The sequence below is a fragment of the Centropristis striata genome, chromosome 9 (assembly GCF_030273125.1).
Source record: "Centropristis striata isolate RG_2023a ecotype Rhode Island chromosome 9, C.striata_1.0, whole genome shotgun sequence".
NCBI classification, from domain to species: domain Eukaryota; kingdom Metazoa; phylum Chordata; class Actinopteri; order Perciformes; family Serranidae; genus Centropristis; species Centropristis striata.
The window spans coordinates 27140926-27213014 of record NC_081525.1 but is presented as its reverse complement, the minus strand read 5'-3'; the positions used below and the strand labels follow the sequence as shown (position 1 = coordinate 27213014).

Here is a 72089-nt window from a genome sequence, read left to right as displayed (position 1 = left end):
CTCTGGGGTTTTTATAGTAAACCTGCAGCGAGCAGGTTATGTTCACAGAGTACGTCACCGCAGTAACGGACCCAGAGTTTAAGTTACCTCTCTTTCTGGAACGGATAACCTCAGAGTTTCCCTCATCTCAGGGTTAACAAGCTCAGAGTTTTCACATAACCCGCTTTCTGGAATACCCCTCTGGTAGAGTATTTTCCGTTTGTTTATTTCTTTTGGGTATTGATCGTCCATATGGCTGAGTTCCTTTCCTTTGCTTTTCACCAGTTCTTTATGTTTAAAATGGGTCTGGGTGCTTTGTTGGGTGGTCTGCCGAGACGGTGAACTCTGTGGAAAGTGATTTTGTTGACAGTGTCGGGTGATAGATTGAGGTGTGTAGCCATGAATGTTTTGATGTTGGTTTCCGGGTCGTCGGGAGTTTGTTTTCTCTGCTAATGGTGTGCATTTGTTCATTGAGGGTGTTGACGGATGTGTGAAGGTCTCGATTAGCTTTTTGCAGTGTGAGGATGCTTTGATGGGCGAATTCGAGGCTATTGTGTATTTCTTTTATTTCATCGTGTAGTGGAATGAGTGGAATGTGTGCTGGTATTTTTATTGTATTTATTTTCTTAATCGTTATCCTTTCTTAATGTTATTTTTTCTTTTTCATTTTTGTATTCATATATATTTATATATTGTTCTTGATTACCCTTCAATGTATGCATATATTGCGTCACAAAATTGTTTCACTGTAACTATTTTCAGTTTTGTCACCTGTATGGTCTTTCTTGTTGTCTGTTTTTGTTGAGAAAAGCAATAAACAAAGTCAGGGGGGGAAAAACATGATTAAACTTTAATAAACCATCTGTTTACCATGTATAAGTGGTCTATTTACCATCTATAAATGATGGTTATTGTAAAGTGTTACTGATCATTCAGTGCACAATCAAAATGCATGATTCTTATTATCTTTTGTGTATTATGTAAAAAATATGTTTGAGTTTGAGAGTTTAATTAAACTGTCTCAGCATCATCTTCAGTAAGCTCCTCTCTACTGTAATAGCTCTGACAATCTTATGAAACAACTTTTTCAATCCTCCCACTCTTATTGCCATGACTTCTTGGTGAGTCAAACAAGGTGACAAAGGCTACAGTGTAACAGCCTCTTCGGGACCGTTTATAATCAAGCTTCCTCAATCACAGCGCATTGCAGTGGCAAGCAGTCAGAAGTTATAGAGAATCATCTTTTCAAAATAGCCAGTTATTACATGTTTGTCTGACTGCACTACTTCTCTTGAAGTCTGACCTGTCTTTGGGGTCGCAGGGGAAATTATGTCCATTTATTTATTTGCCCATCTTGTTTTATTGTGTTAGTCTTTGAATTGGAACATCTATTTTTCCATAGAGGAGCTTAATGAGCTGCCAGGAACTGTGACTGTGTCCACACAGGACCCAATTAAATTAAACATGAGGACCATCATTCTTCTGTGCCCTTACTTCTGTGTTTTGAGTTTGGAGAGGGGAATGGTCTGATTCATTCTCGATTGCCAATTAATCGTAGGTTAAGAATGTCAGACTGGAGTCTGGTGCATGTGTGCTGGGAAATTAGATAACTTCCTCTTCCAATTTAAAGTGAGAACACATATCATTTTTTAACACAATTAAGAGACTGTACAAAAATTATTTAAGGGGAGAGAAGGGGAGGGGGTTGTGACAACAAAGAAAACCCACCCCATATTTGTATTTCAGCACTGCCTTGAAGGATTAATGACAAATGAGAATTAATTATAAAGGGAAAGAGTGGAAAAAACTACTCAGTCCTAGTCTGAGTGGAATAAATAGGGCTTTGGCTTTTCACACCTGGCAGACACTTGCTCCATCATGAGACTCAGATCTTTGTGTCCTGCACCGACAGAGCGCAGGACTCTAGTGGGACGAGGGGAGGTGGACATTTGCATAAGTGATGCTTGGTGCTCAAATGTGGTCAAAGAATGGACAATGTTGTCCTGATTTCAAATTGTATATCTGAGCCCTCTGAAATCTGTTAAAAAATCTACACCACGCTAGCCTGGCTAACACCAGACTAATCACAAATGAGATTAGCGTGGCTGAATGACATGAGGGGGGAATAAGGGATAAAAATAAATAATTTTGCAGAAAGCGAGAAATGGAGAAGCAAAGCAGCAAGCAACACTCTCTCACAGACACACACACAACAAACATCAATTTCTGTCGCGGTTCCCTGAACCACGCCTCTCCGTAGAGGAGGTGTGGTTTACGATCCTCCGGAGCCGTTTATTGGGCACTAAGAATGTCTATCAAAATTGTCTGTAGGTAGCTCTTAGCCAATCGTATCAGTTATATCAGATGACGTATGTAGAGTGACAGAAATTGATGTTTGTTATGTGTGTGTCTGTGAGAGAGTGTTGCTTGCTGCTTTGCTTCTCCATTTCTCGCTTTCTGCAAAATTATTTATTTTTATCCCTTATTCCCCCCTCATGTCATTCAGCCACACACATCCACTGATTTTATGGGCAAAAAACAAGCTTCTGCGGGTCTCTCGGCGGCTCCACTGTCCCCCGGCTCGTAGCGTTACAGCAGCGAGCTGTAGCGGTGCTAGTAGCGGGGCTAGTAGGTAGATTAGACTTTTCCCAAATCCTGTCGGAAGCAAGGCTAAAACATCCTTTTTCGGGGTGAAAAAGGAGTGTGAAGTCAAACGTTGTTCTTCTTTTAAAATAAACTTTGGCTCTTAACTATTTAAAACGGCGTCTACAGCTAAACAGAGTTTCGCGTCTGCTGCAGCCATGTTGGATCCGTAAGAAAACTACAAAACTACTAGCTTCCGTCTGCTGAGTAGAAGGCGTCATCGTCTTGTCGTCCCGCCCCGTTCTGTGATTGGATCCCTAAAACAGGGCTAAGAAACGGCCCTGGTTGCCAGACTGCCTGGAGGTTCGAAATGAAATTTGAGCGTGCGAGGCAGTATGGGTATACCCAGGCTAACACCACGCCATGTTAGTTTCAGTATTTTCAGCACAACCTCACCTATATGTCCTGATAATTAATTTTTAACTTTGACTTAAAATTTTGAACCCAAAAGAAACTAAGGAAACATAAAATCTGATCTTGAAATTATGTTTAAAAACTCAGAATTATAAATTTTGTAAATATGAATACAGGTTGCATATGTAAAATGAGGATCATATCCATCCATTTTCCTCCGCTTATCCGGGGCCGGGTCGCGGGGGCAGCAGGCTAAGCAGGGCATTCCAGGCGTCCTTCTCCCCAGCCACAATGTACAGCTCCTCCTGGGGGACCCCGAGGCGTTCCCAGGTCAGGCCAAACACCATTTCTGTCATTTCAACTTTGTTTTTTGGCGAGTTAACCTCAAGACAACTTTGACAAATTTATTTGGTAACAATTCTTTTACACTGAACTTCAACAACTCAACTATAACGATCAACCCAAGTGACCCTTGCACATCTGGTAAGAGTCAATTTTCCAGTTGTCACTAATTTCTAAGTTGTTATTTTTAAGTCAAGATCAGGTTGTAATGTAGCTTGTAAAAATTTTATTTTTAAGGTAATTTATAATTAATTAATAACTTTGTGTACCCTTTTATGAGGAGGGCCGAAAATGAATACAACTGAACAGTCAGTTTCATCTAAATTTATTTTTTAGAATTTACTTTAATAGAAGCATGTGTTTATTTTGTGGACAGTGTGGCATCATTGTTGAATATTTTTACAATTATAATGTATATTTATCAGTGTGTAGTAGAAGAAGTAAGCAATATTTCTTGGTTTTCAATTCCTTCTCTTTCTTCTCAACAGACAGAAATCAAGTGCAGATTCACTTAAACACCATGAGTGACCAGGTGCCTATAGGATCCCGGATATCCTCCACCTCCTCAGACTACGAGGTGGAAAGTGTCCTAGGATGTGGCACTTTTGGACAAGTCTCCTAGTACCACAAGATAGCCACCAACAAAATTGTGGCTGTAAAAGTTCTCATAAACGAGACTAGCATTGAGGACAGGTAAAATACATAATTTCTATTTTATAATAATTCAAAAACACATCAGATCTCTCTCTAATAGCTCATTCATTCATCAGGCACAGATCCTCCAAAAGATGCAAGCATTCAACTCAAAATTCAAATTCAAATTCAACATCGTCCGACTGAATGACTTGTTCCCCTTTCACAATAGTGAAATAGAAAAATGCTACAACAACATATAAGAAAGCAGATTTTTGCAGTACTAGAGCTAGTCGTGTATAAAGTTACAGTTAAAGTAAGTAAGTAAGTAAGTGAAGTTTATTTATAAAGCACTTTTCACAGATAAAATCACAAAGTGCTTTACAGAAGATAAAAAGAAAGAAAAAATAGGGGAACATTGGAAAATTAAAACAGAGTTAAAACACAATGAAACATAAAAATTATAAAATAATATGTACAATGCATGGTGGTCATCCAAATGCCTGTCTTAATAGATATGTCTAAAAGTGATTTTTAAAAATCACAGAGATAGCAGACCGAGAGGCAGAGAGTTCCAAAGTTTGGGTGCCAAAAGACAGTTATAATCCTTGGTTATATAATTATGTAATTAATTACAAAAGTATACATTTTGTCATATTTTACATTCATAAAATACATTTTAAAATGTTTCTTTTAATCCAAAACATCAATAGATAAGGATATTTTGTCATTATTTTGCTGATAAGATGTACAGTGTATGATTTGACTGAGTTATTCCTGATTTCAGCTTGCTACTGCCCTGGACTGCTTGAAGAGCATGGGATCGCCCATTGTGATCTGAAAGCAGACAATATAATGATGGTGGATCATGTCCGACAGCCATTAAAGCCAATTAAAAGTCATCTTTGGCTTAGCCTGCGGCAACCCAAAGGAACTGGTAGGCACCACTGTTCAAACCATGTGGTACAGGTATGTAAATAAAAAAAAACATTGAATATTTTTATTAAAGACTTGAAGCAGGAGTTCTCAGTCAGTCTTTATAACAACGTGTTTGTGTTGCTTGTCTCAGAACTCCAGAAGTACTGCTGGGAGTTCCCTTTGATGAGGCCATTGATATCTGGTCTCTGGGCTGCATCGCTGCCGAAATATTCATCAGCATGGTTCTGTTCACCAGTGCACATAAATACAATTTGGTAAGTATTACACTTCAAACACAACAAAAGACAATAGTAAGAGATAAGCCATATCCCACTGCATTTTAGCATTGTTTTAGCAATTCTCTTGTAAAACATTGAACTTTTTTTTTTACGTTGAAGCCTAATACAAAATTGTGTCCACAGATGAGGCTTTTCTTCTACACCATTGGAAAGCCAGCAGACCATCTCCTAAATGCCGGACTGTACACAAAGTTTTTCCGTGCAAATGACACCACCCTGGATCTCCCCCCGTGGAGCCTAAAGGTGAGATTATATTGCTGTCAAGCTGTTTTTTTATCAGTGTCAAATGTCTTTGATATAATGTCACTGCCTTTGAACTACATGACTAAATTTAATTGTACCCCACGTACATTACCAGCCTGAATGAACTACTGATGGTAAGATGTCTCTTTCATGAAACATATTTTCATGTTTTGGACAACCTGGTCTCACAGAAATCTGTGACAAAGTTTTATTTTTTCACATCTCGCACTCAGAGCACTCAAAGGGCTGTGGAAATCTAAGTATGTTAGGGCAGATTTCCAAGGTTTGAAAAAAATAAAACTTTGTCATAGAGCTAAACCAAATACATCACCGGAAAGGTCTTGGCCTGGAGAGTACCATATATCAATTTCAAGGGTCTATAATATTCTTGCTTTGAGATATTGACCTTTGAACCTTAACCCTGGGGCATATTTAAATGATTATAACTAAGAGACAAAAAGGGTTACAGACATGAGACCTACTGTTATAGAAAGGTGTTGACATGGACTATAATGTGAGCATAGTCACTAAGGGGTGGGAGTGGGGGGGCTTTAGGATATGCTGAAAAAATAAAAAATCCCCCATTGAACAAGACAATATTTAAATTCTGATGCCAAAAATGTCATTGACATCCCCTCAGACCCCTGGAAAGCCACTAATTAAGTATTTCCAACTTCCAATTTTAGGGGAAACCCTGTTTTATTAAAAAAACTACAACTCCCTAGACCCTCTCTTCCGTATTAGGGTTGTGAAAACCTATTTCTACCCAATATATCGAATATCACACACTGTCTAATAAATAATTATACTGTATGTATATTATCTATGCTAAAAAAAGACAACAATGTTTGTTTAATGAAGATATTTTAACTAAAACAGGAGAGCAGAGTCCGGACCATTTACAGTGAAGCGCGATTCAATGAGATCGCACCACATCCGGTAGGATCGGACCACATCCGGTAGGATCGCGGTAGATTACAAAATAAAACAGATTTCAAAATAAAACACAGCGGATCGTCTTTTGCTGGCGAGATCTTCGCCACAAAGTGATTATGTACATTCACTGAGTGAATATTTAGAAAATAAAACATATATTTCTCGCTAGAAATGTAATCAAAATCCATTTTTATGCAGAAACAAAGTCAAAATATTGATTTTTTTCACTAAAAATGAGATAACTGTCCGCCAAGTTTTACGTTCTGACCGCCGGAACCTTGAAAGTCACGTGACTTGGACACAAACCAATAGGAAAAAATACCAGGTTGGGATATGACTGTCATTAACTTGCATTGTAGCGAAATCCGTGTCAATTTCACGGAAATTTGAGTGATTCCGTGGCTATTCCACAGATTTTGAGTTACGAAAATCCGTGGCTATTTCACGGATTTCTGTGAGACCAGGTTGGTTTTGGACGTATAGCAAAACAAGTTTCCTTACATGTGTTTTACCCGATCCTCCAACAGATACCTGCTAAACTGGCAGGAGAGAACGCCCGTGCTCACAAGTTTGACAGGGCCTCCTTTGTCAACCTCCTGGTAGAGATGCTGAAGATGGATCCCGATGAAAGGATCACACCAGCCCAAATCCTCAAACATCAGTTCATCTCGATGAGGCACCTAGTTGGTGAATTTCACAGTAGCTCCCAGTAAGTATGCTTAGATGTTGTGTGTTTTATCTCTGAGTCAACATCATTCATCTTTATCAGCTCTATCATTGCTTGTCTTACAGTGTAAAATCGTGTGTGGAGCTGATGCATCAGGGTGTGAGCAAGGACGCTGCAAACACCCTCTGCCCTGCAGGACTGACAGTAAACCAAGAGCAACCAACTAAAAGAAAGAGGGGTGAGGATGACGATGAAGAGTGTTGCAACAAGTAAGTGTTTTAATATCCCTCTGCATTGATTATTTGATGCAAATACTTTATCTATGCTTTCTTGCTGAAAGCCAGCTAAGTTTTGTGCATTAACAGTAGCAAGAAAGCAAATAATCATCACAGGTCAACAAAGTGCTTTAACATTAAAGGGATTCAAACTATTTTTTTTATCAACACAGAAGCCCAGACACCACCCTAATGAAGAGACGCAGGACTGAATGCCAGGATTCAGTAGCAGAGAAAAAAAAAGAAATGTGGCCAAACAAGCCTGAAAAAGTCACCGCTGCTTAAGAGGAAAAGTAACGAGGCAGAGGAATATGAATTAGCAGACGACACTCCTGCAACAAAGAAAAGGAGACGTTTAAATCTGAATACAGAGCTTGCAGCCTTGGGCAACAGTATTTGTTTAGTGAACAATTTAAACAACCTGTTTCTTTTTTTTTCTGTACTGAGCATCACCAAAGAGGCCCGACCCAGCTCGTCCCAAGATGAGAATCCAAAAAAAGAGGACGAGGACTGATGAGGAGGAGGAGGCTTCACCATCAGAAGAAACCATCTGTACAGTGAAGAGAAGGAGAAGTCTGTCAGAGAAGAAGGACACCACCAGAGAGATAAGATCCCTTTGAACTCTTTGATTCATATCTCCTAACCCCCATAAAAACCAACAATAACAAAGCTAATTTTAACCCTTACCGTAACCCTAAGAACCCCCCAAACATTTAGGTATTTAGCTAATCTTAAAAATAACCCTATCCTAAAAAAAACATGAACATTTAGCTATTTTGCTATCTTTAGAACTGATCCTAACTCTAACCCTAAACATTTAGTTATTGAGCTAATCTTAAGAGTAATCCAAACCAAACACAAACATTTAGCCATTTAGCTAATCTTAAAATTACCACTGACCCTAAAACAACAAACACTAAGCTATTTAACTAATCTTAAAACTAACCCTAACACTAAAAACAAAAAAAGCATTTAGCTATTTAGCTAATCTTATAACGAACCCTAACACTAAAAACAAAATACATTTAGCTATTTAGTTCATCTTAAAACTAACCCTAACCCTAAAAAAGGCTATTTAGCCAAACTTATACCAACCCCTGACTCTAAACTTAAACATTTAGCTATTTAGCTAATCTTAAAACAAACCCTGACCCTTAAAAACATGTAGCCATTCAGCTAATCGTAAAACTAACCCTATCCTAAACAACATAAACTAAAAAACATAAACATTTAGCTATTTAGCTCATCTTAAAACTAACCCTAACCTTAAAAAAGGCTATTTAGCCAATCTTATAACATCCCCTAACTCTAAGCCTAAACATTTAAATATTTAGATAATCGTAATCCTAACCCTAAAAAACCCCAAACAAAACTATCAAGCTCATTTTAAGATGAACCCTAATCTGAAACATTGAACTATTTAGCTAATCTTAACCCCCTCCCTTACAACCCCACAAAAATGTAGCTAATCTTAAAATTAACCCTTACCCTGAAAAAACTCATGACCCTAAACATTGAGCTATTTAGCTAATCTTTACCCTAACAACCCCACAAGCATTTCAATATTTAGCTCATCTTATAACTAACCCTAACCCTAAAAAAACGCTATTTATCCAATCTTAAAACAAACCCTAACCCTAAAAAAACATGTAGCCATTCAGATAATCTTAAAACTAACCCTATCCTTAAAAAACATGAACATTTAGCTATTTTGCTATGCTTAAAACCGATCCTCACCCTAACCCTAAACATTTAGCTATTGAACTTATCTTAAAAGTAATCCAAACACTAAAAACAAAAAAAGCATTTAGCTATTTAGCTAATCTTATAACAAACCCTAACACTTAAAACAAAATACAGTTAGCTATTTAGTTCATCTTAAAACTAACCCTAACCATAAAAAGGTTATTTAGCCAATCTTATACCAACCCCTAACTCTAAACCTTAACATTTAACTATTTAGCTAATCTTAAAATAAACCCTAACCCTTAAAAAACATGTAGCCATTTAGCTAATCGTAAAATTAAGCGTATCCCAAAAAACATAAACTAAATACCATAAACATTTGGCTATTTAGCTCATCTTAAAACTAAACCTAACACTAAGACAACAAATAACATTTCACTATTTAGCAAATCTTAAAACTAACCCTAACATTTAAAAAAAACCCACAAACATTTAGCTATTTAGCTCATCTTAAAACTAACCCTTAAACTTAAAAACAACCCCTAACTCTAATCTAAACATTTAACTATTTAGCTAATCTTAAAACAACCCTAAATAAAAAAAACATGTAGCCATTCAGCTAATCGTAAAACTAAAAAGTGACAACAACATCAACAACAACATTTAGTGTTAAACTGATCTCTTCCCAACCAATACCACACCCACGTTGCTGCGGTCCAACAGCCCTACCGGCGACGCCACCACTCTGACCCTAATGCTAGCCTTAACCTAAAAAGCAAAAACAACAACATCAACATTGAGCTATAGCGGATCTTAACACTGACACTAATCCTAAAAAACAACAACAACAACAACATTTGGCTATCTAGCTAATCTTAAAACAAACCCTAACTCTAAAAAGAGACAACAAACAACAACATTTAGCTAATCTAAAAACTAAGATTAGCTAACTAACCCTAACGCTAAAAAAAAACCCAAAACAAAAAAATATTTAGCTATAGGCTAAAGCCCCTCCGGACAGAATAGGACCAGTCCGCATCGACTAAATGTGATGGGAGAGCATATGATGAAGGGGAACCGAAAGCTTATCAAAATCATGATCTCCCAAACTAATCTCTCCCCGACCAACACCACATCCATGTTGCTGCGGTCCAACAGCCCTACCAGCGACGCTACCACCCTGACCCTAACGCTAACACCAACCCTTAACCTAAAAAGCAAAAAAAAAACAACATTTAGCTTTTTAGCTGATCTTAACACTGACACTAACCCTAGAAAACAACAAAAACAACATTCAGCTATTTAGCAAATTTTAAAACAAACCCTAACCCTAAGAAAAGTGTTTGCCCCTTTCAGTGACTCTAATTTATCAAACTATTTAGCTAATCCTAACACTTAACAAAAAAAGAAGTGTGTCAGAGAAGGGTGAACCTATAAGATCCCTTACACTGCTGTGATGCATATCTCTAGTCTGATATGGACAACATTTAGCTATTTAACTAACCCTAAAAATAAATAAATCAAACATTCAGAAAAAAAGTGAAGAATAACTGAAGAATTATCTTCTAAATTACATGATTAAAGTTACATGAATATGTGAAGTTGTTACCTATGCACACAATCTTCTGCATAAATTCTCTCTGTGAAGGAGCAGCTGCCTGGAGCAGGAGGCTGCAAGACTTCTGTGGGGAGATGACTGGCCCATGCTTGACCTCAGCCTGACAGAGACACCACAGGCTCGGGTGCTGCTGTTCCCCTCCAAGAACTCATGCTCTTCTCTGTTTCTCTCCCCCTTTTAACCCTTCCCTCTGTCCTCTCTCCCTTTCCCCCCTCACACTCTATCTATTCTGTTCTACTCTGTTGATCGGTCCTGTAAGACGACATCTATTGCATGTCTGTCCACCGTGGGAGGGGGATCCCTCCTATGTCGCTGTCCCTGAGGTTTCTTCTTTTTTTCCCTTGTTTTAAGGGTTTTTGAGGAGTTTTTCCCTGGCCGATGTGAGAGTCAAAGCACAGAGGATGTTTTTTGCAAATTGGCACCATGATGTTGTTATATTGGCATCTTTTTGATTCACTTATTGCAATTTAATCACAGGAAAATCTGATTATTTTGGCTACATACCACTGTAGTCGTAGGCACCGTCCAGACACAGTTCCAGGAGAAGGCAGAGAGGTTTGTCTGCAGTTGTTGGTGTAAAACAGTGTTTGAACAAGAGAGACTGTGGACAGTTAGATGGTGGACAAATACATCCATTCACAGTCTGCAATTCGAGTTTGAATGCAGTGACTGGGACCAATAGCAGAAGTATTCACATCCTTTACTTCAGCAAAAGTACAAATTCCACACTGTGAAATTACTCCACTACAAGTAACAGTCCTGCATTCAAAACATACTTAAGTGAAAGTACAACAGTATCTGCATCAAAGTGTATCAAAAGTATGAAGTATCAAAAGTGAATTTACATGTTGTGCAGAAGGGACCCACTCAGATCATTTTTTATATTCTAAATATATTATTTGATTATTTATATTGATGCATTTATGTAAGCAATGTTGTATTCATTTAACTACTAAATGTACTGTTTAAACTGAGGTTTAATTTACAAAAATGTCTCAAATGTAGTGGCGCAGAAGTATCACGTTACCTGAAATTGAAATACTCAAGTAAAGTACAAGTACCTCAAAACTGGACATGGATGGATGAGTACAGTCCTTCAGTAAATGTACTTAGTTACATTCCACCACTAGCTGAGAAGAAGTTTTATGGAAGAGATGTTTATACCTTATACCCAATGACGAAGAAGAAGAAGAAGCTACCAGGTGTTTCTCCAATGTTTTCTACTTTTTGTTTTTATTCTTTTGCACAATAAAGACATGTTTTATTGAATAATGAGGATTTTCATCTTAATGTGTAACATTATTCTTTGGTATTTGCAGTTTTAACGCCAAGTCTTGCTGTTATGTATTATAGGAAGAACATACAGTGTGAAAAACAGGGAAAATCAAAAGTTTGGCTCATAATTCTAAAGGGGTTTTAGTTGTGTGGTGGGCAGCCAGACTTTATCCTACATGGTTTGTACTTACCAAGGGCATTCAGGCTTAACACCCACACACATCAGACCACTATAGAGGAGAATAAGGAGCCACTGGGTTTCATACTGCAGTGCTGAGAGAGAGAGAGAGAGAGAGAGAGAGAGAGAGAGAGAGAGAGAGAGAGAGAGAGAGAGAGAGAGAGAGAGAGAGAGAGAGAGAGAGAGAGAGAGAGAGAGAGAGAAAGGTGTGGTTGTAGAGCATTTTGGTTTGTTTTTGTATTAACACCTTTTAGGGGGAAAAACAGAGGCTTTTATGCACTTCGTGTCCCCTGCAGCCACAATTTTCCCTCAATGATTTCCGGAAATGCACATTTTCTCCCCTTTAACCAGCAGCCACCGGCAGCTGAAAATCGCACAACATAGAGGAGAGCGTGTCTTTGGGTTGCCGTAGCAACAGGGTGAGTCATTCTGCTGCAGTCAGTTTAGTCACACTTGCACTGACTGTATGTTTCCCTCTCTTCCCTGTTGTCCATCTCACTGTCCCACACACACACACACACACACACACACACACACACCATCACTCTAAATCGCTTTGTTGTACATTCAATCAGAGCAGCAAATAAACTGGCTCACAGTTATCCTCCAAAAATTATAAAGAGGGGATGTGTGTGTGTGTGTGTGAGCGATAGAGCAGGCTGATAATAAGGGCGAGCGGAATGTCGCTGCTCTCGCTTTGATTACTTATTTATGGATCAGGCTAATCAGTAAACCCACAGCTGAGAAGCACACTGTGAAGGAGGCGTGTGGAGTGAGAAGAAGAGAAGGGGGCACCTCACACTCTTTTTTCTTCCAAGAACACTTGTTAGCTCTGTTTAAATGAACACAAAAAAAAGAAAATAACCTGCCAATTTGAGAAGTTATTTCCTGTTTTCTGATAATAAGACTTGACAGCTGTGTCTCCCAACATTAGCGGTACGCCCCTGCTTTGGAAATGAATCATCAAACACCTCATTGTCAGTTAATTGTCACACATCTCCAATGAAGACATGTTATGTTGGAAAAGTGAAAAGGAGCTTTTGTACAGAAGCTGACTGCTCTCCGGCTTTGCACCTGATGCCAAAAAAAAATCAAGTCAAGGCTGTTTTTAAATGACAACTTGCTTCCCCTGCTTACTTTGTTTACTCTGTTCTGTACTGTATAATACCCTTGTGGTGAGTTTGACTCCTACACAACCGGACCTCACTTCAGTCTTTGTATACTTCACAGCCATGTAAAATATATGAAAGCAGGTTTATTGGAAGAAATGGAACAGACTTTGGTACACACATAAATGACCTCCTTAGGATGAATGCTTTGCATTTCGTAACCAACTTTGCAAATGTAAGCATTTATACTTCCACTACATTTCAAGCAAACATTGTACTTTTAACAAATTTATGTGCAGCTTCTAATTACTTTTCAGGTCGAGATTTATCATTAAAAAAATGATGAATTTAAGACATTTCTTTTTAATTAAACCTCAGAACAGTATATTGAGTAGTTAAAATTAGCCCTATCTTTACAAAGTCAATTGCATATATTAATTAGAAATACATATAACAATCTGATTCAATCCGAGTCCATTCTGCATAATGAGTACATTTACTTTTCATTATTTTAGTAAATTTTGATGCTGATACTTTTGTACTTTTATTCAAATAAGTTTTGAATGCAGGACTTTTACTTGTAGTGGAGTAATTCTGCAGTGTGGTATTAGTACTTTTACTTTAGTAAGGGATCTGAATACTTCTTCCAACACTGATGCTAACACCCAAAACATTGTTTCCATACAAGTGGCAACCTCCAGGTCTAAAAAGTGCCTTTAATCAACTTTATTTCTAATAGCCAGCAGTGGACAACTCCACTGGTTGCAAAAATAAGACTGATATAGTATATGTATTGAAGTCTAGTGAAAATTACCCCATTTTTTCTTCAATACAGAAATATAGAATAAAACAAGGCAAAGTAGGGTACATTTCAGGGCATGGAAAATAAGTGTCTTTTGTCTGCAATAAAGCATATTTACTGCAGTAGTCTCATTGGCTTTTTGGTTGGTTGAAAATAAGTCAACCCTGCAGCACTCTATTTGACTAATGATTCATTTTAGGTTCATCACTATGACCTCCTTCATAGACTAGTAATTTATTTATTTAAACTTATCAGTCAGTGTCTTCACCAACTTTATTCATCCCACTAAGTTCCTCAGACCCTGTGTAACCTGAGCAAACATAGCATACAATATTTTGATGAAGAGAATAATTTGAGTTATTATCCTTCAGTCACGTCTCTAGTGGCACACTGCAAAAAAGGTGTGTCAAAAAAAGATAAAAACACTAAATCTGAGGGAAATGATCTTGCTGCATTGACAGATAATTTCACTTGACAAGATTTCTTAAATTAATATTATTAAATCTAGAAATAAGCATGTTGAACACTTAAAATAAGAAATTAACTCTTAAAACAAGATAAATTAAAGCTGCAAGCAGCGATGAACTGGCCCGAGCAGAGTGACCTGTGAATTATTTGTTTCTTACCAAGATAAAAAATCAACTTTAGATTTAGAGGTGTTTGATAATTTATCTTGTGTTAAGAGTTAATTTCTTATTTCAAGCATTCAACATGCTTATTTCTAGATTTAACAATCTTAATTTAAGAAATCGTGTCCAGTGATATTATCCGTCCATGAAGCAAGATCATTTCCCTCAGATTTAGTGTTTTTATCTTGTTTTTAGACACACCTTTTTTGCAGTGCAATCGTCTCACTGGCTTTTTGTTTGGTTGAAAATAAGTCAACCTTGCAGCACTCTATTTGACTAATGATTCATTTTAGGTTCATGACTATGACCTCCTTCATAGACTAGAAATTTCGTATTAGTCAGTGTCTTCACCAACTTTATTCATCCCACTAAGTTCCTCAGGCCCTGTGTAACCTGAGCAAACATAACATACGATATTTTGATGAAGAGGATAATTTGAGTCATTATCCTGCAGTCACGTCTCTAGTGGTAATGTTGACATCAGTGTTGACGTTTTGGATCGCATTTCCCAAGATGTAGTGAGTCACCTCATCACTGACCCACGTCTCTCCCCAGGTTGTCTTAAGGAGGAGCGGGGAGATGGCGGAGCGTGGTCACCAGGTTTGTTTGACTTCTAAGTGCCCGGCCTGCATTCAGTTTGTCAGGTTGTGTGTGATGGGTTAACAAGAGAATCTCTGGATCAGACATGAGTTTCCACACAGGATCAGTGAGGAAATCCCCAACACATTCACACTGTTTTATATAAATCATCAGTATATTGCTTCATATATATACTTATGACGTATATACATATAATATATATATATAGAGAGATATTTACTATTTCTATCATAAAGTGGTAGTTAACGACTGCTCATCGAGCTTTAATGAAACACATGACTACAGTTAAAGGGATTTTACAGGATGCCTGAGAGATAACTCTGCAGCGTGTAAATGAATGTCTGCATGTGTGTGGGTGTGTTTTTGTCCTTCAACCCATCATGAAGTGTAGCTGCTGCAACAAATCGCCCCAAAAGCTTCAGTCTGCATGTAATAACAAAGCTAAGCAGTGGAGAGTTCTGCTCCGTCCCCTGAGAGGTGGGAGGAGGGTGGGGGCGCGCAAACAATGAAGAGCTGGATGACGCAGCTTGAGGAGGGAAAGGGAGTGAGGGATGGAGCAGAATCCTGAACAAGGAGAGGAGGAAGAGGAGGAGGAGGAGGAGGATGAGGAGGTGGTGGAGAGAGGGAGCGTGGGCAGACTGCGTGGGAAGGAGATGCTGCATAATCAGCTTTCTAGGGGTTTCTCTTGCTCTCCTTTTCTCTTTACTTTTTTCCTTGTCTTTTTCCCCCCTAAGTGGCACCGGTCGACTCATTTGTGTCTGCCTTACTATCCTGCTCTTCTCATCTTCTTGTTTTCTTTGTCACTGTCTTATTTTTAACTCCATGTCCTGGATTTCTTCAATAACAGAATGAAAATCATCTCATCTTATCTCGCCCTCCACATCTACATATCTATTGGTATCATTACCCTTGATCTGAACTGCCATTTTATGCATCATAAGTAGAAAGGAATACAATCGTTTGGCTGCGCACTATTTCCCTGTGCAATTCACAAAACAGCACTGTAGTAGTAAAAACCCTAAGGTCTGCTCCGTCAACATTATTTCACACTTATCAGCTTTTGGCATCACATTTATTTAGCCGCACATAATAAGTGAGAAATAGAATAGCCGTCTAATCGAGAGCAGAGAGGAACCCGGTGAGTCATCGGCGTCTCTCGCACAAACGCTGCCTGGAGCTGCTCTGTTAAAAGGAAATCTGGCGAGCGAGAGGTGGGGGAGGAGGTGAATGCGTGGGTGGAGGGGGAACGGGAGGAGCAGGTGGTGGTGGTGGTGAAGGGGAGGGGAGGGTGAGGAGGGAGAGGGTTTTCCTTTCAGAAACATCCCTGAATGCAGTGTGTTATGTTAGAGTCAGAGCAGGAGGGGAGGTGGAGGAGAGGTGGAGGGGATTGCAAATATGTGTTCATTCATGTGTGTGAGCTAGACCTTAACTGTGCAATGTGTAGGTGGGTGTGTGTGAAACAAGGGCACAAAACAGGGAACACCATCACTATTTGTGGTTCTAAACGGTGTGAGCAACAGTTTGCTGTGAATGGACTGAATAAGTTAGTAAGTGAATGATGTAGATGCACCATGCTGTAACAAACCATGACAGCTGAAGCATCTCATAACATCTGTATTTAGAGGGTTTAGTTATTTTGTGGCTTGTCACCCCAGTATCTAAAGATTAGCATCAGATTCTCATGCTAAAAAGAAAAACTGATGCTGTTCAAAATATCGTCATAGAACATCTCAATCAGTCAAATCAAATCAAAATGACTTTATTTATCCCCCAGGGTAAATTCAGTTAGTCTGGTAACTCTGTTAGAACGATTTTTTGAATCTGCAACGGAGAGAGAGGAGCCGTCCACTGCTGTTTTTTTGGTCCATAAAGGTTTTGTGTAGCAGATGATCTGGGTATTTCAGGATGGCCTGGAACATGTTGACAGGTCATCTCTCCACCACCTCCTCCAGTGTGTCCAACCTGGCTCCAACTACAGAACCAGCTCTTTAGACCAGTCTGTCCAACCGCCTTTCATCTCTGTGTCTGATGCTGCCTCCCCAGCAGACTGCAGCATAAAACAACACACTACCACCACAGACTGATAAAACATCTGCAGTATCGCACTACAGATGTCCAGAGATCTGAGCTTCAAGAAAGAAAAAGAGGCGGCTCTGCCCCTTTTTGTAGAGAGCGTCTGCGTTTAGGGACCAGTCCAACTTATTATCCAGGTATACACCTAGATACTTAGAACTTGGCACCACCTCCATGTCCACCCCACAGCTTTTCACTGGCTGAGGAGGGGGCTTGAACCTGCGGAAATCTATGATCATTTCCTTAGTCTTTGAGGTGTTCAGTAGGAGATAGTTCTTGTGACTCCAGTCACTCAAGGCTTTCATCAGATCCCTATATTCAGATTCCTGTCCATTCCTGATACACGCCACAATAGCAATGTCGTCTGAGTACTTATGGATGTGGCAGGACTCAGAGTTGTATTTGAAGTCCCCTGTGTACAGTGTGAACAGGAATGGAGCCAGAACAGTGCCTTGTGGAGCCCCTGTGCTGCTCATGAATGTCCCAGAAACACAGTTCCCCAACCTGACATGCTGTGGTCTTCCTGACAGGTAATCTGTGATCCAGGATCTTATTCAGTACACACATGGTTAAGATTGTGAGAAGAACAAGAACTACTTTTAGCCACTTAAACTGCCTGGTTTAGTTTAAAAAAAGGAAGTTAACTAACAAGTTGGCTTTAAATAACAATGTTAGCTACTGGTTTCACAAGTAGTGGTCTCCTGGATGAAAGTCCTGTGTCTTTTTGCAACAAGTCCTCCAAACCATACGACCACATACATAGGTCATTTGTTCCTACCCTTTCATATAAACCACAGGGGTTTTTCCTAAATGAGTCGTCCTCATATCTAAATGTAACAGTCACAGTTTTAAACACAGAGTTGTCAACAGCTGTTGCTTGGTTAAGTTTATGAAGCAAAACTCTTTGGTTAGTGTTAGGAAAAGATACTGTGGTGTAAAATAAATTCTGCAAGATGCGAGGTACAGTGGTTACATAGGTGCCAAATATTTGACGTAGCTACGCACTAGAGTTAAATTACATAAGTAATTTAAAACAGTTTGCCCACCTGGTTAATGTTGTGGGCAAAAATTCTTGGTTAGGTTTAGGACATTTTTTATTGGTTAAAACAAGTATGTGATGTAGTTATGTTAGGTAGTTACGGTTGTGACATATTAGTTACATGTTTGAGTACAAGAGGTAATTTTCCATCCATCCTCACTATGCAGACTTTGTCACTCCTTATACTACGTCACTGTAATGCCTCCATTTCTCCAGTCATAATTACTATGGCCACTAGAGGTCGCCAACCAACAATAAACGTAAATATTGGTCATAATAAGCTGCTTACATAGAGAACCTAAAAGGTTGGGGTTTTTTTTAGGTGATAATGGTCTGATTTTTCAATAAGGCTTGTTCCTTGGCTGGACTTTTAGTTCTTCACATTTTTCCAAATGTCAATGGACCTTTGAATGTGGCTGAATCTTTGTGTGCTGGTGTGTTGTAGCCAATTTTGCTTTTGGGCCTTTGTTGCTTCCAAGAGCCCATTAACTAAAGCACACACAGGACGGGGGCTTTCATTCACAGGGGATATGTGAACAGCCTCAAAGGATGTTACACTGGATCTTCCATACTGCTCAGACGATGACGTACCCCCACATACTCAAAGAGCCCCCTCTGTAAACTCAGCATTGGCTGCCTGTTGAGGTGCCCAGCTCAGTGATTGGCTGACGGACAATAAAGAGTGATGGAGAAAAGGCAGAGGATGATGCAAAAGATTGAAACAAACATAAAGGAGAGGCAGTCAGAGACAGTGGCTGCTGCCCCCCTGCCTGCACCCTCCCTCCACTGAATGAATGTAGCTTGCTCTGTTCACCCTGCAGTCCGTCAGTATAAACTGCAAAGTGATGTGTATTAAATCAGGAGACTGACAGTGATTTGATAGAGGACAATACATTTGCTTTTATGGAAATTGTATTTTTCTGAGTGACATGAAATGATGTAGCTTGAGGCAGACACAAAACAAACTGTAACTCAGTCTACTGAATGAGTTTGTGTGCATATAAGCCTTCTCCTCATTGCTTTGTCTGGCTGGGTTTTCTTTGTTTCTTCATTAATTTACAACTGCAATTAATAAAAATATTTGGGTTACAAGAATGGGAATTTAATGGCATATTTACTGTGTACTCATGACTTTCCTCTCTGCATCAGGAGTCTCCATCTCATCCACCACCACTCTGCAGTTCGCTTCACCTTGACTTTGAGATTTGTGAGCATCAAAGTATGGCTGTATTTCTCAGTTGTCTCTTTTCTAAACTTTGGCCCTGCAATTGGGGCGAAGGCCAGCGGGATAGATCATGAGGTGTGAGGAAGAAGGCAGACATTTGAGATGTTCCCTTTGTAGATCACAGGCTGGCTTTGGCTTCTCTCTCCAATTAATTTGAAGGAGGTGATAAGGAGAGGCAAGAAATCAATACAGGCCCAAGCAACAGAGAAAAATGAAATGAGATTCATGAGAGGGAACCTTATCTGTGATCCGTTCCCACGCCTTGATTAACAACCATTCCCTTGAAATAAAGCGAGATCGGAAAACACCTTTGCTTCATTCATTTATTCACAGATTGGAAAACAACCCTAAAATAACACTTTTTTTAACTTGGTCCCTCAAGGCTCAACAGACTTAGATCAACAAAAGCAAAGTTGTTAAGAAAGCTTGTCCATTTTTTTTTCTTTGAGAAATTAAGCGGTTTACTAACAAGCAAGGAATACAGAAATACTTTCAAAGAGATAAATCTCTCACAAAATCTCATCAGTTACAGCATCCTAGCATGACTCTTAAAAGTACAAAATCTCTAGTCATACCAATGTTTCGACTTCTGCCTTTAACAAATGAGCAGTAAACTATGGGTCATTTTGTAAGTCTGAGAAAACATGAAGATTTGTACTAAAATGTTAATTCTCATGCAGACCTACACACAGCTATGCATCAATGCATTTGACAGGCTACTGGTTAGTATACAAACACCATTTACCACAGTGTCCCCAGTTATACAGCAGTTGTCTAAACCTAATAAAGGACATCCACTTAGTCTAGCTCCTGTGACATTGTGCTTGTATACACAGCAAAGTTTAATCTTTGTACACAAAATTAAACCCTTATGGCCATTTTATTTCAATTGCTGCTGTCCTGACTCAGCACTAAGATACAGATGTCTTCCTCTTTTATCCAAGCCATGTCAGAATTTGCTGAGTAACTATTATCATCAGGGACACATCAGTTCCATTTTAACTAAGAGGGGGATTTAATTTTCTTTCTGCTGATTAGCGCGTCATTAAAATAATGCTGTTTGATTGCACAAAACTGCACCAGAGCACATTGTGTTTTTTTCTTGATGACATAATGCTTGTGTGAGAGGGGGGCTTACATGAAAAGAAAGGAGTGCAAAAAAAAAAAAAACACAACCCTCCCTATTCATTAATAAAAAGTTCACCTCCTTCCATCTGAGTCATCTCTCCCCTACTGAGGAGCTTCTGCACTTAACCACAAGAGGAGACTCCTGTCACGCAGCAGAGACAGATCTAATCTGGGCTGGCTGGAGAAGAGCATCATCATCACACCCAAAGAAAGAGAGCGAGATAATGTTTTTTTCCCCCTGATTTTCTATTCAGTGATTTCAATTTACTGCATGGCAAGCGCCTCAAAGAACAAGGGAAGAGAGGCAGGGGATGAAAGGCGGAAATCCTTCTCTTGTTATGATTAATATTCAACACCATCTTCTGCAGTGGCTCCCCTCACTGCACGTGGGAGAGACGGAAAGCCCAACAGCCCCTCTGAGAAGGAGATGTTATGAGCATAACTGGGTTACAATCAGCCTGCCACTACTGCTGGGGATGTAAAAGCAGAGATCTGTCAGCAAAAATAGATTTCTTTTAACATAAACACGACATAATTCTTGCATTCTTTGCCACAGGTCATAATCAGTGGTCAAAGGTTAATTTCAATGGCAGTAGCAGTTCATTTAAATCGCGGAGAGGAAGCCAAATAAGAGAAAAGAAAAAAAGTGGGCCTAACAAACAGAATCTTTGTTCGGTTTGGTTTTATAAGCCGACAGGAAGTGAAGTCCTCGGCACTCCCCAGAGGCACGCATCTACTGCCCTGTCAACTTTCTCAGGAGAAGAAGAGGAAGAGAAGGGGAAAACAAAAATGTCAGATGCGGACAAATAAAGCCTGTTCTGTGAGCCCCATGCACAAGAAAGCATGCCTTTCTTATAAATTCAATAAACACCAAACATCTGTGAGGGCAGCCATGTTGTCTCATAGCTTTAATGTAACTGCCCACCTCCTGGCTGTAAACCTGTGCACAAGACTGAGTTTGTTTTCCCTGTTAGGACAGAGGTCGTGTCACTGATGCCCAGAGTACTGAGAGTCATAGCTTATGGAGATTACTGTCATATCTGCGACTGATGAAGAGTCATCACACCAGAGTGCTCGTGGCTGCCTGTCCTCTTCAAACCTGCCACACTCTCACTTTTCATTGTCATTTAAGCAATGCAGACATACAAAAATATATTACAGCTCATTAAACAAACTCATAAAAAATAAACAACACAGTTGTCACATTGCTGAGAAGCATTTTCAGTCAAAAACAACAAACATCATACCCAGTCAGACACAAAGATGATGTGGACAATAAAATGATATCTTACTTTTCAGAAGAACACTTGATGTGAGAAACTTTTCTCGCCTTTTTCAACTGTCAACTTAAACCAATAGTTCCCAACCTTTTTGGCCTGTTTCCCTTAAAACAGTGCTGTTCCTGGTGTAGCCACCGGGGGCAGCAATGGGCTTTGAAGCCATTCTGACATAGTGGCCAAATGTGGAATTATAACTTCTGGGTCCTATTTTTGGTTTGGTGCCCATAAATACTTACATAGACTTACATTGTGAAAGTCATTTTTTGAGGACCATCAAGTTCCCAGTATGAACACTCAAACAGCCCTAATTTTAAAGCATTACGTCCTTAAAGTTGTAAAACTAATTACTAGAAGAATATTAATATTTTGTTTAACTAATATTTTCCTTAGCTAATGTGAATGAGTGGTTGGGGGGCGGGGTTTAAGGTACTCTAGTGTCCTCTCTGGGGCATATTTTACACGGAAGTCAAACATTTTAGCTTGATGAACCACTGACCTACTTTCATAGGAATGAATGGGACCTTGTCCACAATAATGTATGCAGTTCTTTTTAGATTTCCATGTAGCCAGTGGATATCTGGATAACGGGTAATGGATATTCAGGATAAGACTTCCAAGCACTGGTCATTGCTTTCAGATTGGTTAGAAACATGAGATGAACATGGAGACAGCCGGATTGTTGCTCTGCATATGAATGCAGATGCATATTTTAAAAAGCGAATAAAAAGCTTTCTCAGATGATAGCCGATGGGTTCAGATATTGCATTTCTTGCTCAAACATGATTGGTCAATACTGCTCGGACTACAATGGAAACTAAAACGCTTCCGATAATAAAATCTTGGACCGTTGCCTACAGGTTCTGCATTCATATACAGATATATTTTACAGAGGTCAGATAGGGAAAGACCTTGCACAGAATAACTGTGGACGAATGTGATTACTGTGAGCAACATGCATGGGAATTCATTTTCCCTAATCTGAATAAGTTGCTAAACTTCTTCCTTAGACAGTGCTTGATTTTGAGGCAGTCTCCGTAGATTGGAGAAACATGGGGACATCAACTTTCTGCTTGGCTAGCTACCTACCTACCTAGCTACTTCCATGAGAAATGGCGACAGAAAAATTGCCACAAAAATGGCAAAAAGCCTGGATGAGACTGACATAGCTGTACAGGTTGTTGTACATCAGAAGTCGAATATCAACATATTTCATCAATCAAACCATAACTACTCGTAGCAATCATTATTAAAGCTTCCACATTGACTGAAAATGGCGCCTACAGAGTCATCCTTCACTACTGGTGGCTTTGAACAAAACCAAACAAATAAAAAAAAAACATGGAAATCTTGGAACCCCCACAGGTTGGGAACTACTGATCTCAACTTAAGCATGCCTCATGTAGCTTTGATAGATCAATAATAACATTATAAATAATTCTGTAGCTCATAAATAGTGAGAAAACTACTTTATTCCACTTATGCATGATCCTGGGACTAGCTGTTGCGTCCAGATCTGTAACTTTCTACTTGTCTAATAGCACCTGGTTTCACAGTGGATCAACAAGTACAGAGTCCATATTGGCCCTCAGCTTCACTAATTCACACAGAGCAGAGACAGGAATGACAGCAGATGACACAGAAATAGACAACAGACGCAGAAAGAAGTAAAGAGGAAACAATTATTACTAAAACTATATTACTTTTGATATGTTAGCTCTGTTTGTGTATTTGTATTTGAATTATAACTATTTTTATCAATGGAAAAGTGAAATGGCAACATTGAACAGCTTTGTAATGTTAACAGGCATGACAAGAGACTGGCTGCATTTTATAGTGGATCAGCTGTATGTACGAGGATTTAAAGCATACTTCCCATTGTGTGTTTAGGGGTTTGGATCAAACCATTCAAGCTGTACACAGACAGACATTTAGACTGAGGCGAGACAAATACAACCGAAAGAAAAGTGTGTATCAGCAGGAGTGAGGTTGACGAGGAGGACGACTGGAGCCCTGCTACACTGGGCTGTGGTCTGGAGAAGCGTGTGTGGCCGTCACCGTCACACACTCGGTGGCCGTGTCCTTGGTCCTGCGAAGGCCCATGTACAGCCTCTCATCCAGGTTAGCAGTCAGTTTGTCTGTGAGCTCTGCAGTGATGGTCTGCGGGCCGTAGCCTGAGGTGTCGGGCAGCTGGGGGGGCGAGCGCTCGTCCGGGGGCTCCGCCGGAAGCCTAGATTGCTTGCTGTCCTCCTGAGGGTCGTGGTGCTCACCCAGCCCTCCATCTTTCTCTGAGACGGAGGGATGAAGAGGAGGTGGAGAAGAGGAGGTGATGTCCTCAGTGTCTCTGGCAGTGACACTTTGTTCCCTGTCCTTGCCTCCACTCTCAGAAGTTGTAGGCTCTACTTTTGGAGTGTCAGGAGTGCTGCCGGTCCCGTCGCTGGTCTCCTCGTCAGGAGCACTGACGATGCGGGGGAGTGTGCTGTGGTAGCTTGAGTCCAGTGGGTAGTTCACACTCTCACCCCTCCGTAGCGGGGTCCGCTGTCTGTCAAAAGAGGATTGGAAGTGTCTAACACCTGGGTCGCTCCACTGCTTGTGGCGCTGCCACTGCTTGCGAAGGTGGATTCGGGAGCGGTGCTTCCTTAGCGGCGAATCCTGCAGGTCGAACTGAGGGTCGTGGCGGAGAAACTCATGGAAGAGGGCGTCTGTCTTCTCGTCTATGCTGTAGTCTCTCCGGTGCAGCGTTGGCGGTTGAGGTGAAGGCTGCACAGCCTCTCGAGGTGTGAGCATCTGACCATATGGGAACCAGCTCAGTGAACCAGCACCTGTTTCTATGGAAACTCCTCCACTGGCACCCAACAACAACTCATCCTCCGGCTCCTCCTCAAAGAGATGAGACTCAAAGCTCTCACCGATTGTGCCAGTTCGCCCCGCGTTGGTGAAGTGGTGCCTTTTTTCATGGGCTGTTCTGTCCTTCGGGCTGCCGCTCATGCTTCCGAACAATCGCAGGTCTTCTGGACCACGGGACGGAGCCTCTATCGATGCATATCCGCTGTCCATCTGCAGCAATTTACGAGTCCCACTTTCTCCGTCGCTGCCCCCTCGCTCTGATTCTGTGCTTTCCTGTTTCCTCCTTCTTCCTTCCTTCACCCCCAACCTTTCCTGCATATACATCGAAATGTCTTTATCTTCTTCTACACCCTCTCCCTCGTCCCCTAACTCCTGGGACGGGTAGCTGGGGAGCCCTCCTCTTTCTGTCTCAGTGCGCCCGCCCAGCGAACACACACTTTCAGCATCACTGCAGACAGAGTTCCTGTCATTGTTGCTGCTCTGGTCAGAGGCGGCGTATTGTTCCAGTGTCGCACGAAGGGTCCAGATGTCTTTGTAAAGTGACTGGGGATCTTGGGGATCTAGGGGTTCCAAAGGGTCTGCACCTTCTCTTCTTGCCAGGGAAAGTGCTTCATCTTGGGGATCAGGGGACAGGCCAATCACCCCCGGTTCTCTGTGGCTGCAGCTGGGCTCCACCATCACCTCTACCTCTACCCTGTAGTGTGCACACAGGTGTGGAGAGACGAGATAAAAGGAAAATAGTAAGGAGAGCAGGAAGGGGAGAAACACACAAACATGCAAAACAGGTGTCAGTGTCAGAGCATTTACCAAAATAACACATTCATCTGACACATGGCTGTGTTCACAGAGCACAGAATGATTTTCATGACTTGCAATGGTTGCAGTTGCATGTCCTTAAACTGAAATTAGCTCAAAAAACTGATGCCATGGGTGCTTGAAAACTCCAAAAAAAAGGCCCTCGTTTAAAGACTACATACTATTTGAAACATAACTTGAAAGACATCAATAGCAATAAACTATAAATAAGCAAGAAGATCATTAAATTCCATAGCTCATGGCGGCTCCCAGGAAATGCGTTTATTTTCATTTGCAAACATACACAGGAAATACTGATTCGTCTTAATCTAATATTCAGTGAAGGGAAATAAGTTAAATAAGAAAATACTAAGACATTGGTTATTTTTGTTGTTACTGAGTAACCTAATATTAGGACAGAATCTGCACTGCTATAATTGCAAACTTAAAATAACAAAATCGCTGTGACCCTTGCACTTCTGCGGACATCATGACATTATCAGACCATGTCAGCGATGGAATGGTTTCCTATGCCAGAATAAACTCTGCGACCCGAATCTCCACATCACTTTCCACAAAAAAGTGCACTCTGGTAATCCCCTACTGCTCATCTGGCTCCAAATCAAGAAAGTGGTCTGGATCTCATTACATGCAAATCAAACTGTGGTTACATAGTGTTTTTAGTTCCACAGCATAGTATGTTTGAATTTTATTAAATGTCATAGCAAAAAAGTATTTGAAACAGGCTCATCTAAAACAACCACTTTGAGTGTCTTTCCATGCACACTTTTATGTTCAGGCAAAGTGAAAGAAGTGGGACGTAGAGACGAATCTTACTGTATAATAACTACAATATTTTTTCTAGCTATAGTAAAGAAATGAGTGCAAGGCAGCAAAGCAGTGAACAGGATGAATGGCAAGGGAATTAAAGATACCTGCCGAGGGAGGGGGGTGGTGTGGAAGGAGGGGAGAGGAGACGTGTGGTGGGGTGGCTGGGGCGGTAGGTGATGTCTTGGGTGCGTGCGATGTACTGGATGAGGTCTATGTGGTGCGCATCGTTGTCGTCCTGGTCCATGCTCTCGCTGGCGGCTCGCTGGCGCTGAAACTGTCTCCTCTTTGGAGAGCCTGGCTCACAACAAAGAGGCGGGAAAAAAGCAGTGAGTTGTACAAGTAGTGTAACAGGAGGCAGGGGTGAAGTTACACTTCACTACACCATATTGTAAAAATGAGATTTCCATTTTTTTTTAATTATTACTATAAAGCCTAGTAAAAGTCTAGGTGTTATATAAATACTGTGAAAATTTTAAAAACACTCAACTACTGAGTGAATGCACACATCTCGTATTCAGAAATGCACCTTTAAACAAGGATTTCTGTGAGGTTGTGATATCAAAAAAAGAGCAGACTAGGCATTTTTGAGAGGGGGCCTTAAAGAGACAGGCGCTAAAATGGAGCTTTTCAGATGGTGTGAATACACTGCAAAAAACATCAAGCTTACCAAGTATTATCTTCTTATATCTAGCAATAGTATCTTAATTATATTGTTTTGAGTATAATTTACCTACTGACCATAGCTTTATGTGCTTGTTTAATTATTAGCATTATTATGTGCTTATTTAATTATCTTATTGTTTAAAGACTTGTTTTTAGGATTGACATTGTCAGCTTTTTCATGCTCAAGCTATTCAACTGTTGAATATGATGAGTTTTTACCTAAAATATTGGCTCAAATTGAGAGTTTTAGTTGAATGTAGGTTGAATGCTATTTCAAAAGCATTTTCTATCACCAAAACGTGCTCATTTCAAGTATTGCTGGCTTATTTTAATGTTACTACAGTTGGGCTATTCAAGCCACAATTGCCCAAAATAGGTATATTTGGATTTCTTTCAAGCTGTCATTGGGTTTTCCAGTGCAGAGATATTTTTTACTTATTTAAAGAATTCTTACCATTTTTTAAAAACTTTTTTATGCAGATAATTTTACTTGTTTTGAGCATGTATTTACTTAATTCTAGTTATTTATTTCTTGTTTTTGTGTTGTCAGTTGGTTTAGGAAGGTGTTTGTTTGTTTGAGGTATATTAACCCACTTAAGCCGGGAAAGCATTAACGCATTTCTACCATTAAAACCGGGAGCGTTGTTGCATTATTCTACCATTAAGGCCGGGACAGCGGATACGTCATTTTGGAGTATTTGTATTTTTTTCCACCTATTTTCGGTCTCTTGGCCAATGAAATGCATCAGAATCATGATCAGAATACATGTGGGAGTGTCGCAATGCAACATTGGACTTTTCCAGAACTTTGATATCATGGCGGAGGATGACTATAGTGGAGGAGCTCAGAAGTAAGTGATGGAAGCGATCTAGATGAAAACAGCGCCGATGATTTTATTGCTGATCCGGACTTTGAACCCTCGGAACCAATCGATCGGCATTTATGGATGAGGAATATGTTTTTAGATGACATATTTTCACAGAAGAACAGACAGATTTGTGGCCATCTGGAGATAATAATAATATTATTAATAATATATTATTATTAATAATAATAATTGATTGTGATGATGATATAAGAAATCATGACTGTTTATGTCTTATATAACTTTATGCGTCGTTGAGTACCCTGAAAAGTGCAATATATAAAATGTATTATTATTATTATTATTATTATTATTATTATGATAATAATAATAATTATTATTATTACAGTAGGCAAATGAGAACTATGTCTATTTCTTCCAATGGTCATATCATGTTTGCATCTTGCTAATGGCCATGTATTAGTATTATGCATAGGATTTTTATTCAGTCAAATGTAACATTTGCTGATTTTGTTGATTTTTTAAAAAACTTCATTGAAGGTTTGGACAAATAAACTCAACTCCTCATGAAAGTCACCGGTATAAGCTCTCAAATACTTTTTGAATTTCATTTCTATCTGCTACAGAGGCTGAAAAATCTTCTGTTGAATTTCCAGAAAAACTTCAGGTTTTAGGGGGTTCTTTCAAAATCGCCCATAGGTTTTCCAGGCATTTTTTCCAGGCGTTTTAGGCCTAAATGGGTTAAAACAGACAGTATGAGAATAAGAATGCAATTTTTGAAAATTAAAAGCATGTGAAATCAAAAATACAAGATAATGAGCATACTAATTTCTCTATAATTTAGGAGTTCACTTCCATCAACTTTTGAGATTTTTCTGAAATTATTCTTTGATCTTTTTTCTGTGCCTTGTTATGATTGAAGGACTGAGCCTGGGGAAGTGCAGGGAGTAATGTGTGTATATAGGGTGGAGGGGATCGGCAGGGAGGATTTACTCAGGGGGTCAAATTGACTTGGAACGTTGGAAGTTTACGTCACCGAGCCATCTGTCTTGTGCGTGTGTATGTCTGTGAGCATATCCGAGTCTTAGCAGCCAAAAGGTTTCTCACAGTTGGTTGCTGGAGCCCGCTGCTTAAGCATTGTCTGTTCACCACCAGAGAATATTGCCAAAAACTCTAAACATACAAATAAATAGAGAAAATTCATCTAAGAAAGGAACTGTGGGAGTGCAACTTTTTTTTCTCAGTTGTGATATTTTACAAATAATTGTTGCACTTCTCTGCTGCATTGGCGCAGATTGTTTCTAAAAATATACTTGACACTATCAGGGATCCATTACCTCTGGTGTCCAGGCTGGAGGCTCTCTGGCTGCTGTCCAACTTCCATTTCTTGATCTTGAAGTAAGGACTGGCCCCCTCCAGACTAGCATGGCGCCGCAGTTTAGTAAAGAACTGCAGCACGGGCCCCTGGCTTCCTGCACCGCTGCCGGGATAAGGGGCACCACCGCTCCTCACCGCGGCCCCTTCACCAATACTGACACTGCTGCCTCTGCCCCGGGGCCCCGCTCCCATCATCTCGATCTGAGAGACAGACAGAGAAATGTGCTCAGAAAGAAAACCTGCCAAGACTGGTGGTGTGTGTGTAATCCCTTCTGACAGTGATGTTCCACACAGGCTTCCTTGTTTACCCATCAACCATCACTCTTGTTGGTTCTCCCTCAGGCTCCATGACCCTCTAATGTCCTTATGGATGACTCACTGGTTGACTGGCTGCTTGAATAGCTGGTTGGTGTACTCTGTGACTATCTTAAGAAAATTCATCACTTTACAAATGATTAACTCAGCACACTTCATCTTGACCTATATACTGCATTTTTCCAAATCATGAGCTATTACAGGTCATTTGAATGCACACTCAGTACTCCTGAGATATTTTACTGCATTTTCTAAGAGGCACTTTGTGAAGCAGTTTACATCCATTAATCCCTTTGTATTACCTATGTGTAAATAGGATTGTAACAAAAAAATGGAGAGTTTCCCCACCTTTCCTGCTAGCCATAGCTACACCCGATTGCCTTGCCTCTCTTCAGCTCCCCTACAGTTCTAACAGTATGCCGCAACACGAAAATAACGAAAACTAGAAATGAAAAAACATTTTCGTTAACTGAAATAATAAATAAAAAACAGGGTTTTTAAAAAAACAAGAACTAACTGAAACTGTATTATGTGTTTACGAAAACTAACTAAAACTAAGTAAAGTTATAGTGAAAATGTCCTTTGTTTTCATCTTCGTCAACTTTTTCATACGTAAACCTTTTTGGTTGATATGAAATCTATTTCATCTATCTTGTTTTATGACTTAATAAACTTATTGGGGCTGAGATTGATAAGACAAAAGGAAATAAAGGAAACATTTATTGTGACTTTTTTGAATCTTGCACCCATTAAGATTAATAAATCTAGAAATTAGCGAATGCTTAAAATAAGAAATGAACTCTTAAAACAAGATAAATTACAATCTTAATTCAAGCAATCTTGTCAAGTGAAATTATCTGTCCATGCAGCAAGATCACTTCCCTCAGATTTAGTGTTTTTATCTTGTTTTTAGACACACCTATTTTGCAGTGCAGGATGTTAAATGTAGTTCACTTAATGGCCACATGTATCAGAACAAAGATTTTCTGAAAAATCGACAGTACCTCTAATGCTTTTCAGCACAAGAATGACAATGTGGCATGCAAAACGTAGGAATTTCTTCACTGCAATCGTAAAAATTGGTTATCACTTGATGTGAAATATATTTGACAGTAGTTGGAGGTAACTTACAGAGCTGGGACTTGGCTCTTTCGTGTTGAGAGCAATAGTGTTCTCACTGAAGCTGGTATCCACCACAGAGTTGAGAGCATCTCCAGGAAGGGCACAGCTGGGATTGACAGTCAGGCTGGTCAGGGCTGTTTGTGGTAGGGGGCACAGCATCGGCTGAAGGGAACACACACAAAAATTGAATCAAATGTTGAACATGTATGTTTCCTGAGAAGCTTATCCAGTTATCTAGAATCATATAACTACTGTAAAGTACTTTAGCTCCACTTCCAAAGTTGTCTTTCACATTTACGTAACATCTATGAATGAATATCAGCTCCAGATCCTACTTTCGGCTGTCAGCCTTGCACCAGTGATTGAACATCTAAATGGGAAATCAATGTGCACAGCCTGTTAAAATGAACAGGCAGGCAGATCCCTTATCTCTGTGTTTGGCTACATTAGCTTTTTTAAAAAAAATACTTTATTGCAAGGATTCTTACCTTCACAAACATAATCAGTCATTTCGTTTACTTTGCAATATTGTACCTTGCATTTTTTTTCCTTTTTTCCAGGTACATATTCAAAAAGTAAATAACAAACCATAAGGTAAACAGACAAACATATATATGAGGGAAACTGTTATTTCCCAAATGAGGATCTCAAAGAAAAAAAAACAATAATAATAATAATAATAAAATAATAGAATAAACTAAAATAAACTAATGGGAAAATAAGGGGTGGTGCATGTATGCATGTTCATGTATCTGCGTGTGTGTGTATGCATGTTAGTGTTGGGGTGGGGACCATTTAGTTCATCTCCTTAATTTGATTAAATATTTCCACTGTTTTTATCAGCCTTTCTTTACAGTATAACTTATTCCAAATATGTATTTGTCCCCTATTTCTAAAAGTTAGTCTTTCCATCTCTAAACTTTGTTCTGCTGTTAATACCCATGCTCTTAATTTTGGTGTATTTGACTGTTTCCATGCTTTAGTCACCTGCTTCATGGCGGTAACTTTCAGTATATTAAAAAAATAAATGTCCTTTGCTGTTATCTACATTAACTTGAAACATTTTCTTGGCCTGACCCAAGAGGATGATTGATGCACTAGTTGACCCTATAGTCACGACTAACGATGCATCTGCTCTAATAGAGGGTTACAGGCCGTCACCTGGAAGATGGAAAGTGCTGATTTAGCGACAGGGCGCGTTGTCATCGTGATGCTGTTCTCGGCCGAGTCACACTCGTGGATAGTGACAATTTTGAGGGCCGGGGGAGGGATGTGGAGGTGGGTGAGCCGGGCGTTCTTCAGGTGGTGGAAGTCGCCTTCGGTCAGAGTGTACCTGCAGTGAACATCAAGAGTTAAATAAAGAGCTAAAAAATCCTCTTAAGATGAAACATAAGTCACAATCACTCTTGCACAAGAGGCAAACAGCCATGGGTAAAATATCTGACTTCAGAGCCATCAGAGCTTGAATGGATTCTGCATTTAGGCCTACAGAATAATTCCTTTTGAAGAATTAGCATATCAGGCTTGGGGCTTTAAGAGAAAAGTAGGGCAGTGAAATAATGAGAAAGAGTGAGAGCTCTTTGTGTCCACAGCATACATAATGGATTATGAATAATTCTCAACCCTAAACTAACATAAAAAGAGATGGACACACTTAAATGTGTCAATTCTTTGATCTCAGAAAGCAGTGAAGCTGGAGTTGTATAGACATTAATGCAGGATGAACACGGAATAGAAAGCATTTGCTTTTGCGGCTACTGTGTATGTAGACTTCCTAACCTGCGGCCCTTCTCCTGGGCCTTCTTGCCATGATCGAAGAGCGCAGCCTCGTTGAAGGAGACGCGGCGGCCTGTGGTGCCCGTGGAGAGGAAGCGCTCAGTCTCCTGGTCGTGAGAGCTGGCCATTGACAGGCACTCTGACTCATCCACCCTGATGGTGATTTCTACCAGAGATAGAAGAGGAAAGGCAGACAGTGGAGGCAGACAGATAGGTGATAGGTGGATAGAGGAAGAATGAGAGGTTACTGTTAATGTTAAAGAGGTTATTTTTAGTTTAACTGTAATTTACTTGAAGTAAATGTAATCACTTTTCAGCCATGCCAGTGGTCTGGCTCCAGGGAGAGTAATGTCAGTCTGTTGGCCCACCTCTTCACCAGAGTGAAATATCTTAACAACATTCATGATTCCTAGAGAATGTGCATACTGCCTGTGATGACAGTGACATGTCTCAACCTCGAAAGGATTCATTAATACAATCTACTTTGGTTAAAAGCCAAACACCTACAAAACTGTACTTTAAATGTGAGCATGCTAACATACGAAGATATGAGCACGGTAAACATTATTCCTGCTAAACTTATATCTGGGAACACACTGCAAAAAAGGTGTGTCTAAAAACAAGATAAAAACACTAAATCTGAGGGAAATGATCTTGCTGCATGGACAGATAATTTCACTTGACAAGATTTCTTGAATTAAGATTATTAAATCTAGAAATAAGCATGTTGTGCACTTAAAATAAGAAATTAACTCTTAAAACAAGAAAAATTAAAGCTACAAGCAGTGATGAACTGGCCCGAGCAGAGAGCATTGCAAATAATTTATTTCTTACCAAGACAAAAAAACTTTAGATTTAGAAGTGTTAGATAATTTATCTTGTTAGAGATTGTTGTTGTAAAAGACTTGTAAGAGTTAATTTCTTATTTTAAGCGTTCAACATGCTTATTTCTAGATTTATTGGTCTGAATTTAGGAAATCTTGTCAAGTGAAATTATCTGTCCATGCAGCAAGATCATTTCCCTCAGATTTAGTGTTTTTATCTTGTTTTTAGACACACCTTTTTTACAGTGCACATTGGCTATCGGACTCGCACCTTGCCTTTGGGGACAAGGAGCCATATTTCTTGGGTTTTGGTGTAGCCAGCTGATATCTGGAGAACAGATATTCTGGCCAAGACTTCCTCTTCAGTTAGCCAGATATTATTTACAGTCTGATTAGCAACTTCAAATGAAAGAATGTACTTTAAGAGTTGTGTTTCTCTGCATATGAATGCAGTTAAATTTAGAAAAGGGAATAAAAAGTTAAATCAGTATACCTGCATATACCTGCATGCAACAAGTAAACAGTGATTGGTCAGTTCTACTCAGACTACAAATGCAAATCAGGATGCGTCCGATACCAAAATCATGTCCCATTGCTTACAGATTCTGCATTAAATAGAGATTAGCTTAACTTTAGCATATTAGCATTGTCACGTCAAACAGTTCAAACTACCAATGTACATTTAAGTACAGCCCCATACATGATGTTTCATCTAACATATCAAGTTAAATAATAATAATAATAATAATAATAATAATAATAATAATAATTCATTGAATTTATATAGCGCTTTTCAATAACCCAAAGACGTCACTCCCAAGTCATCTCATGTCTCCTACACTCGGACTATAACCCAGGTGAAGCATCTGATGTTAAGGCACCTCTGTGGAGGATGAGTATGGCAATATGGCAAACTGCTGACTGAAAGAGTTAACAAAAAGCCTTACAATAGAAGTTTGGTGCCAAACCAATGCTGCTTTTTCATAAATCATTTTCATCTCAGACAGGGTACATTCACTCATCCCAAAATACCAAAATGTGTTCCAGGAACGGCACAGCTACTTAAACTAATTGGGTTGAGATCACAATATTTTAATGGAATAGACATAACACATTTGTGCTGACGTGATAAAAAATATCCCTTCTCCTATCAATTCAATCCGTCCATCTCCCAGCCTGCCTGTCTCCATTACTCCTCCCTCTCTCTGCTACTTGTCTCATTTTCTGTTCCCCTATCCCTTCCTCCGTACAATTCTTCCTCTTTGTTCCTCTTTTCTCTTACCATGGGTGGGCTGAGACTCCTCCACGTAGGTGGTGTTGGTTTTCTCTGGGTCATCGCTGGCCCTGGGATACAGAAACATTCAGATCAATGCTGTGACATGATTACCCCTGAAGTCGCTCTTTCATCTGTCCAGCCGAATGCCCAAGCACGGAACAAAGCTTAATGATCAGCTGCAGTTGACTTTTTGTTCAAAATAAAAAATACATAATTTTCTTCTTATCTGTAGAGCTATTTATCAATCTAGATGGTTTTTGGTGTGAGTGTTGGAGATATCAGTTGTAGAGATGTGTGTCTTCTTACATCTCTACAGTGAACTGTCCCTTTATAATTCCAAGACAAGACTATAAGGACACAGCCATAGGATTGAACACCACACTGTTTGTCTAAATGGCTGCCTGCCTGGCTGTATAATCAATGAGGGCCTAAATCATTGCCAGTAACTTGATAACCCTCAGGGCCAGGGGACCTCTTGAACTGATAAAGCATGCTGCTTTATTGGATTGCACGTTTCCACTCATCTTTAAAGGCACGGAGAGAAGACACAATAAAGGTCACATTGTTTAGGGGATGAAGCTTGCATCATTTTGTCTTTAAACCTCTTTAAATCTGCTGCTGATTCTGCAAGCGTCTTCGATCCAAAGCACAGAATCTACTTTATGAGGCAGAAAAAAAGAAACAGAAAGCTCTTCCCAGACATTTCTCTCCATCTGACTTCTCTGTGCAAAGCTATGAGTGTGTGTGTGTGTGTGTGTGTGTGTGTGTGTGTGAGAGAGAGAGAGAGAGAGTGGGGGTGTGAATTGACTTGAGGGATTTCTCCGTCCACCCAGATCTGTGCTTCTTCTTGTCTTTCATTTCCTCTGTGGCTCCCGCTTCCCTATACTGTCAGAGTGCGTGTGTGTGTGTGTGTGTGTGTGTATTCTCTGCGTGCACACGGGGTTGGGTTGAGATGCGAGATTAATCACCGCCGATGGCTGCTATGAAATCTCATTACACTCATCATTTGTACCAGTCTGCCTGATTCTCCCCTGCTCTCCCCCGGCAAGCCTCGCCTTTTCAAGGCTCAGCCTCTGTGCTCTCTGTTTATCTGCATCTAGCTGGTGCGCTCTCATATATTCAAGTGTACTTGATGATGCGTGTTGCTGTAAAGAGGGACAAAGCGTCTGGAGGGTAGCCATGTTACTGCTGAATAAACACAGATGAATGACGAATAGATGAGCATGAATATTGAATGTGTTTCCGGCAAGGTGTTTTCATAACAGCCCCACTGGGGGTCCTGACACTCAAAACAGCTGACATGTTTCATGAATGAATGCACTGTGTTGCCCTGCTTTAACATGAGTCTCGATGGGGTTACATCATTTTTTAATTCAGCTTTAGATGCTCTAATTTGTTTGAGGGATCGCTGCATTGTCTGTTAATGGAATCCTACGGAAGATGGGTTTGGGATTTACTGGGTGGAGCAAACTGGACGACTGCACGGGAAGTAGTTAGCTTCATTTGCAATTAAATGAGACTCTTATCTGTTATGCAAGTACACACATTCAACATAAGTACCAGCCTGTCTTTAAATAGTAGCTGCATGTGAGCCCAGGGAGAGAAGTCTGTCAACTGTGTGTACTCATGTGTGTTTAATAGTAAAAGCACCACCTGTACACCTGCACCTGCAGACTGAACTACCTTTGTGAAGCAAAGTAGATTTAGATTTTTTTGTTAAGCTTGCAAAGAAGCAGTGGTCTCTGAGGGAATTTTCCAGGATTTGAAGTATGGTGTTATTGTGTTGGGCTCGAGCAGCAACATTCAAAGCTAAAAAAGGTAAAAGTGTCAAAAACTGCATTTCCTCAAACAGCCACTTGAGGCTGGCTGCAAAACCGAGTCAATCCCCATAGACCGCAATGTTAAAATGCCAGACTTTACAGCAGAAATTCATCATGTTCACAGCTGGAATAAAGAACAGTTTTGGTCTTTATAGCTAATGTCCCCCTTCATGATAACTGTGAGGTTAACTCACCCGTTTAAATTATGATAAGCTTAAAGCTTCATAATGGCTCTTCAGAAACCTGCAGGTGATGTGACGGAGTCTACATCCATATTTTATACAGTCTATGGTTGGACTGCATCACAGGAATTTTTGAGAGATTAAATAACAGGGGCGCCAAGAAACAATAAAATATATAATAATGAAAACAAAAACAGCTATGCCACATTCTATAGTACTTCTATAGACCTCAGTGTAGCATCAACAAAACCTGAACACCACAGGCTCCTTTTAGTTTTCTTATTATTACAGCACTCTTGTTATTAAACTGTGCAGCTTCTTCCTTCTTCCTTTATTGTTGCTTATAGTGTTCTAGACTTTGAGCTTAAGGCGATCCAATACAGATAAAAACATTGTTGTTCAATCAATTTTCTTTCAGACTAGTGCAAAGAAAACATAGAAAAAAACCCACATTTAGTCGTTTATGATTCTACAATTGGGTCTATTGTGTTTATTAGCTAATGCCTTATTTGCATCAACCAGGCAACTTAATGGTAATATTTTTCTATTAGTTACTTTTTGTACCTTACCTGTAGTGTCTATTAATTATGGAACCTTTTCTTCCTATAAACATAGTGAAAGGGATATATTTTTTAAGTTGTTGATGGTATTTTCTGCTTTGTGGAGTGATAAAAAGAGATGTTCAAAAGTCCCTCTGTGAAATCCTTTTACTCTAATGATTCGACATAAGAAGGAAGAATTTTAAAACTGGCTTTGATCTTTCAGGTAAATAGATGTGGTTGAACTCTTCACAAGTCTCTCTGGATGAGGGTGAGGTTCTCAAAATGCTCAATGAAATGCGTAATTTTTGCGTCGCACCTGGCACAGCATTGCCCTCCCCGGCAGCAGCGGTGGCAGACGATGAGAAAGACGGAGATGAAGATCAACGTTCCTACCAGGAAGATGGAGAGGATCACCAGGAGGAGCACATAGCCATCTTGCTGCTCCTCTGCCTCGAGTGGGATCTCCTGAGAAACACAGGGGAGGGCAAAGATGGATAGACAGATAATGAGAAACATCTGTTCTTTTCCTACTATGATTAGACAAACATCTGCAGTGAGAAAATGTATATATGTAACTTTATTGCACAGTGATGGAAGATGTTTTAAGTGGTAATTGCACCTCAATACTCAGATTTATGAGTAGGCAGTGAGGGGAAGTGAAGTAGATATAACATGTAGAGAGGTAGGTGTCTTCTTGTACTGAATTTGGACATTAAGTGTGCTAGTTTAAAAGAGAGTGCACAAGTAAAGCAAAACGCTTCCCACATAACACACTGAAACTATTCCCTGATGGTTAATGCTGCACCTCTCTGAGCTGATGGAGAATGGTAGAAACACGTCTAATTTTCTTTTCTAAAAGCCTCAAATTGGAATTCTGACACAATACTTTGCTGCTATAACTTCATTCATGAAATATATAATAAGTCCCATTTATAGGGACACGCTGACAGTGATCCATTCATGTAATCAGAGAAATGCCACCCCGGCGTATCAACCGCAGCCTGGATTTGACTACCTTACTGTGCAGCTGTTTTACCTTCCCAGTAACACCATGCAGCTTAAAAGATTGATTTAGCCCCACTGGCTGGTTGGCCTGCATAAAGTGAATCAATAAATGCCAGGGCTATTAACCTGTCTGCTGTGTACCTTAGCTATGGGGAAGCTCTCACAGGGAGGACTGCAATTAACCACACAAGGAGCACTGGTAGTAGCTTTATGGCTACAATATTCACTTCGTTTTTTAAAGATAAATATTGTCCAAACATCTTTCTTCCGCCTTTTTTTTTTTTCAATGAAAAAAAACTTTATTTAGTTTTGCTTTTGCTCACACAGAAAGCAGCTGGAAAGACATGGAGACATGTGTGCTGCATAAGTTTGCTCTACTACCTCTAAAAAGTACATATTTTAGTACATTCTGTAAGTAGCATTATTATCTGTACATTCTGCAATAAGTCCTTAAAACAAATAGCAGCTCAGTGTTATTACTCGTGTGTATTTTACTGTTGAAAATAAAAACCTTAAAAACACCATTTCACAAAAATACATTCATTATTAATTATATACATTTAAGTTTTTCTGCCATCTAACTTTCTTTTTCTATTCAGCACTATTTTTGTTTTTTTATTATCAAATGTATTTTCCCCTACCAGTACAAATGATGTGGAATTGATTTATTACATTAATCTGATGTTAAACTGTCTAGGGCTGGGCGATATGGACCAAAAGTCATATCCCGATATATTTAGGCTGAATATCGATATACGATATATATCCTGATATTTTTATTGCAAAGTGAGAGCAAATGTTCAGTCAAAGCCAAATATGACATGTCACAAGTAGTTTTATTAAAACATTTATTTAAGTGAACATAAATGCTGTATAACAACAGGAGTACCTTTTTAAAAAATCAAAACTCCATAAAGTGCACATTTAAATAAAAAATATCCTAATAAAAGCCGCAGCTTGCCTGGAGCAAGGATCACAGTGCAAATTTGAACTATATCGATATATGCGATATGGTCTAATTCCATATCAAATTTTAAAATATATTGATATATCTTTTATATCGATATATCGCCCAGCCCTAAAACTGTCTATTTATTTCTGAATTTCCTTTGCTGTTGTTTTTATATTAAAAAATTACTTTGTTTTCAATGAAATGTCTGTGTGCCAATGTCAGCTACAGAAAAAGGAATTTAAAATGGTTTAAATAAAATGATAGATTGCCACATGAGTGGGAGAGTAGAGAACAACAGCAGGCCTTGTTCTGTTATGAAGCATTAGAGTGAAGTGATGTTATGTAAAGAAAACAGACTTTCAATATCAGAATTGTGACCTTATAGGCAGAGAGTTTTGCTGAACTCTGCGAAGGAAAAAGGAAAGCAAGTGTAAATGGGCGCTAGACTCTGATGTCACATTTTAATTTCTCTGCGAGGGGAAATTAAAGCTGAGATTAGATCGGAGATTTAATTATGTCAGGTCCAGGTCAGGATGTTCTCTATTAGCCAGTCAATCGGCCAGAGGAGAATATGAGGTAAAGTATGGTTCTGGTGGTGAGCTGGACACACGCACACACACAGGAAGTTTGAAAATAAGCCGGTGGCGAAAGGCAGACTTACTGTGGAGTTTTCTGGTAGGATGTTCCAGACTGTAGACTCATTGCTCATGGTCCAGGCCAACTAGAGAGTCCCCCTGAGAGATAACACATGCACACACACAAACACACAGAGGAAATGACTGTTACCGGAGCTCTTCATCAAAACACAGTCAGCCACCAGAGATACTGCATTTTATCTGCCTTAAGCAATCTAGACATACTGCCAATGTAAACAGAAAACTTCTCCAAATTCACAGAATGGCTTTGCTGTCCGGTTTTTGACTTCTGATGTCTCATAACACACTGTATGATGTGATTAAAGATGGCCTTTGCTGCAGAAAAATCTTCTAAGAGCCATGAAAGAGACTGCAAGAAGAGGCAGAAATCAAATGTGTGTGTACGACGTGTGCTGGTGCGCATGCTTCGGATCCCACGGAAGATGCAAATGCAAGCATCTCGGCTGCAAATCATCACCCATAATTCCATATCAGCCTGAAGACTCTCCATCTACCTCCCACACACACACAAACACACACATATATACAGAGAACAGAGAGAAACAGCAGCTCTTTCTAAACACTGACTCCAGCTGCTGTGTTGCACTAGCGCTGCTGCTATGCGTTTGCTCTTACAGATCATAGCCATTAATACAGCTACTGCTGCACCAAACGCCCCCCACACACACATACACACACAGCCTGGATAGATCTACTCACCCAGCAAGGAAGGAGCAACATGCCAGCAGCACTCTGCGCTCCTTGCTTGCCTGCCAGTCACTGCAGCACACAACTTCAGCACCACAACCTGTAAGCTACTGCCCAGTTGTGTTGCTGCCAGCCTGTCTAACTCCCTGCATCTTACTGACCAAGCGTGAAAACAGTTACGGGAAAAAACACATCAGCTTGTGACCAAAATGCTTTCCTTTGCAGCGCTCTACCACATCCTGCTTTCTAGCAGCCCCAGCGTCTTCTTACCCTGATGGAGGGCTGTGCGCAGCAGCAGCAGCTCTGGATGTGTGTGTCAGGCTGTGGACTCAGGAGTCTCCTCCTCAGCTCCCTTGCTGCATTCTCATCCACCTCAGCAGCACCAAGCAGCCGCCAACTGAGCCTGAGCAGCGTTCCCTTCCTCAGGGCTGGCCTACTGGCCTGCAAGCAACAGGACAGCAGTGCTTCATGGCTGATGACAAACATATGGCAGAATGGTTGGTTAATTATTCAGCTTGGGTAGATTAGTTTGACATTATATAAGTGAATGCGTTCAACAAAGATCACTGACAGGCTTCCCTCCCTATACAGTCTGTTTTAATCGTGGTGATCATGGAAAAATACTGCATTTTATCATATCAGAACATGTTCTTTGAAGACTTGTTACAGCATTAACAAAGCTTAAACTGCCTCACTGTACTTTCTAAATGGGAAAATACTTGGATAACTAGATATAAATGACAGGTAGTCTAATTCCTCTTAAGAAATATATGGAGAAATACCATATTTGTAAAATTAAACTGTAAAAATCAATATATCCCAATACTTTGCTGGACATTGCTTCCTTCCATGGTGCTCCAAACCCTGAAGATTGTTGTATTGATTGTCAAACAAATGTTAAAACATGGATGTCCCAGCAAAGGCATATCCCATGCTTAACAAAATTCCCATCTATCTGTGCCGGCTGCATTGCTGCTATTATACTGTGCATCGTTTTGCCTTTTATATTTCCTCTCATGGTTACAACAATACCTCCCTGCAACGCAACATGAATGTACTGTTGGACCTTTGTAATAACCTGTTTAAAATGAGAAATTGTTGCACAAATGAAAACATCCCGTTTCTTATTGCTCGGTACAGCGTTTTTCATCAAAAAATAATGAGCTCCGTCTCTGGCAGCTGTTTCCTTCTGGAGGTTTTGAGGCTGATAAGATCGTTAGAAAGAAGACAAAATCTCATCACATTACGTAATGAAATGAAGCCCATAGTAAACTTTAAAAATGGATGAACAGCAGCCCACTCCGAGTAGCAGCGCGGCGACGTTAATAAATATGCCATCTTGATATTTCACAGGCGCCTGTGATTTCCATCAGTCCGGTGACACCGACAGAGAAAAGGTAGATCACGATTTGAGTTAGAGACGAGCAGGCATGCAGCAGAAAAAGGTAGCACTCACCTAATGATCTGGCCGGGTCCATGCAGGAGTGGAGGGGCGAAGCCAATGACAGGAAACTCTTCTGTGAACACTTTAATGTGGATTTTAAAGCTAAAAGTATTTATGAATGAAACCCTACTGTTTAAGACACGCCCACCACCCAGTCAGAGGCGCACCACGTGACGCAGGAGTGAGGTATAGCTGAGTGATTGAAGGGTTTCTCCAGATGAGCCTGATGCTCAGTCACACCTCCAGTTTGGGGCTCTTTTGTCGGTTTTGGACTCATTTGCATTCTGCCTGTATAAACCACTTAAAGATCTTTACCATCACGTGTTGGTATCATTGTTTTCAAGACAACCTCACCTATATGACCTGACTATTATTTTAATTTTGACTTACTGGATCAACATTTTGAACACAAAAAACACAAAAAAATAAATACAAAAAAACCCCACACAAAAAACCCACATAAAACCCATAAAAAAATTACAAAAAAACACACAAAAAACAAAAACACACACAATAAATACAAAAAAGGACAAAAAAGCATTCATAAAAAACAAAAAAAACACACCGAAAACATTAAAAAAATTACAAAAAACAAAAAAATTACAAAAACACACAAAAAAACACATAAAAACACATCAAAAGTTACAAAAAAATGCACATAAAAACACACAAAAAACAAAAAAACACACACAATAAATACAAAAAACCCACAAAAACATTTAAAAAAATACATAAAAAATTACAAAAAAAAACACAAAAACACATAAAAACACACAAAGAAATTACAAAAAATACAGGTAAAAACACTAAGAAATTACAAAAAACAGTAAACACAAAAGATTGCATTAGAAATGCTGTATGCACACTGCAAAATTAGAAAAATCTCTGCAAAAAAAGTAAAATCATGTTACTACACTTGGTCGAGGTGTTTTCTTTTTACCTTTGCTGAAAAAGGGTTGATGCATTATATTGGACATGGAAACTTCTGGAAAAGCCAAAACTTTAGAGAAAAGCTGACAGCAGGGCTCCATGCTGCTTCGTTTTTATGTCGTGACGTCATGAAAAAGTCGTGCTCCGGCACTTTCATGGACTCCAGAGTGTCCCAGTGTCAGAGTAACCTCAGTCTATAGCGGGTGTTGGCAACATTTAATGACAAAACAGCCACTGTTGGCCAAACAAGAGAAAAAATGTCGTAATGGAGCCACCTTATTTTCAGCCTTAAAATGAAGAGAAAACAACATGTCTAAGTCTAAATTAGCCTACCAGCATCACTAATAGGTCATAATGAGCATTTCTGAATATGATTTTATCAACTGAAGAATACAAATTGCTTTGGGCCTACACCAATGATAAATTAACATTAATAAGTAAAGAAAACTAGGCTAATATTTCTTGCGTTTTATATACATTTTACATTGTATTTATTTTGTGCTATTTACTGGTTTTATTGATTAATTATGCAGGTGTTGGCAAAATGCTGGAGCAGTCCAGACCCTCTATCTATATCTGTGTCTTTAGCGACATACAAGTGGCAAACAAACGAGCAACAGAACCTTCCTGGTCCCAGACCGGACTATGGTTCCCTACCGCTTCTCTGTAGAGCGTCTAACACATGGTTTGGGCGCCATCTCGTGGCGGAAAGTGCTCAGTAGCTTTATAAAGAAAAAAAATCATAAAAACAAAAACACAATAGAAAAAGGCATCAATAAAATAACAATAAATAGAAACAAACAATATTAACAATAAATATAGAATATTAACACTAAGAAGAAATATAAAATTAAGAACTGTATATTAGGGCTGCAACTAATGATTATTTTCATTATCAATTAATCTGTTTATCATTTAAACGATTAATTGATTAGTTGTTTGGTAAATAAAATATTGAAAAATATCAGTGTTTCTCAAACCACAAGATGACGTCATCAAATCTCTTGTTTTGTCCACAAACCAAAGAGATATTTAGTTTATTGTCATAAAGGAACAAAGAAACCAGAAATATTCAGAAGCTGAAATTATTCAAACCAATTATTCCATTATCAAAATAGTTGACGATTAATTTAATAATCGCTTATTGTTCGATTAATCAATTAATTGTTGCAGCTCTACTATATATACAATATAGACTACTATTTATAAAACTAGAATTTATAAAAACATCAACAAATATTTTTTACATGATACTTTGTCAGTCGAGCCTCATTGTTTTGTAAATTATCTAAAGCATTAATAAGGTGGCTGTGAAACTCACAGTTTGTCTAGGTTTATTTAACTAAACGTGATAGTATTTTAGTTTGATGCTGCACTGAGGATGATAAAGGTCCACCTAAATTAAAAACTAATCCATAATACGTAATCAACCCCAGCGGTGCTAGAAGCTGAATGCGCGTCAGTTTCTCAAAAGACTTCACTACCCTGCATGCTTTGCGGCACCGTAAAGCCTCCTGGGTAGGTAAGGAACGTCCTTGTCCTAGCAGGCTCACACACTGACTGCCTCCACCAGGGTTTGGGGATCTCTGTCATTCACTTGAACTTGAATAAAAGCTGATTTTTCAGACATGATGGCAGCTAGGTTTCTCCGCCGTGCTCTCCCCGTGATGAGGCAGGCTCGCTGCTACGCCGAGGCGGTCTCCGGATCCCCGCAGATGTCCTTCACGTTCGCCTCCCCGACACAGGTAGCTAGCTTACGTTACGGCGAGGCTTCAGGGCCTGACAGCTACACGGCTAACTTAGTTTATCGTGGAAATGCACCGTCACAATATGCAGAAAAGCCTGCCGGGTGATTTAGCAGTTTGGTCCTAATGCATGTTTTTGCCACACATCGTGTTGCAGTTAATGCATGCATGTAGTCCAGCTATAGCACTGGAGCCTGCACGTCAGGGGTTAGCTTAGCTAGCTAACGTTGAACAAGCTGGCTGTCATTCACTGTCTTTGACCAGCAATGTGGAGAAGTAACTTCATACTTGGGGAAATGTTAGTGTACTTTATGCTTTAATGGGAATTTATCTACATATGTTTGTAAATGTGTGTCGGTAGTTTGAGATTGGCTCCTTTGTGAACCTCAGTAAGAGTCTGTTTAATCAGAGCTCTCTAACCTTGAGCTAAATGTCACATTGCTAAACTTGGTTCACTGTTTCTGCACATTTAACAGATGTTTACCTCACATTCTGCCATCTTCACCCAATTATAAACATAATGACATATCAATCATGTTGCATAATCCATTATGAGAGCTGCATCTTTAATTAGACACAGGCACCTTTTGTTATGTTGACCTGAGATAGATGGATAGATACTTTATTTATCCTGAAAGAGAGATATAGATACCAAGGTTATTATAGTTAACGAAAACTAACAAAATAATGAAAACTAGAATTGAAAAAACATTTTCGTTAACTGAAATAAAAATAAAAAAAAACAGAGTTTGAAAAACAAAAAACAATATCTAACTGAAACTGTATTTTGTGGTTACAAAACGTACTAAAGTTATAGTGAAAATGTTCTTCGTTTTCATCTTTGTCAACTTTTTTCATACGTAAACCTTTTTGGTTGATATGAAATCTATTTAATCTATCTGGTTTAATGACTTAATAAACTTATTGGGGCTGAGATGGATCAGACAAAGGAAATAAAGGAAACATTTATTGTGACTTTTTTTAATCTTGCACCCAACAAATGCCCCATTACAAAAAACTAAAACACACACTGAAGTAAGCATTTTCCCAAAAATAAAAACGAATTAAAACTAGCAAACACACTCTAAAAACTAATTAAATCTAACTGAATTTGAAAAGAAAAAATCACAACAAAACTAAAACGAATTAAAAATCCAAAACTATTATAACCTTGATACATACATACTTTATTTATCCCGAGTGAAAGTCGGGTATCCAGCAGCTTATACAGAACATAATGTCCAGCAAAATGTAAGAGTCAAAGATAGAAAATGCAGAAAAGTTTCCAGTGACAGAACAAAATAGAATTTGTATTGGTGAACACTGAAATAACGATATAAAAATGAGATGGTGAATATTTATGTATAATAATAAGTAGAGGTGTGAATCACCAGAGGCCCACAATACGATTTTATCTCAATACTTTAGTCACGATACAATATTATTGCGATTTTAAGCATTTTGCGATGTGGTGAGTATTGCAATTCAATATATTGAGATTTAACTCTTTAACTGCATTTTGTGTTCACAAAATTAAATTCAATCAAGAATGGTTTTGCAAATAAGAGAAAATTCTCAGTCTGTTCATCTCACTTCAACCTTTTTATTTGTCCACAATGAGAGTCAAACCCACAAACTGACCAACAAAGTATTCAGTCAAACTGGAAAAGTTTCCAGTGACAGAACAAAATACAGTTTGAATTGGTGATTCCAAACACTGAAATAACAATATAAAATATGAGTGAAGAAGAATTATGTGTAGTAAGTACTGTAATAAGTCAGTGAATGCATCTCTCCACTCTGCAGGTATTTTTCAAAGAGGCCAGTGTGAAACAGGTGGATGTGCCCACACTCACTGGTGCGTTTGGCATCCTTCCTGCCCACGTTCCCACCCTGCAGGTGCTCCGACCCGGGGTTGTCACAGTCATCGGTGACGACGGCTCCTCTACCAAATACTTTGGTAAGAATTTACTTTCAGAAAAATAAATATGAGTGATGAATATCAGGCTCAAGATCCTGAGATGAATGATAAATCCCACGACATGCTTTCATACCTCCAAATAGAGGCATCTATGTATAGGCAATAAAAGTCCATAATGCTTTGTCACACATTATTTAAACAAAACCAATATATGAGATCGCCATCTGTCATGTTCTAACAGTAGTTGATATGTGTTTCTCAATCTGATATCTTTTTCCCACTGTGCCTCTAAGTTTAAAGTATTCCAATGTCAGTGTCTGCTTTGACTTGTCATATAAAGATCTTAGTGATGTCAATCTTGGACTAGAGAAGCTGGTGTACACAACTTTTCTTCTATCTTTATTATTGATCTTTCTAGAGCTGAAATGTGATACATGCCTCCCGAATGCTAAGCTAAGTGATTTGCAGCTGATTTTCCTTTCGAAGCAGTGCTGTCCATTTCAGTGTGTCTATGTTTCAGACTCATGGAAACTGTAGTTATAGCATTTATAACCAAACAGAAGAAAACAACAAAGAACTATACGAAGACCCTTCCGTGTAAAAACGACAAAATATTTTATCGGAAGTGGCTTTCATTTCGACGGTGACAGTGTTTTTGAGGCTTAAAAACGCAAAAATGTGAAACCACCCTCCAGAGTGGCAAACTTGAATACTCTCCGCCGAAACGTGTCCGTCTACACCGGCAAGACACAAAACTCTGCTCCGATCAGGGGCCTCATGTATCAAAGAGTGCGTAGCTTTCATACTGAAAGATGGCGTACTCCCAAAACTAGAAAAGTACGTACGCAAACTCACCTCCACATGTATCAAACTGTGCTTACGCCAGGTTCAGCGCACCTTTCCTTGATACCAACCAGCGTGGAACTGAGCGCACATGCACGAGCCACCAGCCACGCCCTGGCTCCTCCCGAAAATAAATATGCAGATGACATGCAAATGACTAAATTGCCGGCATGCCCGCTGATTATCGACAAAACAACTTACTGGCGCTGCGCGCGAGGTGGACACTCCAGGGTGGAGGCAGGAAATGAGCTTTTTGGTGCCTCAGCTCTGGGATCAGCAACAAGGTTGTTAACGCAGCCGGATCAGAGAGCTGCACCATGGCAGAAGGGTCCCTCAACACACGCTCCTTCTAAATGCCACCGTTATTGAATTTAGTCAGAGCTGTTGGAGCAGCCAGTGCGTAATTCTTGCCAAAATCATTTTTACGCATCAGTTTATAAGCCACACTTAACTTGTTGTCCCAATTAAACATCACAATACGGGATCAAATATGCACCACACCTGAATTATTCTGAAAGGATTTCCAACACATGTTTTTTCTCCGGGGAGAGGGATCTGTGCGTCATGGATTGCTGTGCACCTGCAGTGTTAACATCTCCATTTTAAACCAAAGGGGAAACGGTCGGGACTTTGACACAGTAATTAAGGCAGGTTATCTGTGAAAAATGTATGCGCTCCATAATCAGAATCACAAGTGGAAATAGCAGAATATATAGACTTAAGAAAATATACAATCTTAACATCAAAACATATAGACTTACACATACTATCATTGCACAAGTAAGCAGCACTATGCAGGTGAAGTCTAAAATATGATAATAGATGAAAAAAATCATCTATCTCCTCATATTTAGGTTGGCTTATTGATGGTGGAAAACTGCATTTTCCCTCCATTTTCCGAGAGCTATGAACTATAAAAAATAATGTCAGTTGTGTGTAGTATGAGTTTAGACATGAAACATGTTTTAAATAGAGCATAAAAGATAGTAGTTTCTGCCAAACAAAAGTTTGCGGTGCCGTCGCACATTCTCACGCCAAGTTCACTTTTCATACATGTGGCGTGTGCGGAAAAAACAGCGTACGTAATGTTTTTGTGCGTACGCAGCGTTGATACATGAGGCCCCAGCTCATGTCACGTAAGCGTTTACGTCATGTACATGCTCCAGTACAGGGAAATAAACAAACATGTGGGATTATTTCCATGCGTCGGACCTTCAAGCTGCTCTGGCAGCTCTAATAAACTTACAGGAGTCTTTCCACCAAATGTACAGGATATGTACAGATAGTATTAGTGAACAGAGAAGGATCTGTAATTACCTCTATCACACTTTGGATGCACCAATTGGTTGGAGGCGAGCCAGACGGCTTTGGACGAGACCTGGGAGATCTAGTGGATGGTGGAGAACTTTGTGGAAGGAGTAGCTGATGAAAATGCTTGGCGTGAAAACTTCCACATGCCCAAAGATGCTCTTATCGTTTTAAGTGATGCCGCCTGGCATGCATACCCAATCACATTCACACACTTTTGCGTCACCGTTTGCACACATATTTCCTCCCGAAAACACTCGTCTAAACGCAGAATAAAAAGTGAAGACGCGACGCCACTTTTGTGTCTTCTGTTCAGACCGTCATCATGTAAACGTAGCCTGATATCTGTTAAATATTGAGGTCACTGTATTTTCTTCCAAACAATTTCAGTAATAGATTTTTATTAAGCTGTTTATGTAGGCAGAATACACAGTCGCATAGATTAAAGCGTGCACTGTGGAACAAAAGCTATCCTGAGAGTGAGGCATTACATCATTGGTTATAAAACAATGAAGATGACTGTGTGTGTGTGTGTGTGTGTGTGTGTGTTTATGCAGTGAGCAGTGGGTCAGTAACAGTCAACGCTGATTCTTCAGTGCAACTGCTCGTTGAGGAGGCTGTCACTCTGGACCAGCTGGACATTGCTGTGAGTATAATGTCAACATAACTCCGCTCTCATCATGCATCATGCATTTATTGAACAACTTGTCTTTTTAACGTTGAAATTTCTTGAAATTTAAATCGAATTCAACTTCAAAACAAATAAAAAAAATAATGTAAAGTAAAATCGCCTAATAAAATCATGAATATCTTCCATTTGAATAGATATAGGGCTCCAACTAACTATTATTTTCATTATCGATTAATCTGTCGATTATTTAAACGATTAATTTCAATCAAATTAGTTGTTTGATCAATAAAATGTTGAAAAATATCAATCAGTGTTTCCCAAACCACAAGATGACGTCCTCAAATCTCTTGTTTTGTCCACAAACCAAAGAGATTTCAGTTTATTGTCATAAAGGAACAAAGAAACCAGAAATATTCACATTGAAGAAGCTGAAATCAGAGAATTTGGACTTATTGTCTTTAAGAAACTGCTCAAACCAATTTTTCCATTATAAAAAATAGTTGACCATTAATTTAGTAATCAATTATGGTTTGATTAATCGAATTATTGTTGCAGTTCTAAATGGGTAATATTAAAAAAAAAATAACTAAAAGACATGACATATTTGATCTAAACGTATATTATTGACAGAAGTGCTTAATGCCTGAAGTGTTAAAGTGCCTAAATCAATATTTTATTTTAGTACTTTGTTGTTATATACCAACGCATCACAGCAAATTCCTTGTATGTGAAAAAAACCTACTTGGCAATAAAACTGATTCTGATTCAACATCTTGGTGAACTATATTCAACATATTCAGTAACTGAGTGAAAATGTGTTAAAACACACAGCTGTATAAGAAGGCGTGCACTGGATTTCTAACGCAAGATAATATTATAGTATCATTGTGAAATATAAGTAATAAACTTTTATCTCTATTCTCTTTTCTTAATCGCAATAAACCAAAATCGTAACAGAAAATAAAATGTGATAAATCGCATAGCAATGATCTGTAAATGTATTAGTACTAATTAGTACAAATTAATGAGAAACTGTTTTTGTCTATATTAGATTTAACTTATTTGATCTTCAAACACTTTAAATTATGATTTATTATGATAATGAAATTGATGAAGTTCTGAATACCATATCTGCACTACTGAGTGTATTTGGTTTTTGTGCATCCTACATTAATACACCCATATCAATCGTATAGAGTCTATATCTTCATGTAACAAACAAAAATAATCCAAATATTTGACAGGATGTCATGATAAATGTTTGCATTGTAGATTTGGTGAAAAGTTCACATGTAATCCAATTTCTACAAAATCACATTCAGTGTGGTATTTATTGTTTGAACACAGAAGCTTCTGCTGCATAGGTGAAAAATAAAAAGCAACAGCTAAATGTGATTTCATGCTGCACCATGCACAATAAAAAAAATAGGAACACAAACGACAATAACATGCTCAGTGGTAAAATGATTCAAAAATAATAACCAACAAAATAATAACCAACATTCACTGAGTTTCACAGAAGTGGTATTTAATGCGTGGTTAATTATATTGCACAGGGTATCTTCTAATTGCTTCCCGCAACCTTGTATTTGCTGTAATGATTATAACTAATATTGATCTCCTTATTATAAACTGTATAATGGGTCATGATGATCTAATACTCCATAAATTTTAATGAGGTAGCTATAAATGCTAGGGATTAACATTTATGGTATTTAATGAGTAGGATCACAGTCTTTGAACTATAGGACGAAGAAGATTCAGAACATCACAAGAAAGCCATCTTAAAAAGCAAAACAAGAAAGTTTCCCTATTATAGCTTTTTAGACTATTAAGAAACTGTATTTCCTCTTCTTGCATGATTGTCGGTACAATGTGTCATTCTTAATCCTGCTTTGTGAAACCCAATTAAACTTTTTATTTCCTTTGGTGTATTACATTTAAATAACAGACCTTTGATACATTATGTTCAGAGGCTGGTTGTTTGTTGTTAATTAAAAATAGACTTGTTCTTGTTCACACTCTTAACCTTCACTTCACCAAACCTGCGGAGACCTAGCAGCAATTATCTTTCTACCTGTGGTGTCTTAGAGTGTTTTTTAATCCTCAACAGCTCTGTTGTTCTGCACTGAGCTCTGAACTTTCACTGTAGAAGTGGGCAAGCTAAAAGACGGCGTGTGTGTTTGTGTGTGTATCGAGTATACGCCTGCACAGAGATGATGTCATTCGTAATCAGTTCAAAATATGCCAGTACCATCCCTTCAAAGTACATGTGAAGTACTTTCACAAATTGTCCAGAGAGGAGAGTTGTTTTCACACGTTGTGTTTGATTGTTGCAAGTTGTTTCTAAAAGAGACATCTGCTCTGTCACAGTTAGAATGTGAAAATATTGAAGCTATTGTTGTGTACATTAATAACTAGTAGTGCTTCTGTGAAAATGTATTTTCAGAAAAGAAAAATATATTAAATTGGAACCGTTCATTATGTCCCTAAAACATCAGTTTAAGTTTATGATTGAAATAAAAAGCCACAATTGATGGTTGGCAAAAATTAGCAATTATAAAAGATTGGGATAAAGATGAATAATTTTTATTTTCTTAAATTTTAATGGTTTATAGATACGTTTCTATTGTTACCATATATTTTCCTATTTTTCTGTTCTGGTTGTCATAGAGTTAGTTTAAATATGGAAATGGCTGATTTATTCATTCAGGGTATGTATGCCTTTTTATGTTTGTTATTTCTTTGTAGGGGTGATTTGGGGGTGCAGTTTTCTTGCACGGCTCCGTGGAGAGGGGTCTGGGTAATGGACCCCTCTCCGTCAGGGTGGCTGTAGATGGACGTGCGTGAGTTGTTGTGGGCCTGGTTCCTCAACTTGCTCTTCCCAAAATCTTTTTTTTTTTCTTCTGTTTTTCCTTTAGTACCCTTGTTTACTTGTGTCTTTTATGTAAATGCGTTTTGAAATTTAAAGTAAAAAAAATAACTAGTAGGGCTGGTATGATGTGATTCAATACAGTCATGATACTTTGGTGCATATTTGCTGTCAATTTTGATTACATATGACAATTGATTGGAATGTGTGTGTAGAACCTGATAATGTAATAAATTCCCGATAATGTAATAACCCCGATAATGTAATAAAAATCTGCACTTGAGTCCATTGAAAATGTAATAAAACCTGATAATGTAATAACTTCCCGATAATGTAATAAAGTGCATTTCCCAATAATGTAATACACTTTTTACCAATAATGTAATAAAGTATAACACCAAGCACCTTTAGATTTCAAGAAGCTGTTGAATGCATTCGTGTGTCGTGGATACCTCGTTTGTGCATTCAACATTCAACATTCAACTTTGACCTGTTGGTGGCGCTAGAGCTCTTGAGCTAGAGTTGCCTACACAGTATCACCACTTGAACTCAAGTAATGGGTGGTCTGCTGTTAAATTATTACAATATTGGGGAATTATTACATTATCAGGACTTGCGAAATGAAGGCTAACCTGATAATGTAATAACCTCCCATTAATGTTATACTTTATTACATTATTGGTAAAAAGTGTTTTACATTATCGGGAAGTTATTACATTATCAGGTTTTATTACATTTTCAATGGACTCAAGTGCAGATTTTTTTTTCATTATCGGGGTTATTACATTATCGGGAATTTATTACATTATCAGCTTCTACGTGTGTGTTTATTTTTTAAACACTAGATTTACATATTTCTGAAGTAAACTTAAACTGCTACAGTAACGACTGAAAAGGAGTAAAATCTTATTTGGTTGTAGAGCTTGGTGCAGCACATTGATTCAGCTCCTCCTTGCTCCGCTCTTGCTTTCATTGTCTCTGTTTATCAGACCACGGATGAGTCGAGCATTAACTGGCAGCCCCTTAAGCCTCACTTCCTGCCACTCAACAATTAGTTTGCTGGGTGGAGAGCGAGGAGAAGCTCCGGAGACGGGCCTTCAGTTCACGGCTGTAGCAACTCAAATCCAGTCAGTGCCCGGGGTCACAGCGGGCCGGTGGCCAGCGGCAGCTCTCAATCTAACCTTTGTAACGCAACAGAAAGTTTCCTGATCTGGCGGGGAGTTGGGCTGGCTGGCTGAAGTTGAGTTGCTACAGGCTGCTAGCTGAAGGTCTGATCTGCTAAGGTTATTATAGTTAAGGGAAACTAACGAAATAACAAACTAGAATTGAATTTTTTTTTACCCAAAATAAAAATAAAAACGATAACTAACTGAAACTGTATTGTGTGGTTACAATACTAACTGAAACTAACTACAATATTAGTGAGAATGTCCTTCGTTTTCATCTTTCATACATAATCCAGTGTTTCTATTAGAGGATTCTGTTAGTGAACATGCAGGAACACATGGTAAATATGTTTACTGAGACTGGGATGTCTACACTCCAACCAAAATTCAAAACACCTGGAACTGTAAGAGTTAATAACCTTATTGGGGCTAAGATGGATAAACCAAAGGAAATAAAGGCAAAATTTATTGTGACCTCTTTGAATCTCACACCCAACACACAGCCCATTACAAAAACTAAAACTAATAAAAACTAAACTAAGCATTTTCATAAAATAAAAACTAGGGCCGTGACTCGACTAAAAAAATGTATCTAATTAATTAGAGGCTTTGTAATAATTAATCAAAATGAATCGCATTTTAATCGCATATAAATATTTGAGAACAGTGAGAAGTAATTTTTTTCATAGATTTTTAGTATACCATTGAATAATGACTGAATACATAAGCTTAAGCAACAAATATATTGTTTGTTTTTGTTCAAGTCCAACAGATCAGTGCAATTTTTGCCATTAAGTGTAGCAATAGCATATTTAGAAATATAGTACATTTCAGAAATTCAGGTCGCCTATAGGTAGGTAGATCTTCTGTAAACTATAATACTTTGGTTTTTGAAGTAAAACACAATCCACGCTAGCCACCACACTAGCCGCTAGCTGCTATATGTTTTGCATTGAGGTGATACTTGAGGCTGGATGTGCTGCGGTGATATGTGAATTCCTTGTTGCATAGCAACACAACCATGCTCTTATCGATGCTTCCATCCGTTGGTTTTTTCTAACAAAATGTCCCATCATCCACGGGGCCAACCAAAGCGTCTCATCAGCTTCTTCCTTCATGTTCACTGTGGTTTGTTGTTGTCTGAAACTCATCCAGTGAGAAACGATCCGCGGTGCAAAAATAAGTGTGATTAAAATGCGTCAATAAAATGCATTAATTTTTGTGTAATTAATTAATCTTAATTAACGCGTTAAAGTCCCAGTCCTAATAAAAACCTAACCTAGCAAACTCACACTAAAAACTAACTGAATTTGAAGAGAAAAATTCACGACGAAATTATAACTAAGACTAATAAAAAATCCAAAACTATTATAACCTTGCTACAGAAGCATAAAAGAGGTAACCTCTTTCCACCTCAGTGTAGACGAATATGAAGCAAATTATTTTCAATAATAAAGAAATCAAAATACTTATGTGAAACACTGATTGTTAATACATTCCAGCTTTAAAATGTCAGTCTAGTGTGTTAGTCAATTCTTTATGGATCTTTTATGCTGAATGAGATTTGTGTGACAGGTGCCCACATCCAATCTGTTGAAGGCATGCATAATTAGTGATTGTTCACCGTGGTTAGCGCCCCAGCAGGGACGAGGTCTTTGACAGCAGAGCGTATTCTTTGAACCCACACTCTCATTTTGATCCTGTGTGCTGATGAGCACCTCCCAGCTGATGATTATCCATCTGATCAGCGCTGCAGTTGGACTGCAATGTTTAGTCCTTGTTTAAATGTCAGTCTTGTTAATGCTAGGCTGCGTTATTATGCAGTAGCCGCGGAGGTGTCTGTCTTTGACCTTGGGCAGTGCCAGTGTCACTGTCAAGTTGACTTCATAGCACTAAATGAGTCCTTTTCTTCCTCGTGGTCCTCCACTCTGCAGTGAAAATGCACATGGGCCCACGCTGGTAATAAGGAGGGAAAGGTCAGTCACTGTTGAGTTATAGCAGATGTGTCAAATCCCTACTGGGAGACCTTTAACTTCCAGCTATGTTTGGCATTTCTCGTTTCTAATCACTACTGTGACAAATGGAGCTTTCAGAGCAAAGAGGCAGTGGGATTTTCTCTGCTCGTCTTACTCACCACTTTTGACTCGTTGCTCTGCTTTGCTTTTCTGACTTGTACATCACAGTCAGACCCCAAAAGGTTTTAAGGATGAGCCTGGCAGACTATGTTTCTGCCCTTTTCTCCAAATAACAGGATAACCAGCCTGTTCAGGCTTCTTTCAGTAACTTTGCAACAGATTGCGAGGATGTTTTTGTTACAACAAAGGGAAATTACGAATCGTGGGCTTTCTGATGTTTTCCTGCTCATTTCTTATTGTTGCATTCTGTTTTAATGTCTTTTTTTAGGCTGCCAAGGCCAATCTGGAGAAGGCTCAGTCTGAGTTGACCGGCGCATCTGACGAGGCAGGCAGAGCGGAAATTCAGATCAGCATAGAGGCCAGCGAGGCCATCGTCAAGGCTCTGGAGTAGACCTGTGGTACGACATCTCAGCTGCTGCACCATCATCTGATTATTATTATTTAGATTAGATAGATAGATTTCCTGTTCATTAGTCAAACAGGATACTGATTCATGTATTCAGAGTTATTAATGGAAATATTAAATTGGAGTCTGTTTCCATCATTGTGTTCCTCAAACTGAGTCACTGTGTTTCTTTCCCCTCCTCTAGGTAATCTTTTCTGTTTCTTTGATGGAAATTAATGGTCCATCTGTGTTTCCAGCTCAGTCACGTCAGTGTCCAGAAGATTCCATGCTTGCTTTGTACAGTGGATAAAATTACAAAATAAATTTATTTGGAAATACCTGCTAGTTGAGTTGGTGTTGTTTTTTTATTTATTTAATGACGATCATCAAAAACAACCAAATCAAATCGTTTCCTAGAGCAGGGATTCCCAACAGGGGGGGCCCCGACCTCCCCAGGGGGGCGCAAAAGATTCACGGGGGGTTGCGAAGCCCTCTTGATTTTAAGGGATGTAAAAAATCTAATGGGTTAAATATAGATGAGTCAGCATTTAATTCATTAGTTGAACAAAAACAACTAAATAAGGGCGACATTAAACATTTATTCATTTATTTAAAAAGAAAAATCACCATAGAAAAGTTTAAAAATAAAGGCTGTATCGCGAGAATAAGGACATGTGTAACATCCCTCCTGCAGTATACACAGGTAACCTCACCTAGAGGTAACCTCACCTAGAGGTAACCTCACCTAACAACAGAAACACAGCTAATGGAAAAATGGCGAAGCGTCAGGGAGGTGAAAATGTTGAATATCTCAAAAAGAAAAAGAGAGGGTACCATGAAAGTCACACTGAGTTCGGCTTCATAGAAGCGATGGACAAAGGGGGGGTGGCCAAAGTTTACAATGGTAAAAATGTGGGTCCCTCAAGAAAAAGGTTGGGATTGTATAATTCAGCTGTTGTTAACAACAGACCTGTTTTGCACATCAGTGAAGCTAATCAGCATGACTTGCAGCCTTCACACACTTTCTTCTGGAGGCTTTTCTCATTAAGCAGACTTGCCATGTCATGTGGAAAAGTCGACCCAAATTAAAAAGAACTCCTGTGCCAGTTTGTTTGCTTTGTAGTGAACAATTCTGCCACATGGGGGCAGCAGACATCAGCAATATCTTAGCAGGGAATTTCACACACAGATTTCTTCTCTCCAAACCAAAGTTTCAGGGAAGGAACTGTCATTGCATTTGTCATATGTGATTTCCTTCCTATTAAAAAAGAAACTTCCTTTTTTTTAAACAAATGTATCTGGTAAAAGCTTAGTCACTTTTACTGCAAGCCTATCTGTGGGTTGGAGTTATTTGGAAGCGCTCAGTCGCTGCCTTCATTTAAGTGTGTTGGCAGCGCTTGTTTGTTATGAGTGATGACCTCAAACTTCTGTGACAAAGCCAGGAAAAGTCGTTCGCTGCCCATCCTGTGGAAAACTGGGCCTTTCTCTTGTTTCATAACCACAGGGTTAGCTGGGGCTCACTCCAGGAGGCGCTGACCTCATTCACGTGCCGACTCAAGGCTTTAGAGCTCAAACCGCAACTGGTTTATTTTGAATGTCAAAACTCTTGAGGGCCTTTTAACGAGTGTGAGTACAGTGGAAGTATTAGTGTTTACACAGAAATGCTCCCAGGATGACTGCAAATTGTGTTTTTTAAAGCAATATTCTGCATTAAGGACTGCCTTCGTACTTTAAAAAAAGGACATTTCTGATTTTTTTTTCCAGTACAGAAAAGAAATGTTCCTGCAATCGGTGAAGACAAATAAGGGCATGTTGAAATATCTTTCCACTGATTAGGCACGTGCTGTGTAGACTTGCAGACTGTGACTTAGGTCAGCATCCATTAATAAAAAAACTACTTCTCAACACCTCTCACATGCATCCTGTTCCTTGTTCTCCTTTCCAATCCGTCTGTCTCTTTCATCAGACCCTTCTCATCCCAGCTGCACACACACTCTCATGAACCACACACACACACACACACACACACACACACACACACACACACACACTCACTCATCAGTCAGGCCTCGAGGGGCCTTGAGACATGTGAGTAACACTTCAGACAGACGAGATGAAACGATCCCTGTCAAAACCACCACTTCTTTAATCCAGATTTATGATGGGGGATGTTGAGACCCAGCTCTATTCCATATTTATTTCTGTTTTGCACTTTGAACGGCACTCTCGTCAAAAAGGCGAAGCAGAAAATGACCATGTGCTCTCCACGCTTGCGATTTGTTCTCTCAGCTCATGTAGCGAATACATAGTGCAGGATGTTCCAACTTTTCTGGAAAATAAGATACTGTGTTTGAGGAACAAGTCTGATCGGTTTATAGCACATCCAGATTTAGCTCTTTACTGGAGCTTAACTGTCATAGCATGCATTTTTAGTGACAAAGAATGAGTCAGAGTTGAATCACTAAAATTCATCTTTTGAGTTTTTTTCCCCCAGCCGTTTCCATCAATAACTGTCAAGCTGCCTAATGAAGTAAATGTCTCGTAAACGAACTGACTGACCTGATCGCTGAAGTGCTGCACATTGATATAGAAGCGATGAAGTGCTGCACATTGATAAAGGACGATGAGTATCCAGTGAGAGTCCTCACTCAAGAGCCACTCATTGGTGTTTGAGGGCTGATGAGGCCTGCGATAATAAGTCACTGTCTATCTCCCATGGATGGTCATGTACTGTAATTATAGGAATGCACCGTCTGCGCCCGGCAGTGAATAACATGATACATGCTATGACAATCCATGGTGTCATCTTTGAGTGGTACTCTAACACAAAGCAGCTCCAGGCTTTGTGAGAGCTTCATTGGACTATATTTACTGAGTCGACCAGAGCAGGAATAAAGACCAGCCCGTGTGAATCATCATCATTATTTACCATGATGTCAGTTCTGAAATGATAGTAGAGCAGTGTATTCTTCAGTCTTCAAAATAGACCGCAGGCATTTATTTCTTTGGTGTCACTGACAGCTGAACAATTTTCAAGCGTAAAAAACGTAGAAGCGTAGAGTGGAAACAGTTCATCGATGAGCTGTACAATGCAAGCTATTTTCTTTTTTTGGAAATATGTTTTATTGGATTTTAGAATTTTTATCCCACAGAGATGGAAAATACAGAACATATGCATATTACTTCAATTTTCATTCATCATTCATAATTCATCCCCAAAATGTACAAGTGAATTGTTTAGCAGATACGTTGATACAGCGTGTTCCCCATTCCCATCCCCTCCCATAGGTTCATAGGATATAAAGCACATTTGGGGAATAGGAAGAGGAGAGAAAAGAGAGTAACAAAACAGAAGTAAACACAACCACAACAACAACAACAACAACAGCAAAACAACCTAACTAATAAAGATATATATAAATAAAAGTAAATGAACAGAAATGATAATAAAAAAATTTTTTTAAAAAAGGAGGGGGGATCGTTCATTGCTGCAATCAATCGTGTCTAAGTTCCACCCTAATCATTGTCAAGCTCCTGCAAGGAGTCATAAAAGTCGAGAAAGGGCCTCCATATTTTGAAAAAAGATTCAGAGGAACCTTTCTACCATGCAAGCGATTTATTAAGAAAATGTGATGCTGCTTTTCACTGTTATATGTCTCTGTCAGATTAACATTAACATGGCTTTTTAGGTTGTTGGTTGTACAAAATTAGTGCTACAACAATATAATTGACATCAAGTCAATTATTCTCTCAAACATTAGACTTTCTTTTTTTTTAAATTAGACTTGCAGACTTGGCCAAGGCCAATGGTGCATTGAAATGCTCGTCAAATGGAGCATTTCCCGCTGGGAGGTCTTTCTTTAGAGTTTTAGGTCATAATGTCACAAAAAATGGACATTACAAAGATGTGTTGTATTTTATTTATCAGTGTTTCAACAAAAACTTGCTAGCTGTTTCCAGTATTTGCATGCCAATGAAAGCAAAAGAAACGGAACAGGTCAGCCATGTCAGTCAAAAACTTTTCAGAATTTTCCTGACACCACAATGAATGCAGTACCAATGCATTATCTTGCAAGGTTACAAGGAGTAAAAAATATTTAGTGTGACTGTCCCTTGATTCAGATCTGCTTCACAACTTAATGGGGTTTTTCTTAGCCCATGCAGAACCCCTCAAGTTTCTTAAAAATTGGGACAGCATGAACAATGCATCTTCATGTTAAAGATGTTTTAATGATGGATTAATGGACTTTCAGCACTGGCCAAAATAAGCAATGTGAAGCTGTCACCCTGGGAAATATGATTAGCTTTTTTTTTCACTATTTTCTAACATTTTATAGAATAAAAGTTGAATCAGGAGATTAATTGATGATTTAAAAAATTGGTGAGTGCACGCCAAGGCCCTGTTTCACAATGTTAATGATAGTAGAAAAATAATGTTTGTATCCACCCCATGATGTGGTCCACTCCAAAACTTAACGGCTTCTTCCTTGACCCGTGCTACAACCTTCCTCCAAGTTTCATGAAAATCAGGCCGGTAGTTTTTCCGTAACCCTGCTGACAAACAGACAGACAAACAGTCCCAACAGAAAAAGATAACCTTCTTGTCGGTGGCACTTAAGTAAAAAATAAATAAATAAAGTAAGTTATGGAAATAGATTTAAGCTTGCCCTTTCGTAAAGCCAGCAGGGGGCATTTCAGCTTGTGCCCAGGCATCTGTCACTATAACGGTAAGCGCTCACAGTCAGGTGGTGGGCAATAAAATGAATCATAAATCCAATGGAAAGAATCAAGGCACATTTTCTTTATGTACTGGCAGAGGCTCCAACATGACACACACTGGCTATGAGACAGAGTGATATTTTCCTCTTTGCTGCATGAACATTCTGCCTCCAGAGCGTCTTGATACAAGCTTAGTCACCGGCGGTATGGATCGGGATATGGAGTGACTTTAACCTCATCAGACTTGAAACACAGATGAGAGTCTCTTGATGGATACTCAAACCAAAATCCTCTTCATCTCTTTTATATCAATGGTCTTGTTAGCCTCGTGAAATCATGGGACACACTTCACATGCACCCCCATTGACATTTCACTCCTCATGTAAATGATAATTGCAGCTGACAGCATAAGGGGACCTGTTAATTTAACAGGCACAATTATGAAAAAAATAAAACAGTGTAATAGGTGAATAATAATGGAGTTATGCATAAAACGGGGGAGTGACAGATGACAAATTATGAGGAGTGATCTGATTTTTAAACAGGTGCTGTGACTCGTCTAAAAGCATCAAGATACCTTTGAGTAAAAGAAAAGGTATGAGATCATGCGTTGGATTACTCATTCTCCAGGAAGTAATGTCATGTTATGATTTGGGTCAATCAGCTTGCATTGAGTTGAATCATTTGTCATCATTTGCCTGCTTTTGTATTGTCTGTGCTGTACAGACGCCTGCCGAATGGAGGTGTATAGAGACGTCAGTATCTATTTGTTTCATTGACAAAATGATCTGTCTTTGTTTTCAGATAGAAGACCGGAAATGGTTCATACCAGAAGGCATGTTAAATCAGGCAGATGTTGTATTTTCTAACTCATTGGCAAGGCCTTTGTGTGCCTTCAAATCACCAAATTTATTTAATATTGGCATATGAATAATTCTAGTATTCTCATCATTTCAAGAATAATGGCTGATGCACAGTAAGGTTATAATAGTTTTGGATTTTTCATTAGTTTTAGTTTTGATTTCGTTATGATTTTTTGTTTTCAAATTCAGTTAGTTTTAATTAGTTCTTAGAGTGAGTTTGCTAGTTTTTATTAGTTTTTATTTTTTGGAAAATGCCAGTGCCAGATTCAAAAAAGTCACAATAAATGTTGCCTTTATTTCCTTTGTCTTATCCATCTCAGCCCCAATAAGTTTAAGTCATAAAACCAGATAGATGAAATAGATTTCATATCAACCAAAAAGGTTTACATATGAAAAAAGTTGACAAACACGAAAACAAAGGACATTTTCACTATAATTTTAGTTTTGTAACCACATAATACAGTTTCAGTTAGTTATCGTTTTTTAAAAAACTCTGGTTTTATTTTTATTTCAGTTAACGAAAATGTTTTTTCAATTCTAGTTTTCGTTGTTTCGTTAGTTTTCATTAACTATAATCACCTTGATGCACAGCCATAATATCAATCAAGGCATTTTCCCCATTGAATAATAAAATTGAAAATGGAAAAGTATCTGCTTACCTGAATAACATCTTTGGATTCTGCTTCGGATTCTTGTCAAGTTAAATAATATTTCAATTGCATTTTTTTTAATCATTTGCAGAGAAAATATTTCTCAGTGGCAGGTGGTAGGCTACAGGATATTGGGAGTGCCTGATGTGTGAAGGCAAATTAGAGACCTAAGACGGAACTGAGAGGAAATTAAAGATCTGGGAAATTTAAATGCTTGGAGCAATGAGCCAACTATGACTTTGGGGATGGCAATTTTCCACACACCAAAGTGCAGCAAAATTACACATATCATCCAGCGTGCATAATCATCTGCTTTGGAACTTTAGTATAGTGTGGAACTCCCATTGCTGGTACATTTTGGGGCTTCTCTCATATGTGTGAAAACTACATTTCTACCTGTGAGATGTGGTCAAGCATGGCTAAGTGTGCGTCAAGGGGCCAAATTGAGGCTCTACAGCGGTGAGGGAAAGAGAGAGGCATCCAGAGAGTCGAGCTGATTGAAGTGGTGACCTTTTTGTGGGACTGTGTAAAAAGGGGGCCTGCAGACTCTCAGTCAGCTGTCAGATATTGCATCCAGCCTGGTAGTAGGAGTAGGGCCCTGACACCAGCCTCCCACCACTCTGCCCTGTTTGTGTCATCCATCCCTCCATTCTTACAGCCTTCCATTCCACACAAACACCCACCCACCCCCAAACACACACACACACACACACACACACACACACAGAGCCAGGCACCGCCGCAAACACTCACCCAGACGCAAACATCCACACAATCACAAACATATTTCAGCTTGTGCCAGCTAGGTAACATTTCTACAAATAGCAGTGTGGGCATTTGGGAGAAAATCGCAAAGCCGCAAACACAGCCTGCTGTAGGGGTGAGATAATCAGCTTTGTGGTAACAGCAAATGGCCCCTGAGTGGCAAGGCAGGTAATCATTGCACCGAGTGTTTTTGTGGGAGAGGAGAAGAGTGCTTTTCCAGCCTGATGTGTGTGTCTGGATGCATATTCACACAGAAATGAGCAATTTAAAGACATACTGGTTTAAAAACTACCACTATACTCATCCATAAGGTTAATTACCATGTACATACATATGGATGGTGTGATTGCTGCATATCTCCCACCTACTCCATCCCTACACCAAAATAACAATAGAAAAACAACTCAAAATACATTTATGCAGACATATAACATGAAGCTGTTCTTGTTCTTGTGATATATTGTCTTGAGAACTTACCAGTATACATCTAAAGAGACATGAGACACGACACAAGGTCTCTGTTGTGCTTGAAGCTGCTCATTTACTTCCTAGATTTACATAAGCAGTGAGAAAAAAAAAAGAGCTGTAGATTTGCTTAAATCATGCTTGGAGTTATTCCATATCCGTGGTCTGTTTCCAGTCTTCCAATGCTTTGATGATCTTTACTCAATTACATGTTACCAAAGAAAAACATCCACTCTTCCTTTTTATTGAAAATGTAAGGCTCTAATTTGCAGATTTGAAGGGTTTCATGCACATTTTACAACAATATGCATATCAATGAAAACTAAATGAAGCAATACATTACCGACACAAGGCAGTGCCATCAGAAATAAATCCTCCCTCGAAGAAAGATTGAATTAAGAAAATGAGTATAGGTTGTGCATGTGTGTGTGTGAGAAAATATGAAGATGACGTGACTTTGGCCAGGACAGATGTGTTAAATATCTTCCCCCGAAGGTGCTGACAATGGTATTTGTGACTGTTTAGCATTCCAGCTAGAGGTGTCACATGCTGAGGGTTCAGAGGAGTACATCAGCAGGGTGGGACCCAACCTGTGTGTACAGTTTGTGAGTAGGCGTATGTGCTTGTGTGTGAGGGTGGAAAGCAATGTTCTAGAGACAAAAATGGTGCAGACAGAAACGGGAGATTTCCTAAAGGTGGTTTAAGGTAAGGGAAAGGTCAAGCCACTGGTGCTTTTCAAAGAAGTATGATGAGAGCAGTTTGGCCTTTCATGCCCCTGCTGATGGTGTGCACAGGTCTATGTTTAGTCATGAGGCAGATGTAGAGGCTCATTTCAGTCTGGCTTTACATTTCTCATGTGTTTCTCAGTAGGAGTCCACTACAACTTGTAACAACAAAACAGAAAATAGCACATTATACCGATCTGCACACTCTACATCTGCTGCTCTACTTCTGTGATTCCCAACTAGGGTTTGTTGGGGTTTTTGTACACCAGATGGTACCTCTGCAGTTGCTTGGGAGTGAAAAAACTGCGGAGTAGCTCAACTAACATGAAAGAAAAATAAATTATATTGATACAGTATCCGTGTGTTGAGTCAGCAATAACACCTGAACTCTACTTTAAAGACTGCATAAAAATGGATTAGCATTAGCAACCAAGCTAGAAGTTGAAAGACAGAGTTACCAACTTCTCAGTAAGGAAAGTAGCTATCGGCTGTCCTAAAAGTCGCTAGCCTAATTTGCATGATTGACGGTGGGCCTGTAATTGTAATGGAAGCTGTAGGAGAGAGGAATAATGTCTTGGGAGAGACAAAAAGAGAGTAAAAAATACCCTAAATATGTTTATAACTACAAAGGCACTGTCTTCTGTCACAATTCCAACCCTCCTCCTTTATCTGACCTTGGGACTGGCAAAAGTGACCCAAAAGAGACACTCACTGTAAGCCAGCCAGTGGCGACTTCACGCATGTGCAATTCATTTGCAGACTGGATGCTAAGGGGTAGGGCTGGGCGATATACAGATATAAAAAAATATATATCGATATATTTTTAAATGTGATATTGAATTTAGACCACATTGCATATTGATATAGTTCCATTTTTTTCTTTCTTTATATATAAATGCTGCCCTTATTAGGGTTTGTTGTATGTTTGTTGTTCTTTTCTCATATAAATATATTTATTTTAGAAAAAGATTGGCCTATTTTATTTCATAGGCTATTTTTATTTAAGATATTTTTTTTTATTTAAATAAACTGTTTCAATAAAACTACTTGTTACATGTCATGTTTGACTTTAACTGAACATTTGCTCTCACTTTGCCATAAAAATATGAGGATATATATCGTATATCAATATTCAGCCTAAATATATAGGGATATGACTTTTGGTCCATATAGCCGAACCCTACTAAGGGGTTAACATCTCTGACTGCAGCTGGGAGAGACTGCTGCGGAAGGACTGGGCCTTGTGAGTGCTTTAGGGCCAGGGAGGGGCCGCCAGCAGCCCCCACTGCTCGTTAAGAAGAGTAAGAATGACTCTCCAAAAGTCTCCAATAACACCTGAAAAAGTCGCTTGATTTGACACTATAGTCGCTTTTTTGAAAAAGAGTCGCTAGAGGGGTCTGAAAAGTCGCTAAATATAGCAACAAAGTGAAGCAACAAAAGCTAAACTGGCAACACTGTTGAAAAGGTGATGAATAAATACTTACATTAGTTTATTAATGTCACAGATAAACAGTAAAAACAGTAAGCTTAAAGTAACTAATGAACGGTTAAAAGTGTTAACCTAATGTATAACAGTTAAAATTTCTAACTGAGTGTAACATTAGCAAAGGCGCTTAACTTTAAGTAAAGGCCTAAACAGTAAAAATGAAAGACGTAAGTATCAGATAAAATCGTTAGCTTTGAGTAAAAGAACTGTTTTAGTTTTTCAACCTGAAAAAACAGATAAAATAGTTATCTTGAATAGCCTAATGGATAAATGGTGAAAATTGTTAACTTAATGCAACAGTTGACTGTTTATACATTATCTTAAGCTAACCAAATAGCTTAAATTAGTTTAGATTAACAGATGAACAGCTAAAACAGTTTGCTTAAAGTAATGAATGTAAGAGATAGGCCTAAACAGCTAAATGGTAGGCTATAGTAATGGATTAACTGTTAAAATGGTTAGCTTAAAGTAACATTAAGCATTGAAATTGAAATTAAATTGGCTAATGGACAGACAATTACAGTTCAAATTCTTAGCTTAAAATAACAAACAGTTGACTGTATCTAATATTTTAAGCTAACCAAATAGCTTAAATTAACAAATAAAAGTTTAAAAGTGTTAGCTTAATGAATAAACACTTAAAACAGTTAGCTTGAAGTAAAAGAAACATTTTAAATAGTTATCTCAAAGTAACGGAAACGGTTGAAAGTGTTAAAAGAGCTTAATGGATAAACAGTTAAAATAGTGAGCTTAAAGTAACATGAACGAAAACACTTGAGATTCTTAACTTAAAGTAAGAGATAGGCCTAAAGAGTAAAAATGCTTGGCTAAATCAGATAAACAGGTGAAAGGGTTAGTTTAAAGTCATAAGAAAATAGTAAAATAAACTTTTAGATAATTAATGGTTAAATGGTGAAATTGCTCCAACTAATTGATAAATGGGGGTGTCAATAAAAGGGTATTTGAGGACTGTCTGGAGAACATGTGAAGCACACTGCTGTACACAGTCTGTCAACGTAATCATCACACAGTGATTGATCACCATGGCAGACACGTGGTACACTTGCCACCTATGTAACAGTTCATGTTAGAGTCATGATACACTGCACCGCCCTTGTAGGGAGGGGGACAACTCTTCTAACAGCTGTGAACCAAAGCTAACAGTAGCACCAGCTGAATGCCGCTAATCCTGGCACAGACACTTGACCCTTCCCAAACAAGGGCGCCAAGCACAGGTCCCTTAGTGCAGATGACGTCTGTTTGCTCCACTGTCCTTTTGCAGGGCTCGTCATCTCTTGGATGATCACCATTTTCCAGTCCTAGAGATCGCACACTCTTTCCTCCTGTGTTCAGATCACTCAGTCCCATGTGATCTGTCCATCAGGCCCATGGTGTGTTTTTCTGCCTGCTGGGACTCTTTCATACACATTTTCCTGTAGACTGTCTTTAGCTGGGTTAAGCTGCTCTACCCTCTGTTTCCAAAACATCTACTGGATCTGCCTGGGCACGTGAGGATGCATTCACACATGAGAGCACATGAACACACACACTCATCATGAAAGTGCAGTCAGTTATTTGTTGCCCTTTTAATTGCATGGTTAGCACAGGTGAGGGCCCTGTTATATACGAGTGTGTGTATTCGCATGCTCTACCACAACATGTCAAAAGAGGAATTGAGACAGAGTGTAAATAACACCAGAGGACCACCTCCTGGTTGCTTTTCCTTCCTCTTGAGCTGTGTTGAAACATTTGTGTCATTGTATCGGTTCTGCCACCTGTGCTGTTTTAAAACTTCCCAACTGAAAGATTTTTTGGGAAATTTCACTGATGATGTCACATTTCCTGAAAGGAGGTGTAATGTAGAAATAATTGCATCTATAAGGATGTCTCTTTCACAAAAAGTGACTGACTTCCTTCCTGCAAAGCACATTGATGACGCTGTTTGAGGGATTATGTAAAGGAGAAGCTCTGTTGACTCATATACAAATTTCGTTGAATAGGACACACGGAGTGGGTCAACCTTAGCTTTTATAGGTTTGACTTTGTAAATTTTTTCTTCTTTTTGCCAATTCAAATTTGTCTGGTTGCGCACAGTCAGAGGAGTAGAATATTTACATCCTGGTTTTAGCACGGAGAACATTACTCATTTACATAACTTCCTCAGAAATGTCCACTCAATATATTCCATCACAGTAAACATGAAACTTGGCTGTTTTGTTCAAGTTTCGGTGTGAATTACCAGCAGCTTTTGAAGCTTCCACCAGGTTCGGCTGCTCCGTGTTCCAGCTGGCGCTGCCTGCATAGCCTACTTACTAACTTGTAGTAGAAACATTAGTACCAAAGAAGATCACAAATCAGCTAAAAAAAACAAACAACCGAACAAAATCATGTTGCAGCAAGAACAAAGAAAAGCTGCGCCCGTAGAAACCCTATTTTGTCTCTTACTTGGATCAGGTCTCGACCTGTCTTAAAAAGTCCTCCAGCTTTTTCCATGCTGTGACAGTTACTTCTCTCTGGGATGCTTGTCTCTCATCTTCCATGGGCATGAGGTGCTCCTTTTTTGCTAATAAAAATATAAAAACAGCAGCATTCGGAAACAGTTTTTTATTTCTGCAGATCAAAATGTCCACAACATTTTTGGTCAAATAATATGTCACCAATGTACTTTCTTATTGTATAATATTTACTTAAAAGAGCAAAATATAACACATTTGAAACCATATTGTCACATCATGCTATATACCCTCTCATTCATGTTTTTATATATGTCAGGACATTGCAAACAGACCATGTCAAGGTTTGACACAGTAAACTTTGCAATGGAGACAACACAAAACCAAAACACAGAAATTAAATTCCATGTGGCACACTTTGGGAGATGCTTGGTGTTAATGTGATTCCCTTTAACCTTCACCGGTCCAGCTAATCCCTTTGTGCTCTCTGACGCTCACTCCTGTCCCCAGAGTGACTGCCAACTCATTGTGGCTGCATAGTCACAAGCCTCTTTGCTGCTGAGGCACTATAGGAAAATATGCCAACAAGCTAGTTTCCACCTAGGACACTCAAAGCAGGCAGCAATAACTCCCTTAACACGCACGGACCAGCTCTGACAGACAAGGGCTGAATTCCAGCACCTATGGGTGGGGTAGGGTTCAACAAAAGAGCTTATAATGGTCATAAGAGTCACTTATACATAGGAAATAACTGTTAAGCTTGTATGACTCCTGTTAGGAACATTATTAATGGGGTCTTTACAGTTTAATGTGTTTGTCAACCAAGTACTTCCTGTAGCTTATATAAACACTAGAATTGTCTATTCAGCAATAGGTGGCATGCCACTTTTAACAGATAATTTGCTACAGTCTTTTGTTTTCTTTTCTATCAAATGAGGAAATAGCCATGTGGTTTCCCACTGGACCCCACTGGGTCCCTCCATCTCTTCCACTTTGGATTTTCCAGTTTCACTGCATTTGGGACAGCAGAGCAATGCCATTGGCAGATCTAATGTCCACAGTATAGCATTACACACAGGGTTATTTACACAGAAGTCCAAAACTCAACTTTATCCTTTTTCTTTAACACCCCGTATAACCCTGCTTTTGACTGCTGTGTTGCAACATGCAGTCCATTTAGCAAATAGCTCATATTGCATGGTTGTGTACATCATGTTAGTTCAGACCAGGTCAGACATCCCCTGAATGCTGCTGGCTAATTCCTCACGTGTAGACTTGGGTTGCATGTTGTTCCATGACACCAAATAGAAAAGCCAAAGTACATTTTGAAAAGGTCAGGTAGATGGGTTCCAGTGTAGAAGGAACTGTAAGGACAGTAACTATTTATGGTTGTAGTGCTTAATAAGAAAATAGCCTTCAAAGATCCAGCAAAAAAGAGGTGCAAATGGCTGATTTCAAACTGACTCTTTCATTTAATTGTAAATTTGTTGAAGGAACCGTTATACATTTTGGGAAGAAAGGCTTTTTTGCTTTCTTGCTGAAAGTTAAATGTAATGTTTGTGCAGTAAATGTGTAGGTAGTGGCACTGGCTAGTTAGCTTACTTTAGCACAAATACTAGAAACAACTAGCCAGGCTTTGTCCAAAGATGAGAAAGATAAGTCCACCCACTGTTTTTAATTTAATCTTTACCAAAGCTAAAGTGTGACGTGGCAAGTTGTGGTGCAGATAAAACAAATGAGATATGACATGTTAATGTGAGCTTTAAAAGTCATGGTGGGTGGATTACCTAGGCTAGCTGTTTCCTACAGTGTCTGGTTTAGCTAAGATAAACTAACTGACTTCTGGCGGGGGCTTCATATTTACTGGACACGCAGTAGCATGTGATCAAAATGTTACTATTGTTAGTGGTATCTAGTTTACCATCAATTTCTATATTATTACAGTACTGTGCTTCATGCGCACACAGCATTATTTTAAGAAATATCTGTAACTACTAACTAAGGAAATTTAGGCAGAATTGTCACAAACATTTTACTGCAACCAAATGAACTGAAAATCTCTAGTTAATTATTGTTATTATTATCATGCTGTGTGCTCACAATTCAGACCAGAGAATCATATTGATTGTTGTTGACATCATGGTGAACATTAACATTTAATGCGTCAGGGAGTTTGTGGGAACAAGACTAAATGTACTGTTAGTGACAGAGAGTCAAAGTGTTGGGAAATATGAATGAACGTCATGATCTAATCAAACAAAGGATCAAAAATGACCTTTTCAAAGAGCCCATGATAACACCAACCAGTGTTTATCATTTGGATTGAGAGACACTCAATTTATAATTATTTCCAGCTTTGATTAGCACACTGAACAGCTTAAGTGGAAAAATCTTAGAATACTATGCATATGTTGCAACACATGACAGACATTTCCCATCCACAAAGGTCAGAGACTAAATTAACCTGATCTGCTGATGACATTGCCTGACAAAACATTTTCATATAAAATGGCACACTATGTAGCAGTGAATTACTGCCTCCACCCCCATTTTGTAGACTCAAATTACCCTTTAAACTGCAGCTGAACTTGGCACATCATAGCCAGCCCACCAAGGAATGTGTCTGATTATGTAAAAATCTTAATCCACACTCTTGCTTTTGTGCGACAAACGCTGGTGAGTTCTTGATAAACACATCCTTAACAAGCAGTCAACACCAGACACGTCAGCTGGTACAGTATAAATAGACACAACTGACTAATTAAGCATGATCTCATAGTTGGCCGACTGGCTGTATCAAGTCACATCAAATAGAAATAATAGACATGACTAAACATAGACAAGGTGTGTGGGGTTGAGCGAATTGAAGTTATAATCTGGTTTATACTTTCGCACTTCAGGCATGTTGATGAAGGTTAGGACCAGCTCGATGGTGAGAAACAGGAGCTGATGAATCATGATTATTCTCGTTCTGAATGGCTATTTTTAAATGCCTCTAGTTCCTTACATAGTGTCAGAAAACCACTACATGATAGAGCAAATAAAGGAGTGATGATGATTAAATGTCTCTCCATCATTGTAAGCATATTAAAAGAGTTATGTACTAACAAGTGTCTACAGCCTTGCTGGTGGCTCTGTAGCTCTACTTAGGCACTGCAATGCTCTCAGCTAAATGCTAACAGATTCTCAATGACAGTGTTGATGTTTAACAAGTAGAATATTTGCCATTTGAGATTTGGAATGTTAACATGCTAACATTTGATCATTATCACTACATAGTGCAGCTTATGATAGACATGTAATCAGATGATTAAATTGGTGCATAAACCAGAGAGCAGCAATTAATATGTTGACTTGATTCATCCTGAGGGGAACATGAATGGGGACGGCCCAATTTCCCAAAACCCTAATAGTTCCAGAGGTTTTATTGCACCGAAAGCCCATTTGTGCTACAGCCAGTTATCATGAAAATTAACACCCATTGCTCCAAAGACCCATTGTTCTGAAAAATTTACGTTTTAACCCTAATAAACAGAAGAACATGGGGAATATTATGCAGAATGACACTACCCTTGATGGTGACAGTTTGGGTGTGTTTACCTCCTGTGAGATGGTGCTTCCCGTAGTAGTTATACTTAGGTTATGGTTAGGCATAGCAGAAATAAGTTGTTGGGGTTATCAGGGTGGCGTTAGGTTTTTACATTTTTTTTTATTTATGTTGACTTGAAGATAGCTCTAAAGAAAAAGTTAAAGTTATTACACTTCATGTAACTGCCTGTTGTTCCAATGGCCCATATTCCAAAACCCCAATAGTTCCAAAGGTTTTATTGCACCAAAGGCTCAATTGTCCGACAGCCAGATATCCTGACAACAAACACCCTTTGCTCCAAAGGCCCATTGTTCTGAAAATAAACACTCTAACCCTAATCAACAGAAGTACATGGTGAATTATTATGGAGAATAACACTAACCTTGAGGGTTACAGTTTGTGTCCAAGCAATGTCGATGTGTGTTTCTTCCTGTGATATAGTGTTTACCGTAGTGGTTAGGCTCATGGTTAGGCATAGCGAGATAAGTGGTTGGGGTTATCAGGGTGGGGTTAGGTTAAGCATCATAAAAGACAACAGGCTGGGATTAGGGATAAAGTTTGGTTCTGTT

The 72089-nt window shown here is 39.0% G+C and overlaps 2 protein-coding genes across 2 annotated transcripts; one reads left to right on the top strand and one right to left on the bottom strand.

The window, feature by feature from the left end:
- Positions 1 to 19828: 19828 nt before the first annotated feature.
- On the bottom strand, positions 19829 to 42244 carry cbarpb (CACN subunit beta associated regulatory protein b). The gene is made up of 12 exons (XM_059341170.1): positions 41882 to 42244; positions 40696 to 40897; positions 39744 to 39816; positions 37442 to 37590; positions 34588 to 34649; positions 32485 to 32647; positions 31867 to 32038; positions 30715 to 30867; positions 29229 to 29469; positions 26506 to 26695; positions 25835 to 25876; positions 19829 to 25469 (listed from the first exon to the last, which is right to left on the bottom strand). The coding sequence occupies exons 3-12, from the start codon at positions 39789 to 39791 to the stop codon at positions 23945 to 23947; spliced, it is 2745 nt and encodes a 914-aa protein (XP_059197153.1). The 5' UTR covers positions 39792 to 39816; positions 40696 to 40897; positions 41882 to 42244; the 3' UTR covers positions 19829 to 23944.
- Positions 42245 to 44316: 2072 nt separating this feature from the next.
- Positions 44317 to 56150, top strand: atp5f1d (ATP synthase F1 subunit delta). The gene is made up of 5 exons (XM_059341971.1): positions 44317 to 44544; positions 46351 to 46504; positions 49174 to 49262; positions 55689 to 55818; positions 56011 to 56150. Exons 1-4 carry the CDS (start codon positions 44428 to 44430, stop codon positions 55809 to 55811), a joined length of 483 nt encoding a protein of 160 aa, XP_059197954.1. The 5' UTR covers positions 44317 to 44427; the 3' UTR covers positions 55812 to 55818; positions 56011 to 56150.
- The last annotated feature ends 15939 nt before the right edge of the window (positions 56151 to 72089 follow it).

Excerpts from the sequence above, each read along its gene's own strand:
- cbarpb (XM_059341170.1), bottom strand. The coding sequence starts at position 39,791 with ATGAGCAATGAGTCTACAGTCTGGAACATCCTACCAGAAAACTCCACA. Across the intron at positions 25,877-26,505 it reads CCACCCCCCTCCCTCGGCAG|GTGTATGTTTGCAAATGAAA; the intron begins GTATCTTTAATT and ends TCAGTATTTCCT. Across the intron at positions 25,470-25,834 it reads AAACGCATTTCCTGGGAGCC|GGTAGAGGTAGAGGTGATGG; the intron begins GCCATGAGCTAT and ends TGCACACTACAG.
- atp5f1d (XM_059341971.1), top strand. The coding sequence starts at position 44,428 with ATGATGGCAGCTAGGTTTCTCCGCCGTGCTCTCCCCGTGATGAGGCAG. Across the intron at positions 46,505-49,173 it reads CTCCTCTACCAAATACTTTG|TGAGCAGTGGGTCAGTAACA; the intron begins GTAAGAATTTAC and ends GTGTTTATGCAG. Across the intron at positions 49,263-55,688 it reads TGGACCAGCTGGACATTGCT|GCTGCCAAGGCCAATCTGGA; the intron begins GTGAGTATAATG and ends GTCTTTTTTTAG.